This window comes from Phoca vitulina, unplaced genomic scaffold (genome assembly GCF_004348235.1).
Source record: "Phoca vitulina isolate PV1807 unplaced genomic scaffold, GSC_HSeal_1.0 scaffold6, whole genome shotgun sequence".
Lineage (NCBI taxonomy): Eukaryota > Metazoa > Chordata > Mammalia > Carnivora > Phocidae > Phoca > Phoca vitulina.
This window is the reverse complement of record NW_022589709.1, coordinates 2,884,840-2,956,928: the sequence shown is the minus strand read 5'-3', so window position 1 is coordinate 2,956,928 and position 72,089 is coordinate 2,884,840. Positions and strand designations below refer to the sequence as shown.

At 40.5% G+C, this 72,089-nt stretch overlaps 2 protein-coding genes across 8 annotated transcripts in view; both read left to right on the top strand.

Moving 5' to 3' along the window:
* Positions 1-1,031, top strand: part of HAVCR1 (hepatitis A virus cellular receptor 1) — a 19,367-nt gene extending 18,336 nt beyond the window's left edge. For 6 of the 7 annotated variants that reach the window (XM_032403603.1, XM_032403602.1, XM_032403606.1 and 3 more), the window contains one exon: positions 1-1,031. This exon is cut by the window's left edge and continues 21 nt beyond it. In XM_032403603.1, coding sequence (XP_032259494.1) covers positions 1-94 — 94 coding nt within the window. In that variant the 3' untranslated portion in view covers positions 95-1,031. The other variant, XM_032403609.1, reaches the window with a different exon arrangement.
* Positions 1,032-33,809: 32,778 nt separating this feature from the next.
* Positions 33,810-69,740, top strand: TIMD4 (T cell immunoglobulin and mucin domain containing 4). The gene is made up of 9 exons (XM_032403601.1): positions 33,810-33,912; positions 38,987-39,325; positions 41,736-41,990; positions 43,424-43,507; positions 44,616-44,699; positions 62,390-62,436; positions 63,801-63,894; positions 64,644-64,683; positions 65,811-69,740. Exons 1-9 carry the CDS (start codon positions 33,855-33,857, stop codon positions 65,893-65,895), a joined length of 1,086 nt encoding a protein of 361 aa, XP_032259492.1. The 5' UTR covers positions 33,810-33,854; the 3' UTR covers positions 65,896-69,740.
* Positions 69,741-72,089: the final 2,349 nt, after the last annotated feature.

Sequence of the window (72,089 nt, the reverse complement as noted above, 5' to 3'; positions counted from 1 at the left end):
TCGGACTGGAGCTTTGCAAAGTGCAGCTGAAGTGGGTGTCCGAGCAGAAGACAATATCTACATTATCGAGGACAATCTTTATGTCATGGATTAAGACCCAGTGGCCCTCTGAGGATTTATGTCCTTGGCTTCAGAAGACAGTGACAAGATATCACCATGTCAGAGTTCTTTTAAGCTCCAGAATGATTTTTCTGTCAATTTCCAATTATATTCCAACATGTCAGTTATGTTGGGTAGAGTGACTTTGGTTCATCTGTGTACAGTCAACCTCATTGGTCACAGAGTTTTAATTTTTTGTGCTAAAACTTGTTCAATCTTTCTCCCAAACATGAACATATTCTCACTGGTGAGACAGGAGAAGAACTACCACCTTGGTCACCAAAGCTGTCAAGAAGAGCAGACTAGGAGTTAAAATCAGTAAATCTGATTTGGGACTTAAAGGACTTCACTTGGAAGCATTTCATGATAATCTCTTGTTTTTTACCTTGTAACTCCCAATGTTACATTTCTTAGGTTCCCCAAGGCTTTCAAATCACGGGGGTACACAGGTCTTTATTTCCCCATGGGGAAATAGAAGTGAATGTGATTTCACCATTATAGGTCAATCTGATTTCTCATGGCTCTGGAAATATACCATATTAAGACTTTCCTTGGACCCAAAGTGGGTATTTTAGCAGTTAGAAGAAACTAGGGTAGTAAGTGGACAAAGTAGATACCAGGGAAAGATAATCAGTTGCCATATGATTTATTGCATGCTATTTCTGCTACATCTGTTCCACAGTTCCAAGCACTTGTATAGACAATTGTCATGCTCTCTGAACTAATTTTTAGAATGAGGCAGGGCAGAAATAAATAGAAGAAAAAAAGGGAGGAGGCTAAAAGCTTCCTGCTTTAGAATAGTTACTTTGCAAATATAATAGTGTTGTTTGAGAGTGTCGCTAGTTTGAATCGAAATTCTAAATTGTCCTCAAACCACTGCAATTTTTAAAATTGTTTTGGAAAGATGAAGGGTGGTTTTTTTTTTTTTAATAGCAAACCAATTCCAATGCTATTCCTTTTTTCACAGTTCAATTAAATTTTTGGTTTTTCCAAGAGTTAAACAAAGGCTAATGGCGAGGATATCTGTGGTCACCAGAAGCTTTGCTACGTGAACAGTTAAGGAGGCTGGGTATTATTTTCAATCTGAGTACACCCTGAAATAACTCCTGCTTAGGGTTCAGAGTTACACCATAGTGGTCTAGGAAGGCAGGATGTTAGTTTATTTCTGAAGACAACATCTTTGACATTGTTCTGCAGAGTCCTAGGAAATGGACAGGACCTCTGAATAAAGGTTATATGGGCAAATAAGATTGTTAAACATGCTATACTGGGTTTTCTAAATGGGGCCAAGACCTGATCTGGCCCAGGGCATTTTGTTTAAACTGTAGTGTTTTTCTTTTAAAATTCAAGACAACATGCATGAACATGGAGATCTCAGATTAAAGCCTGGATTTGTAGCTTCTCTGGAAAGACCTGGCAACACTGGATGGAATTCCTACATTGTCAGGGCCCCATTAAATGGTGCTACATCCCTTCTGCCCCTAGTCCTCGCCTTGCCTGCACACAGACACGTTTGTTCCCTGCTTTGTGACTGGGACTTTGAATTTATGACAGCCCTATTCTCCATTCCCTTCCTGGAGATTTATGATGCCACATTAAAGTTCTGGGAGTCTGGTTAATTCTGTTAATCCAGCATTTTCAAAATTTGCTTGAAACCCATGAACACGGTGACTACTGGCCTATCCAGTAGCATTCTGTGAAACAATATATAAGGACATGTGGGAAAGGAGGTGGTACACAGAATTAGGACTAGGACCTGAGTTCTAGTCTTAACTCTTAACAGAAACACTGGATGACATTAGGGTAAATCTTTCTTGTTGCCTACATTTTCTAATCTATCAGGAATAGGGTGAATCTTTCTTGTTGCCTGCATTTTCTAATCTATCAGGCATAATTATTTCCATAATTATATTGGTGTGTAGCAGTAATTCCAATGACATGTTACTTCAAGTCTTTGGAAAGTAGAAAACACTACAGAAATACAAAGAGCTTTTTTTTTTTTGGTTGAGTTTGCAGTAATAGATTTAGCCTTAGCCCTAAGTAAATAATTTCAATGGTGTTGCATTCATATGTCTTTTGCTATATGGTACTTTTTTGGGGGTGGGTGGGTGGGAGTAATGTATCTTCTTTGGAAAAGTTGATATTGGGTAATTTGGCTAATTTTATACTGTAGAAAAATGTGTACTGTAGAGGATGAATAGGTGGGAAGAGAGGAAGGGGAGGTATTTAGTTAATACTTAATTCTTTTCTGTGACTATATCCATCTTGTAGAATGTATTGACTTTTGTTTTCAATCCTTTGAGACGATTGAGGTTCCATTTTCTATAATCTGTCTTGAGACATTAGGACACTGGTGTAAGTAAGATATTTAAACTTGGGAAATTTTGCACGTCTTCAGGAAGTAGCAGAACCAAGCTTTCACTAATGGCTAATCACTAATCACTAAGATAATTTTGTGAGTACATGAAAGTATGAGGGACTCTTTGTGACTAGTTTCATTTGTAGGTACACTCATTAATAAAAGAGATTTTTGTTTTCATTTTGAAAATTGACTTGTTGCTTTCTCAGCTTCATCTGTTAGTTGGAGCCTGGCATCTTCAACTTGCTGTGGACTCCCAGGAAAAGGGCAAGTGGGGCAAGATTTAACTCCAGTTCCTGAGGAGCTCCAATTTAGTAGGGGAAAAAAACCCCAAACTATCAATTCTGGTACTAATTAATATGGAGGGGAAAAAGAAGATGGTGGTAGCTGGGCTTCTCAACTATGGCATTTGGGGCCAGATAACCCTTTGTTATGGAGGCGGTCCTGTGCATTGTAGGATATATGGCAGCATCCCTGTGCTCTTCCCACTGGAGGAGACAGCTGGGCCCCTCCAGCTGCAACAACGATAAATGTCTCCTGAGAGGTACTATCACCTCTGGTTGAAAGCCACCGAGAGAGAGACCTGGAGGATGTGGGTGTTGTGGGGAGCGGGGTCACCTTAGCTGGGTTGGTTGGTCAGGAGCTGCCTCTGAGTGAGAGGTGACATTTAAGTTGAAACCAAATAAATGCGTAGGCAGCAGCCTCTTCAGGGAGTCCACCAAATGCAAAGGCCCTGCGTCAGGAAGAAGCTTGCGTATTGAGTGAATGAAAGCAGGGTGTGTTCTGGGGACTGAAAACCAGTATGGCTGCAGCAGTCACCCCCCAGAGGACTGGCAACAAATGGCGCTGGAGAAGTGGGCGCAGTAACTGGCAAGATGCTGGGTGGAAAGGGCTCTATGAACACATCTGTGGGAGGAGTCCCACTCTTGGAAAACAATTGCATATTTGGGATTAAACCTGCTATCCATCACCAAATTATATTGTAAAATGCCTTAATGTGCTTCAGTGACACTGTTCTCAGATCAGACCTTACGAGTTAGTTTGGTTGGGGTAACAGAAGAAGGGGAAGGAGAGGGGAAGGGGGATGCATCCTGGCAGTGAGGGGCTTCCTACAGGGCTGTGTGAGGGCACCCAGGCCTAGCAAGAGGCGTCCTGGAAGAACGGGGATAGGGTGCCAGTTTGGCTCCTATCACCCTGGGCCCGGCAGCAGCTGGACCCACTCCTCCCAAACTTGCTGTTTTCAGTGGTAGGGTGGTGCAGGGGCACCTTCAGCTGGCCCATAAGAAATTTTTAAAATAGTTAGGTTTTGATGTGTATTTTTGGAAAACAGTGCATTAAAATTGTGATGTAATGGATATTGTTTAGGATGACTACAATTTTACAGTTCATCTAAAACAACTTGAGTCAAATAGCCAAAGGGGCAATGTGAGGATAGCAAAGGTCCTGTAGATGCATGAAGTCAGGGAGGCAATAGGTTAGATCAGCTGGGAGGTTATTAAAATACAGACTCCTGGGCCCTATTCCTAGAGATTCAGATTCGTAAGACAGGTGGGACCTAAGTATTTATTTATTTTTAAAAGCTATATTTATTGATTTGAGGGAAGTTGGGGAGGGGCAGAGGGAGAGGGAGAGAGAATCTCAAACAGACTCTCCACTGAGCACAGAGCCCGATGTGGGGCTTGATTGCAGGACCCTGAGATCATGACCTGAGCCAAAATCAAGAGTCGGAAGCTTAATCGACTGAGCCATTCAGGTGCGCCTAAGTATTTTATTTTTTGTTTGTTTAAATTACAGAAGACAGGCTACTACAAATTATTTCACATTTCAACCAAAATACTCAGATTTCATGAAAGAGTATGTAGAAATAAGAGCATGTAATTGTCCTTCTTTTCTACCTATTTCAGAAGTGACTCTCAGGAAATGAAGGCAGCAACTTTATAATTAGAATGGAGGGGTATTCTGATGCCAGTTTTGAGGATAAATAAAATTCCTCAGAGGCCCCCACATATAGGAAAACCATAAGAAATGTAGGGGAGGCATATCTACACTGCATTTCATAGCCTAGTTTGTGCAGAACTCTTTCTTCTGGGTTCATAGTGCTCTCCAGAAGGAAAGAAATAACAATTTGTCATTTGTTCTTCCCCTGGTCAAGGTCTTTTGTTAGTTGATTGTGGGCTGCTTTAGATACACATCCTTCCAAGAGCTGGTTTCTTCTTTGGCTCTTGATGGCCTAACAGAAGGGCAGTCCTCCACCCACAGCAAAGGCAATGACAGACGACAACAACAAGTCGCTTTGATGTGGCATGTGAGCATGGTGTACATAGGGCTGTGGGAGAGTCTCAGCATTAGGACTCCCAGGAATCTAACTGTAAAGTTCCCTTGGGCCTCTGGAGGGCCCTTCCAACTCTGACTTAGAGTCTTTGGTTGCCATTAGTGTCTTTCCCCACTCCCTCCCATCCTTCCCCCACAGGGCCATCAGTATAATCTAAAACACCGAGATCTGATTGTGTAGCATGTTAGCCGAAAAGCTCCCACTGCTCACCAGCGGGTAGAAGTTCCACTTTGTCATAAGCCCTTCCCCAGCTTCCTTGTCTGCCTCGCGCAGCCCCTCTCTGCTGTGCTCCGGTGGATAGAAATGCCTTGGATACCCACTCTGTACTCTAGGTCAACTCATCTTCCAGGAACACTTGTCTCCTTCCTCTCCACTGGCTATGTCATCCTTTAAGGCTCAGCTCAAGGGTTACTTCTTCAGCCTGTCTGGACCCCATCCTCCTCGACAGTTTTATGAATACTTCTGTTCAGCCCTTTTGCTCACTCGGGGAATATAGTGGAGTGCCTTGCCAATGCCAACCATGGTGCTCACGCCTAGCCCAGCACCTTATTCTGCATGATGCCAGGACCCTCCCTAGCATGTGTGGCATCTTTGAGTGAATTAGAAACAGGCTCCCTCCTCCTCCTGGCTGACACAGCTCTGAGCCAGGGCAGAGACCTGTCAAATGGAGCCTGTACAAACTACAACCAAAAATAGCGACCCTATAACTCAGTCCTTTGTATTAAAGGTGTTTGGTTGATAATGCTTTTTTTTTTTTCGATAATGCTTTTTATACTGAGTTCTTTGAGGGAAGTATCTAGTTTCTTAGCGCCTAGCATTCACATGTAGGTGCTTAATACATATCTGTGAACAGGAATGAATAAATTGTCTGAAAGAACATTTCCTAGAACCTTCCTGTATGTGCTGGGATGGGGTGGGGAAGGGAAGAGTGTCTTTAAAACTCGTTTATGAGATAGAAACAACTCTTTTCATATGACTGGCTGGAGTGTAGGAGTCTCTCTGAATCTCAAGGACTCTCTGAGACCAGTAATTTGCAACCTTGGCTATAAATTATAATCACCTGCAAAGCTTGGCCAACCTACCTGTGCCCCAACCAATTGAATCAGAATTTCAGGAGGCGGGGGCCCAGATGTTATAGTTCTTCAATCTCCCCAGGTGATTTCAATGTACTTTTGAGGTTGCGAACCACTGACCTAGAGAGAGGGGGAGGGAAAATGACAGCATGTTTTCTTGTTCTGTGTGACCAGTGCTCTGGAAAACATGACACAGTACAAACTAAAACAAGAAAATATCAACAATGGGCTGGGGCAGGTGAACAGCGAAGTAGGAAAGGGCATGCCGCTGGGTTAACAGCAGACCTGTCCTACCTGGCTTCCATGGCAACAGCATTATATTGGCAGCCCTGGGAATGAGAAGTCTGGATGCTGCCATGCTTTTGTAAAGCTTCTCAGGAAGTTGGCCCATGGCTGTCTAGCTGACTGTCCCTGGGCCTCCTAAGAACTAAATGTTTTCTTTCACAAGTTGTAAAAATAAGCAAAGAAGAAAATCCCCTTCGGCCTGTGAGGAAATGCTCTAAGGTAACCTTTGTTTTGTACTATGGATTGCTGAGATGGGCTTTGTTCTATCTGGCAGTTCCTGCACCTTGGATGATGGCCGATTCACACATTTCTCAATAGACTTTTTTTTTTTTTTAGAGCAGTTTTAGGCTCACAGCAAAATTGAGCGGAAAGTACAGAGAGTTTCCATATAAGCACCCTCCTCTCTCCTAAACACGCATTCTCCTCCACCATCAACAGCTTTCCCCAGTGTGGGGCATTTGGTACAACTGGTGAACCAGCACTGACACATCATTATCAGCTGAAGTCCATAGTTTACATGAGGGTTCATGTTTTGCTTTGTGCATTCTGTGGGTTTGGGAAAAGGTATAAGGACGTGAATCACCATCATAGTATCATAGAGAATAGTTGTACTGCCCTAAAAAGCCCTTATGTCCCACCTCTTCATCCCTCATTCCCTCCAAACCTGGAACAACCACTAACCTTTTTTTGGTCTCACGTTTTCCAGTACATTATGTGGTTGGAATTGTATGGTATGTGGTCTTTTCAGATTCACTTCTTTCACTAAGCAGTATGCATTTAAGGTCCCTCTATTTCTTTTTGTGCCGTCACAGCTAATTTCTTTTATCGTGGAATAATAGTTCATTGTTTTGATGTACCACAGCTTGTTTATCCATGGACCTACTGAAGGACATCTTGGTTACTTCCAAGTTTGGGCAGCTATGAATAAAGTTGCTATTAATATTCACATGCAGGTTAAGGAACATATTTGATGGATTGCATGGTAAGAGTGGTCTAGTTTTGTAGGAAACTATTAAACTGTCTTCCAAAGTGGCCATTTTGCAGTCCCGTCAGCAGTGAATGAGAGTTCCTGAGGCTCCACATCCTTGCCAGCAGTTGGTGCTGAACTTCAGCCGTTCTAGTAGGTATGTAGCAACATCATTGTTTTAGTTAGCATTTCTAATAACATATGATGTTGAACATGTTTTTATATGTTTATTTGCCATCTATGTATCTTCTTTGGTGAGGTGTCTATTCAGATATTTTGACCATTTTTTAATCAGGTTGTTGATTTTCTTACTGTTGAGTTTTAAGAGTTATTTGTATATTTTGCATTTTGCATTTGGTCATAACAGATACGTCTTTTGCAAAAATTTTCTCCCAATATGTGGCTCGTTTTCCCATTCTCTTGACAGCGTCTTTTGCAGAGCAGAAGTTTTTAATTTTAATGTAGTCCAGCTTATCATTGTTTTCCTTACATGGATCATATCTTTGGTCTTGTATCTAAAAAGTCATTGCCATACCTAAGGTCATCCAGATTTTCCCCTACATTATCTTCTAGGAGTTTTATAGTTTGCACTTTATATTTCGGGCTATGATCCATTTTGAGGATTTTTTTGAGGGCATAAGGTCTGCATCTAGATTTGGTTTTTTTGCCCACGAATATCCAGTTGTTTCAGCACCGTTGGTTGAAAAAACATTCCTTTCTCCATTGAATTGCCTTTGCTCCTCTGTCAAAGAGCAGATGACTGTTATCTGTGTAGTTCTTTTTCTTGGCTCTCTATTTTGTCCATGTATTTATTTTTCTATCCTCTGGTTAATAGAACACTGTCTTGATTGCTGTAGATTTATAATAAAGTTGAAATTGGGTAGTGTCAATCCTCCGACTTTGCTCTTCAATATTATGTTGACTACTCTGGGTCTTTTGCCTCTCTCTATACAGAGAGAATCAGTTTGTCAATATCTACAAAATAACTTTCTGGGATTTTGATGGGATTGTATTGAGTGTCTAGATCAAGTTGGGAGGAACTGACTTCTTAACAATACTGAGTCTTCTGATCCATGAACATGGAATATCTGTACATTTATTTAATTTCTTTCATCAATTTTGTAGCTTTCCTCATATATATCTTATACAAATTTTGTTAGATTTATACCTAAGTATTTCATTTTTTTGGTACTAATATACATGGTTTCATGTTTCTAATTTCAAGTTCCAATTTTTCATTGCTGATATATAGGAAAGCAATAGACTTTGGATATTAATCTTGTATCCTTCAATCTTGCTGTGATGGCTTATTCCAGGAATTTTTTTTTGGGGGGGGTGCAATTCTTTGGGATTTCCTATGTGGACAGTTATGTCACATGTGAACAAAAGAGTTTTATTTCTTCCTTCCCCATCTATATACCTTTTATTTCTTTTTCTTGTCTCTTTCCATTGGTTAAGACTGCCAGTATGATGTCGAAAAGGAGAGGGCATACCTTGCTTTGTTCCTGATCTTAGTGGAAAAGCATTTAGTTTGGGCTTTGAACAAGGACCATGACTATGAGAACTTTATAAGAGGTCTTGATATATGTACATTCCATTCTTATCTATATCTCTGGTCTTTTGCTTTCTTTTGGAGCCTTCCCCTCTGCCTGTGAGCATAAGAAACAAAAGCCCCTAACAACTTTCCCTTGACCCCTTAGCAACTTTCCCTTGACCCCTTAGCAAACTCTTCTTTCTCTTTCCTTTACCTCTGAGCCAAACTTTTCTGTTCCAAATGTCCATTTCCCTGCCTCCTATTTACCCCTTAAACTAATGCAATCTGGCTTCTGGCTCCAGTCCTCCAATGAAGCCATTAAGCAAAAGTTCAGTATGAGTGCAGAAGCTATTTCTTAATCTTTATCACACTTGACCTTTTGGTAGCATTTGACCCCACTATCTAAACCATACTTCTTAAAACTTTCTCTTCCTTTTGCTCTCAGGGAGCGATACCATTTATACTGATTTTCTTCCTATTGTTCTGTGTTTGTTCTTAATATCTGTGGCTGGATCCATTTTTTCTATGTCCCTAAGTGTTAATGTGCCCCAGGACTCAACCTAGTAGCACTTGCTTCTTTTTTGACATCTATTCCCCATTTACTGGAGAGCCCCAAATCTCTATTACAGTCAGATTCTCTTTAGCTTCAGACCCAGTTGTGATAATTATATTATCAATGTTTTTTGAAGTGGAGTGTTGAGCAGATTACACACAATTTAGTAGCAGAAAATCCCTTTCCACAGATGAAGAAATTGAGTTCAGAGACTGACACTTAGAAAGTTCTAGAAACAGGATGTGATTCCATCCGTTTTGATTCTAGAATTGTGCTGTCCAACAAGTTAGCTGCTAGCCATATATGGTTGTTTAAAATTTAAATTAATTAAAATTAAATTAAAAATTCAGTTTCTTGGGGTGCCTGGCTGGCTCAGTCGGAAGCGTATGTGACTCTTATCTTGGGCTTGTGAGTTCGTGCCCCACATTGGGTGTAGAGCCTACTTAAAAAAAAAAAAAATCAGTTTCTTAGTCACACTAGCCACATTTCAATTGCTCAATTGCCACATGTGGCTAGCGGCTTCCCTACTGGAAAGCACAGTATAAAACATTTCCATCATCACTGAATGTTCTATTGAATATTGCTGCTCTAGAGACTTCCTCTAATCACATCTGGAAAAAGTACTTTCCTCAGTCTTCTTTCTCATTCTGCAATGAAGAGGTAACCCTTATTCAGTTTCTTGTATATCCCTCCAAACTTTCTCTAAACAAATGCAAATATAAATATCCATATAATACACATTTTGTTCTGTGTTGTGTGTTTTTTAAAACAGGATCAAATTATACATATTGTTCTGTAACTTGCTTTGTTACTTAAAATAGATCTTGGACCTACTTCCACATCAGATATTTTAAAACTGCCAAACTGTTTTACAGAGCAGATGTGCCATTTACATTTTCACCAGCAATGATGGGTTATCCAGTGTCTCTGGATACTTGTCAGTATTTGGTGGTGTCACCATGTTAAATTTTAGCCAATCTGATGGTTATGGTGGTATCTCATTATGGTCTTAATTTGTATTTCACTATTGACTAATGATGTTGAACATCTTATCATGTGCTTATTTGCCATCTGTATCTCCTCTTAAGTAAAATTTCAATTCATGTCTTTTGTTTATCTTGTGATTGCAATTTTTTGTTTTGTTTACTGTTGAGTTTTGAGAATTTTTCATACATTCTAGATACTAGTCTTTTGTTGGATATGTGGTTTGCAAATATATTCTCCTAGTCTGTAACTTATCTTATTTCCTCTTAACAGGATCTTTCACAGAGAAAATGTTTACAATTTTGATATAGTCCAATTTATCAATTCTTCCTTATGTGAAGCATGCTTTTAGTGTCTAGTCTGAAAAGCCTTTGCTGAGCCTTAGATCCAGAAGATTTTTCTCCTATAATTTTTCCTAAACACTTAATAGTTTTATGTTTTATATTTAAATTCATGACCAAAATTCATTTTAACGATTAATTTTTGTATAAGGTTTGAAGTTAGGTTGAGGTTCATTTTTTTTTTTTTTTTTTTTTTTGCCTATAGATTTCAGTTGTTTTAGCATCATTTGTTGAAAGGGTATCTTTTCTCCATTGAATTGCATTCGTACCTTTGTCAAAAAATTTATTGGTCATATATATATATGGGTTTATTTCTGGGTTCTCTTTTTTTGTATTGAGGTATAATTAACATTATTTTATATTAATAATGACATTAATTTCAGGTACACAATGTAATGGTTTGATATATGCATATATTGCAAAATGATCACCACAATAAATCTAGTTAACATCTGTCATCATACATAGTTACAAAATTTTCAAGGTTCTTTTAACAGCTTTCAGGTATGCAATACAGTATTATGAGCCACACCATCAGTTAATGTGGTCATATGATTTTTCAGTGGATTATATTGGTTGATGTTTTTTTGTTGTTGATCAGTCCTGTACCCTTGAAATAAATTCCATTTGGTCATAGTGTGTAATTCCATTTATATGTTGCTGAATTCTACTTTCTAATATTTTGTTAAAGATTTGTGTGTCTATATTCTTGAGGGATATTGGTACATAGATTTCTTTTTTGTATGTCTTTGTCTGGTTTTGGTATCAGGGTAATACCGGCTTCATGAAATGAATTGGGAGTTTTCTCCTCTTCCATTTTCTTGAGAATATTGTGTAGAATTGATATTAATTCTTCTTTAAATGTTTGGTGAAATTCTCCAATGAAATCATCAGGCCTGGAGATTTCTTCTCTCTCTTTTTTTTTTTTAAGATTTTTTTTTTTTTAAGATTTACCTATGTATGAGAGAGAGAGAGAGAGAGAGCATAGAGGAAGGGGCAGAGGGAGAGGGAAAGAGAGAATCCTGAGCTGACGCCCCACTGAGCATGGAGCCTGATGTGGGGCTCGATACCAGGACTCTGAGATCATGACCTGAGCTGAAACCAAGAGTCGGACACTTAGCTGACTGAGCCACACAGGTGCCCTGAGATTTCTTTTGGGGAAAGTTTTAAGTTATGAATTCAGTTTGCTTTAATACTTAGAGAGCTATTCAAATTATCTATTTCATATTGGGTGACTTGTGAAATTTGTATTTTCCAAAGAATTGGTCCATTTTAAATAAGTTGTCAAATTTATCTGGGTAGAGTTGCTCTTAGTATTTCCTTATTATTTTTTTGTGGGGCCTTCAGTGGTTTCCTGTTTCTTTTGTGATATTGGTAGTTTGTGTCTTCTCTGTTTTTCTTTCCTTTTACATTTTTTTGGTCAGTCTTGCTAGAGGTTTGTCAATTTTACTGTTCTTTCAAAGAATCAGCTCTTTGTTTCATTGATTTCCATTATTGCTTTTCTGTTCTAAATTTCATAGATTTTTGCTCCTTTCTTTATTATTTTTTTCCTTCTTTTGGCTTAGGTTTCTTTTACTCATCTTTTTGCAAGTTCCTGGGGTAGAAGCTCAGATTACTGATTGAGATTTTTCTCCTTTCCTAATGTATGCCTTAGTGCTATAAATTTTCCTCTCCCATTGCTTTAGCTGTGTCCCACAAGTTCCAGCATGATTTTTATTCAGCTCAGCATATTTTTTTACTTCCTTGAGAGATCGTCTTTGATTCATGGACTATTTAGAAGTGTGTCGTTTAGTTCCCAAGTGTTTGGAGATTTTCTTGGTAGCTTTCTGTTACTGATTTCTAGTTTGATTTCACTGTGGACAGAGAATATACTCTAGATGATTTCAATTTTTAAACATTTGTTGAAGTTTGTTTAATGACCCAAGATATTGTCTATCTTGGTATATGTTCTGTGATAACTTGAAGAAAATGTGTATTCTGCTATTGAGGGGCATTTATAAAGGTTGATTAGATCCTGGTGGCTGTAGTGTTGTGGAATTCTTCTATATCATTGCTGATTTTATGTCCAGTTACTCTTTCAGTTATTGAGAGAGGAGTCTTGAAGTCTCCAACTATAATTGTGAATTTTTCTACTTCTTTTAGTTTTGTCAGTTTTTGCTTCACATATTTTGCAGCTCTGTTTCATGCATATACATTTAGGATTGCTATGTCTGGCTGGATGGGTCATTGTCCCTTCCTGCCTCTGGTAATATTTTTTGGTCTGAAGTGTACTTTATATGATGGTAATATAACCACTCATGCTTTCTGAGATTAATGTTTACATTAGTGTTTGCATGGTAGTATCTGTATTAGTTTGCTAGAACTGCCATAACAAAATACCATAGACTGGGTGGTTTAAAAAATAAATTTTTGGGGTGCCTGGGTGGTTCAGTCAGTTAAGCTTCTGCCTTCATGGCTCAGGTCATGATCCCAGGGTCCTGGGATTGAGCCCCATGTCAGGATCTCTGCTCAGTTGGAAGTCTGCTTCTCCCTCTCCCTCTGCCCCTCCCCCTGTTCATGCTTTCTCTCTCTCTCCTTCTCAAATAAATAAATAAAATCTTTAAAAATATATACATGTATATTTTCTCACAATTCTGGAAGGTAGAAGTCTGAGATCAAGGTATCAGCAGGTTTGGTTTCTTCTAAGGTCGCTTTGGCTTAGAGATGGCTGGTAAGTCTTACTGTGTCTTCACTTTGTCATCCCTCTATTTTTGTGTCCTATTCCCTCTTCTTATAGGGACACTAATCATATTGGCTTAGGATCAACCCCATGGCCCTTTTAACTTAGTTACCTCTTTAAAGGCCCTATTGCCAAATACTGTTACATTTTGCCTTACTGGAAGTTAATATATCAACATGAATTTGGGGGCAATACAATTCAGCCCATAATAGTATATTTCTATCCTTTTATTTTCAACCTGTTTATCTGTGTACACTTGAAGTATAGACAGCTGATCATGCTTATAAACTGATCATGCTTTTTAATCCACTCTTCTAATCTCTCTTTTTAAGTGAGGTATTTAGACCATTTTCATTTAATGAAATTATTGGTACATTAAGACCTGAGTCTCCCATTTGATGTTTCATTTTTAAATTTATTCTGTTTTTCTTTCTCTTTTCTTTTTCTTGACTTCTTGTGGGTTACTTGAATTTTTTTTAGAGTTCCAATCTGATTGATCTGTCATGTTTTTGCGTGTGTCTCTTTGTATAGATTTTTAGTGGTTTCTCTATGTATTGCATAATATATGCATAACTTGTCACAGTCTACTAGTGTCAATATTTTACCAGTTTGGATGAAGTATAGAAACTTAATCTCCCTTCACCTCCTCCCACTCATAATTGTTTTAAATAGTTCCTCTACATTAATTAAGAATTTCCTTCATCTGAGAATGTTTTTATTTCCCCTTTGTTCCTGAAAGTATTTTTGCCAGATATAGAATTCATGTTTGACAGTTCTTTTCTTTATGACTTGAAAATGTGTCACTTCCTTTGACCTCTATGGGTCAAATGAGGAATCCACTGTCACTCAAATTAGTGTTTTCCCCCAAAGCAATGAGTCATTTCTCTCTTCTGCTTTTAAGATTTTTTTCTTTGTCTTTAACTTCAGATATGTGACTATGATTTTTCTTGGTGTGGAATGATTTTTTGATTTCTCTTATTTGAGGTTTTCTCAGCTCCTTGAATATATGTTTCTTTCTTGCCTAGTTGAAAAGTTTCTGGCCATTATTTCTCCCCATTATTTCACTTCCACTCTTTCTATCCTCTCCTTCTGGACCTCCAATGATATGAATGTTAACTCTTTTGTTTTAATAGTTCAGGTTGCTAAGACTCTGGGTTTGTTTTTTGTTGTTGTTGCTGCTGTTTTTGTCTTTTTTCTCTCTGTCACTCAGATTGGGTAAATTCTATTAATCTGTCCTCAAGTTCTCTGCTTTTCTCCTCTATTACCTCCACTCTAGTATTGAGCCCATCTGTCAAGCTCTCATTTCAGTTATTGTATTTATTGTATTTTTCAGTTCCATGATTGCCATTTGCTTCATCTTTGTGTGTGTGTGTGTGTGTGTGTGTGTGTGTGTGTGTGTATGTATGTATGTATGTATATGTATATATACTGGTCCATATTTGAATTTCCTGATTTCCCCGAAGTGTCTGTTTATAATTGACTCATCCAAATTAGTATCCCAACAAGACCTATAGAATGTATTTTGTTTTTTTGTCTTTTAGTTTCTTCTCATCTCAAATAGTGACTACTCCCTTTTGTCCATGCCATTGACTTGTTGAAAAACTAGATGAATTGTTCTTTGAAATGTCCCACCTTGTGGACTTTTCAAATTGTTTCACTTCCTGTAAACTGGAAGTTACACTAAGTGCTTGATTAGATCCAGTTTCAATATTTTTGTGAAAAATACTTCATAAGAGGTGTTATTAAAGTGCTGTTTCTAACAGTGAAACACTGAGGGGAAGAACTTAACTATCTAGTAAAGGAGACTTATTTAAATAAATTATGACATACCCATAGTGGGCAATCAATACTGAAGACATTAAAAAATACGCAGTAAAAAGAGCATTTAAATAAAAATTTGAGAATATGGAGCATGTTCATATTGCAAGAAATGAAAAAAGCTGATCACCAAAGCTAAGATATGCCCTGTGTGATTATGAATGGCAGGATCTACATCACAACAGTATCGATTAGTGGTGGGATCAATAAGCTATTTGTCCTGTTTTTCCTTTGTAGGAAATAAAGAAAAGAGAGATACATAATGATCATTCATTATTTGGTGATAATACTAATATAAAACCAATGGATGTCATCTTATAATAAATATTTTAAATACTAATAAAAATAATAAAATTTAAAAAATTAAAAACTTAAATAAATAATTTAAATTTGCACCCCAGAAATAAAATGCTATAAAGTGGGTATAAACTGTGGCTTCCTGCAGGTCCTTCAGTGCTTCCAGAGTGAAGCCAAGCGACACATGCCTGGCTTCAGGATCCTCTTACATCAGGAGCCCAGAACCTGGGAAAGAAGGCAGACAAGACAAATTAGAAACAAAATGTAAATGTCCCCCAGTTTAACAAGTAGGGTTGTTAGCTGCTCCTTTTCAACCCAGAGATTCAGGGAGTCTTCAGCACATGAATGCCCCACCCCGTGACTGAGACACACTGGGCAGTCACCCTAGGCACAGTCCAGGCTGTGTCATGTGGGCACCCCTCCCCCATGCCCACGGTAAGGGGCACCAGAGGACAGCCAGGCCACAGCTGTGAAGGGAGGACCTGACTTTGGAGGCCTCACCATTTCCTCTCTGGGCTCCTGCTCCTTGTATACCCCCCAACCTTTCGCACTTCTTATTTCCAGAAATCTTCCTCCTCCCAGACTCCCTCACCAGACCCACATTGGTTCTTACTGTATATGTATTCTGCAGAAAGCTTCTCTTTGAGGCAGGGTAGGGTGGTGACCAGGTGTCCAGGCTCCAAGCACGTGGAAGCATCTGGCTCATCCCACTTGCTAGCATGAGTCTTCAAGCAAGTAATTCACAGCTCTGAGTCCGTTTCTCTAAAGTGTGATTAGAAACAGAGAATGTGAGCGTGAAGGTTTTCCAAATATGTGACATCCAATGGCAGTTTTGGAGGTTTCCAATGGCAGATTTTGGAGTTGAAACTGAGGATGTTTTTTCTCCTCTCTACTTTCCAACTAAGTATTTAGCAGAGAAAAGAATTAAAATAATTTAAAGGATATATATTTTTCCCCTGAACTGTTATGTAAAATTTAACACTGCTGAAAAGAAAAAGGAACAGACAACAATTATTCTTTTTTCTCTTTGCTTACACCCACTCCCCCATTTATCAAAGGGAAATTGTCATTAGCTGAATATATTCCAAGGTAGTTTCTTTGTGCTTTTTTTAGTTTTAAGAGAAATAAACTTAAGAAAAATTCCTTACATTTCCATAGGGCTTTACATTTTACAATGTATTTTTACATACTTGGCTGGATAGTGTTTCCCCTTAAGTTCTGCTATGTGCTTTTAAAAGCAGCTAAATGAAGGTATAATTTACATATAATAAAATTCACTCATTTTAACCATATATCCTATTGGCAAATATGTATGTTTATGTAACCACCACTACATTCAAGATACAGAGCTTTCCATCACTCCAGTGAGTTCCCGTGGACCTCTTCACAGGCAGTCCCCTTCCTTCCTCTCCAGCCCCAAGCAACTACTGATCTGTTTCCTTATCTCTACAGTTTTGCCTTGTTTTAGAATCTCATACAGATGACACAGTATATAGTCTTTTGTGTGTAGATTTTTCACCTGACCTCATGTTTTTGAGTTTCATCAATGTTGTTGTATGTATCGGTAGTTTCCTCTTTTTTATTGCCGACTAGCATTTTGTTTTGCGAACATTCCAGTTTTTGATTACTGGGAATATTACAGGCACTATGTACTTGTGTGGACAGATTTTTATTTCTCTTGGGTAAATACCTAAGAGTGGAATTGCTGTGTCTTTGGCAAGTGTACATTTAACTTAGTGCTAATTTTTTGCAGGAAGATGTTTTGCAGGAAGATTTGATGCATAACAAAAACTCTGTACCAGAGGAAGGCAGCTTTTCCTACCTTACAGATAAGAAACTAAGGCACAAGGAAAGTTTGGTGCTTTACTCAAACTTCTCTGCCGTTAAACTTTGGACTTGCTAAGACTAAGACATAGATATCTGGTGTTCATTGCCTTTTCATTTTTTATGTTTTCTTTCTCTTTGGATCTTTTGTTTTAATGTGAGAATATAAATTAATTGTTACACGGAATTTAAAAATATAGATACGTAAAGAAAAAGGAGCCCAAAATTACCTGTTTCCTCTGCTCAGAGGGGACCATTGTTCATGATTTTTATATCATTGTGCAGGCTTCTACCTGTGTGTGTGTTTTTTTTTCCTACAAAGACAGTTAAGATTGTATGTAATCTTTTGTGTCTTGATTACCACATTCAATCATGAAGATCATTTTCCTCACTTCTATCCTGAAGATCTTTTCACAACAATAAATATACACCTCCAACATTCTTTTCAGAGGTTGCTGAATCTTTATATTGATGATGCAGTATGAATTTTTATATTGATGGCACATGACAATCGGTTATATTCAATTTTGTGCTATTATTAGCAATAATCTTTTATTCATTTTTAAGAATTTATTTGTATCTCCACCTATTTGCAAAATGTACTTTTGCATTTTGAGATGAATTGTTTGATTTTCAGATTTGCTGTTCTTCAAAAGCATGACTTTGATTTCTTTCCAAGTTACCCTAGAGATGTTGGTGAGGGGACTGGGCTCGCTGTGGAAATGAGAAACAGAACACATCTGAGTGAAGAAATAGCTGTTATGCAAGACACTCAGGTGGTAGGTTTTGTACATTGTCTCAAATATTTTTTTTGAATATGAAAATATCCCTCCTACCTCACAAAAGAGGAACTTGGAGTAAAAATTTGGCAGCAAAGAGTCTGAGAAGAACAAGTTTTCTTTAACAATGCAACTCCAGAAGTTTCACTTCTCCCACTTCCTCTTCTCTGCCCAAGTGAGAAAAACCTTTAAAATGCACGGAGCCAGTTGAAAAGAGCTTCAACTTTTTGAGGAACCTCCATACTGTTTTCCAGAGCTACCGTACAACCCAGCAATTGCACTACTGGGTATTTACCCCAGATACAAATGTAGTGATCTGAAGGGGCACATACACCCCAATGTTTATAGCAGCAATGTCCACAATAGCCAAACTATGGAAAGAGCCAAGATGTCCATCAACAAATGAATGGATAAAGAAGATGTGATATATATATACAATGGAATATTATGCAGCCATCAAAAAACCCTGAAATCTTGCCATTTGCAATGACGTGGATAGAACTAGAGGGTATTATGCTAAGTGAAATAAATCAATCAGAGAAAGACATGTATCATATGATCTCACTGATATGAGGAATTCTTAATCTCAGGAACCAACTGAGGGTTGCTGGAGTGGTAGGGGGTGGGAGGGATGGGGTGGCTGGATGATAGACACTGGGGTGGGTATGTGCTATGGTGAGCGCTGTGAATTGTGTAAGACTGATGAATCACAGACCTCTACCTCTGAAACAAATAATACATTATATGTTAAAAAAAAAAAAAGATAGCAGGAAGGGAAAAATGAAGCGGGGGAAATTGGAGGGGGAGACGAACCATGAGAGACTATGGACTCTGAGAAACAAACTGAGGGTTCTAGAGGGGTGTGGGTGGGGGGATGGGTTAGCCTGGTGATGGGTATTAAAGAGGGCATGTACTGCATGGAGCACTGGGTGTTATACGCAAACAATGAATCATGGAACACTACACCAAAAACTAATGATGTAATGTATGGTGACTAACATAACATAATAAAAAAAAAAGAGAAAAAAAAGAAAAGAGCTTCAATATTAGAGTGGGGGTAGAGCTGATGGCAGGGAAGAGCCAATTCAGTAATCTGCCAAAATGACAGTGATAAAAATAATCCAGTTCCTCTCTAAAAGCAGCCATTCCCAAATTGTCTCTGTTCAGTCACATGAACTACACTTACTCCCCTTGAGTTCCCATAGAGAATAATTCTTCTCAAAATTCTCTTTGCCAGAGAAAACGGTAGAAGAGGAGAGGCAGTAGAGGAGATTAATTCACACTTAAAATTATTTTTCCACTCCCAATGCTTCATTTTCTAAAAGGAATATTTTCAGAAACTTGAGGTAGAAGGAAGTTTAGATATCATTTAGTTCAGTCTCCTCATTTTATAGATGGGGAAGTAGGTGGAGAATATAATGTTTTGATTTCATTTTGATCTTGTTTTCTTTTCCTTTGAAGGTCTAGTCCTTCAATTTTGGGCTTCTGTAAGTCTTTTTGAAAAGAGTTGTTTCCCTACTAACTCCTTGATCACCATGACTGGACTGGGTTTTCTAACATAAAAATATTTTCTTTCTTTAGGGGATGTGGTTTAAACCTCTCAGGACTATTTCAATTCAAGAAATGATCTGTTCAACTTCCTTCACTTAATCCATTACATTTTTCTCTATCTTTAACCTTTCTTGTTTCCTTCCTTCCTGTTTTAGAGGAAAAAATAGCATTTTTCCTACAAAGGCAAACTTTTCATATTACTCTTTTTCCCTCTTTTTGTTTCATAAATTTTTTAAAAAAGTAATCCATGTTAATTGAATACAAAGTAGAAAGTAGCTGTCAACAGCAATCTCTATCTCAGCAATAATTGTCTGGAAAATATAAAAATAAGGCATAAATCACATTAGCAAAAAAAAGCATATAGTATGTAGTAATTAAAGATGCACAAGACCTTTCTGAAAAAAAATGAAAACTCTATTAAGGAACACAAGACAACCTGATGTGCTAAGTTAATGAATGGAATGATTTAACATTTGTAAAGATATCAATTCTTTTTTAAAAAATCAGGTCATTTAAGCCAATTCCAATAAAAATTCAACAGGGTCTTTTTTTCAAGTTTTATTGAGATATAACTGACATATAAGATTGTATTAGTTTTAGGTTTACAACATGATAAGCTGGTATGTGTATATATTGCAAAATGATGACCATAATAAGTTTTGTCAACATCCATCACCTCATGTAGCTACAATTTTTTTCTTTTGATGAGAACTTTTAAGATCTACTCTTTAAGCAATTTTCAGATATACAATATAGTATTATTAGCTTCAGTGACCATGCTGTACATTATATCCCAGAACTTATTTATCTTATAACCGGAAGTTTGTGCCTTCTGACTACCTTCACTGCGCCCTCCCCATCCTCTTAACGGGATCTTTTTAAGCACTCAACAATTGATTCTAGAATTTCCATGGAAGTATAAAATACAAAATAGCAAATAATAATAATAAATAAAAATAAAACTGAAGTAATGGGAGTGATCAAAACCACTCCTCTTAATATTAAATCCTGTTGGGCGCCTGGGTGGCTCAGTTGGTTAAGCGACTGCCTTCGGCTCAGGTCATGATCCTGGAGTCCCTGGATCGAGTCCCACATCGGGCTCCTTGCTCGGCAGGGAGTCTGCTTCTCCCTCTGACCCTCCCCCCTCTCATGATGTGCTCTCTCTCTCAAATAAATAAATAAAAATCTTTAAAAAAAAAAAAATTAAATCCTGTTACCAAGCCATCATATTAAATAATGTGATAAGGGCACAAGAACAAGAACACCAACAAAAAGCCCAAATGCAACAGAATAAATAACAAAGAACACACACATATTCACATACATTTATCTGCCTAATATTCTGCATGGCATACGATAGAGATAGCATCACCAACCAGTGAAGAAAGGCTGGAGTTTTAGGAGAAAGTAATGAGAAAACTAGCTTATTACGTAGAAAAAATAAAGTTAGATTTCTACCTCATATCATGTATAATGGAGATCTGGAGGGAGACCAGTTAGAGACCAATTGCAAAACCAAACTATAAAATTAGTGGTAAAGCTATACACAAATATTGTAGTAATCTTGGAGTGGAAAAAAAAACTCTCAAATAAAAGTCCCCCTAAGTAGAAGTCATAAAGATAAAGCTTGATATATTTTAGTAAATCATTATTAAGGATTTCAGTTCAGTGAAGTACTCAATGGACAAAATTGGTAGAGGGATGATGGAGCAGAAAAATTGCTTTTAACGTTTAGAGATGACGTTACACACACACACACACACACACACACACTAGAAAAATAGGCAAAGATAAGAGAAATCCGTTCACTAAAGGAGAAACATAAAACAATTAACCAGTATGTGAAGAGATGACTAAACTCATAGTAGTAAAAGAAATCTAAAGAGAACAAAGTAGCTCATTACATTCATCAGCTTGGCAAAAATTATAAAGAGGGATATGGTTACTCTCCCCTTGCTGAAGCCAGCTGCTTCTGAGTAGGGCCCAGAGCCGCCCAGATGTTTGCCTGGATGTGCAAATCTTGGTTCTTTAGCTCAGGTTATAGGAGGTTCAGAATTTGTTTCTGTTGTGGAGGAGAAAAAGTCTCCCTTTGTTGTTGGCACCTTTGTTTTTCTCCAGATTTCCATTTTATTTCTTCTGGTTAGACCATTAATAAACGACTCTCTGGTGTGGAGCTGTGACCTGCTTTAAAAAAAAAAAAGAAAAAAAAAAGGAGGGATATTGTTAGCAAGGATGTGGGGAAACAAACAAGACTCTCATGCACAACTGGTAGGAGTAAAACTGGTCAGGTGTTTTAGAGAGATATTTGGCAGTACTTATGAAAATTAAGTGTGTGGCTAGCCTGTGGTTTAACAATCCCTTTCCTGGATATCTACCCCTAAGAAATCCTTTCTCTGGTCCATATAGGGATATGTAAGAGATTGTTCATTGAAATATTTTTGTGTGTGTGTGTGTGTGTGTGTGTTATTGAAGAGTTGGAGGCAAACTAGGTAGTCATCATTAAGAGAATATATGAGTATAACGGGGGATATACCTACAAGGGTATATTCACCAATTAGAAACTATAAGATTAATGTACATATAGTAACACAGATCTTAAGAACATAGGGTTAAGTAAAAAAAAAAAGAGAAGCAGAATGAGATCTATAGCAAGATGTTTTGTAAAAAATAACATACAAAGCATTACTCTGCATCTTTCAAGGATACTTACATATGCAGTGACATTTATTCAGTACATTAAAGAAAGGCTGGCATAGTTATGCAGAAAGAAGAGAAAATAGGAGGAGGTACAACAGACCGTGAAGTTGTTTTGTCTTAAACTGTATGTTGAACTCCACTCTGCACCTGTGAAGCAACGCACACGCTCACTCACACAAAGAGAATTTATTCATTGAACAAATACTTATTGAGCATCTGCTGGAAATGAAAGAAAACATCCCACCCAGATCTCACCATATAGAAATAACCACTCTTGACATTTTGTACACCGGTGCTTTCCCCGCCCCCCAACTCCTTCTTCTATTTCTGAATCTTTGACTAACAAAAATTAAACTTTTCTGCAGAAACACATTTCCCCCTTTGAATGATATCTTTCCCAATGCTATAAAACCTGCTTTTTGCCCATCCTAAAAATAACCCATTCTCTTGACCACCATCATTTGTCTTTCTATTTCTTGTGTCAAGACAACATCCTCAAATAGATAACCAAACTTACCTTCACATCCACTTCTCAATGTAGAATGATTACTTATTTCTTCCACCCTTCTCTTAGAGCTGTTTTCTCAAGGACAACCAATGGTTTCTTAATTTTCATCAAGTGGTCTTTTCTCTGCTTAAATAAATAATCATTTATTGGGTACACACTTTGATACATAGTATGACATGAGGTGCCAGCACAAGAAGATTCTAGTACAGTCCCTGTGTTCTGGGAGATCTAACACTCCATTTAGAAAGTACATCTGGACGTGGATAACCTTACTACGATGTTCTAATTACAGAGATAAGGTATGCCCAACTTGCCACCAAAGCTCAAGTGAGACCTTTGAATTCAGGAAGACTTTTTGTAGAGGATTCAGTCCGAGTGTTGAAAGATGAACCAGTTACGTAAAATTAAGGAAGCCTAGACAAGTGGTTCTCAAACCTAGCTGCACATTTGAGCTTAAAAAAATATTAATGTCTAGGTTCCACCTAAGACCAATAAAATCGCAATGTTTGGGGTAGAACTTGGGCATATTTTTCAGAAGTTTCTGTGGGGCACCTGGGTGGCTAAGTCAGTTAAGTGTCTGCCTATGGCTCAGGGCATTTTCCCAGGGTCCTGGAATCAAGCCCCATGTTAGGCTCCCTACTCAGTGGGGATTCTGCTTCTCCCTTTCCCTCTGCCTCTCCCCCTCCCCCTGCTCATGCTCTCTTGCTCTCACTTTCTCAAATAAATAAATAAAAAAATAGGGGCGCCTGGGTGGCTTAGTCATTGGGCGTCTGCTTTGGCTCAGGTCATGGTCCCAGGGTCCTGGGATTGAGCCCCGCATTGGCCTCCCTGCTCTGCGGGAAGCCTGCTTCTCCCTCTCCCACTCCCCCTGCTTGTGTTCCCTCTCTTGCTGTGTCTCTCTCTGCCAAATAAATAAATAAAATCTTAAAAAAAATAAAATATTTAAAAAATAAAATATTTATTTATTTATTTATTTATTTATTTAAGAAAAGTTTCTCTTGTGATTTTAAGTGCAGCCAAATCTGAGAACCACAGATCTAGACTGATACAGGAACAAGAGCAAAGCTACAGAGGATTAAATGGTAGCCATGCAGCTAGTAAGTGTCAGAGCCTCCGATTGTGGACTGTCTCACTTGAATGTTTTTTACCACTCCTCATTGCTGTTTCCATAGAGCTCAGGTGATATTAGGATATGTTATATGATGCTGCAGTTAAACAAATAATTTACTGGTTTAGAACAATAAAAATTTGTTTTTGTTTTTGTTGGCTTTCAGTGAATGTCATTGAGGGAGGGGTTCCGGCTTAATGTCATTCTCACTCAGGGGCCCAGGATTGTGGAACTTACACTATTTAGAGCCAGTTGCTCTGTCAGGGGGAAGGGAAAATAGTGAATTGTATGCAAATTCATATAGACTCCCAAATGACCCATGACACTTCTGCCCACAGGCACTGGCCCAATCAAGTGATGTGACCATACCTAACATCCTGAGGGTGGGCACGCTACTCCACCATAGGCCTGCAAGATAACTGAAATATCTGTAGCAAAAACTATCACTAAGCTATATGAAATCAACTTGAACTCAACTGTCCAAAGCCGCCAGTTATATTTATCTGAGGTTCCGCAATATAATGTGACCTGGAAATAATGATTTCTTTATATTTGAGCCAACTAGGATAGCCCCAGGGAAATTGAATGATGTACTTTTTCATTTTTTACATCTAATTCTTCCACTTTCAATTTCTTAATCCAAGTTTTGGTTTTATCAGAAAAACAAGAGTTGGGTTTCCAAGATTTCAGCACTTTCCATATTATTCAGATAGAAACTCTCTTTTATCTTTAGAGGGTAAAATCCATGTAACAGTGACTTCTTGAACCTGTCAGAACATGTATCCACCCAGGCACCATTTCTCCTTTTCTATTTGTGAGGATGACTTCAAAGGCCAATTAACTTATGCCAGCTTCCTCCTATCTTTGTTTCCATAGCTTATAAATCAAACCAATACCTTCCTAATTCTTTATGATTCCAAGTACTTTGGAATGGTCTCATTTAATCCCCAAATCAACTTTATGGTGAAGAGATTATTCAATCCTATTTTACAGATGAAGAAATTGAGATTCAGAGAGGTAAGACAAGGTTCTCATGGAGATTTCTGAAATATTTGCATCTCCGGACAGCCGCCCTAGTCTTCTTTCTTCTTTGTTATTAGTTTATCCCTTTAATGAGTCAAAATAGTAATTAATTAATTAATTCATTCCTTCATTCACTCAACAAGAACTAGCTATATGTCAGATGCCTGGCATGGGTCCAGCTGCAAGGTGTGTGTATACATGGTCCCTTGTCCTGGAGGAATGCTCTGTTAAAAAAGATACTGTCTGTTGCTCAACGAACAGCCTTTCCTTCTCTTAATATCCTTCTTTAATTTTTTCAGGAAACCAGCATATTCCATCTCTTGATCTCAGAGACCCCAGGTCCCTACCCCAAGCTCAGCACATGGACCTAATTGTTCTAAACCAGTCATAAATATGTCATAGGATGGATTTGAGAGTTGACTGGTGGCCTCATTCTAGATAATAAGTTATTAGGGGAAATTTGCTTAGAAGGGCTTCCCTTCCCAAATAAAAGTCAAGGAATAATGATGTAAAAGCCTCTATGATTCTCCTTTCCCCTTCCCAAAGATGAATTTGATGTTTGGAAGTATATCAGCCCTCCTGTGATCATGTTGTGACAAAACAACCTGGGCCCAAGTCCTTGATGATATTTTTGAATCCCTGGGTTACCTGCATCCAGACTTCTTGTTATGAGAGGAAAAAAAAAATACCCTAAATGCTAAGGCTTCTGTTAATTGGATTTTCTGTTACTCACAGTTGAATGGATTCCCAAGTGATTCAATGGACTATTTTGGTGACCGACTCATATGCACATTCTTATTCTTATTTGTATTAGAGTTCTTATTTATTGCCTGTCTACCTCAGCCACTTCTGAGGGACTATACCTCATTCATAGCTCCCATTTCCCAAATTGCAAATGGGATGATCGAGTTCTGCACAGGATCTTTCTCCCCATGGACAAGGCTGATCCTAAGGTAGCCAACTACCGATCTGCCAACGAACTATAGCTTGGGCCTACCATGGAAAATGAGAACTGGAGGGACTGGAGTTCTCTTTCAGAAATCTGGAATTTAGAATTGAGAGAATGAGTCAGTGAGCTCAGAGAGCTGAGTTGAGGGTCACAGAGAGGATTTGGGGATGGAATATATGATATAGACCATGAGCGAGTTGAAATCATGAGGAAGCTAGTCATGGGGAGAGGTTCAGAGAGAGGCAGAGATACCCAAGAGAAGAGTAGAGCAAGTGATGCCTTGGAGATTCCTGATGGGGTACTGATTCCAGGCCATGTGTGCCCGTGTCATGAGTCAGCTCTTCTTTGGGGCAATATTAGTGAACCTCTGTTCTTGTCCTCAAATAAGCTCTAACATACTAGAGAATAACAGCTATATTTTAAGTTAAATTTTACATATCTTCTAATCCCTCTTTCCTTGTATGTGTAGTGCAAAAGATAATTTTTTTTGCAGATGTGTTGAGATAATATGTGAACAACACCTAGCACAGTGCTTAACACATAGCCACAATTTCGTGACTATTAATTCCTTTCTATTTTCCCTAACAACTGGGGCTACACAGAAGTAGAATGGACTACTTGGAAGGAAGTATGCAAGCAGAAGTGAGACCACATAGATCAAGCTTTGTATTAATGGGTAAATTAGTGATCCTTTACTTGCCGTTTTTTCCCCTAAGATTCCAAGATTCCATGGTTCTCCATGTCTCTGATTGAACCAACTTCTCCAAGTAAACCAGTCTATTTTCTTTGCCTTGTATCAATCCCCACAAGGGAATGGGTTAAAATGAATGGTTATACCTAAGGCATATGGCTACCCTACTGGTAGGGTATGCCAGACTGGATCCATATAGATTGAAAAAGGGTTGGTTCCACAGAGGAAGGGATGCAGAGCAGGTAACTACAAGATATGTCCACTATAATAGGTCATTCTGTCTTTTGTGTTCTTCTAACTCTCCCTGAATACTACTACTTGAATAATAACTATTTGTTGGGGGTTCACTATTTGCATGGCACTCTGCTAAATGCTTCCCATAGACCATCTCATTTAGTGCTCACAGCAATCCAAGATGTAGGTACTACTATCTCCATTTTGTAGAAGGGTAATTAAGCACAGAGACATTGAGTAATTTGCTTATAACCACACAGCTGGTATGTGGTCAAGATGGAACCCAGGTAGTGTGATTTCTCATTCCACAGGAAATCACAAAAAATAAAGAAGCTGATGCAGGAGTCATAGAGTGAGAGGAAGCTTGCTAAATGGACTCCCATGGTTGACAATAAGCAAGGGAGGCTACCCTTCTACCCCCAGTAAAAGAACTCAGAAAATAGCTCCCTCCCAGGTTGAAGTCATTTCCTGACCTAAGAGAATATGTAGTCTTAACCTGCCAAAGCTGGAGGAGATATAGAGATCTTACAACCAGTTAGTTCTAGGCACATTTTGATGAAAATGCTCCCAATTGTGGAATTCTTTATTTTATGGGTTTACTGTCAAGCTCAGTAATCATCCATAGAAGATGGATTCCTCTTTGCCCTCAGACAGTGCCCTCCTTCATGTGGCTTATCAGGCCCTTCATGATCTGCCCCTGGCCTGTGTTCAGCCTTCTTACAAGGCACTTCCATTTCTTCCCTCCTGATTTGACATCCAGCCATAGAGAAATTTACACACACACACACACACACACGCACACTAATCATAATCCTCAGATCACTACATTGTCTCAGTGTTGGTCTACACATAGCCCTGTTTTTCTTCTTCTTTTTTAAAGATTTTATTTATTTATATTTGCGAGAGAGAGAGAGAGAGAGAGGGAGAGAGAGCATGAGTTGGGGGGAGGGGCAGAGGGATAAGCAGACTCCCCACCAAGCCGGGAACCCAATGCGGGACTCGATCCCAGGATCCTGGGGTCATGACCTGAGCCGAAGGCAGCTGATTAACCAACTGAGCCACCCAGGCAACCCACATAGCACTGTTTTATTCTGTTTCTTCATTTGCTTTTGTGTGTGTGTGTGTGTGTGTGTGAACATTTAAGTTCTACATTTACTTTTTTTTAAGAGGGAGAGAGGGAGGGGGAGGGGCAGGGGGAGTAGGGAGAGAGAGAATCTTAAGCAGGCTCCACGCCCAGTGCAGGGCCCACTTTGGGGCTCAATCTCACAACCGTGAGATGGTTGTGAGAAATCTAGAGTCAGATGCTTAACTGACTGGGCCCTGCAGGCACCCCAGTTCCACATTTACTTTTAAATACTATAATAAAGACCTGTGAAGCTGAAATTCTTTGGTTAGTCTAAAATACCTCACTGTTACCACCACTGAGATTTTACACTCTCTTTACTCTGCCTGAAATTCTTTCCATGACATCCCAACCCTCTCCATTGTCCTTGAGGTCTATATTTAAAGTGTCCTTGATTCTCTTCTTCCATCTTCAAGACTGGGCTAGGAATCTTCTCTCAACACTCCCATACTGTTTGTTCTGTCCTTTCCCTATCAAAACATGCTATATTGTCTGTTAACTTGCTTGTCTCCCACTAGGAGGCACTAGCCTGTGAGTTATTGAGGACAAGAATGACTGGTCTAATATTCCTGTCTTAGTGTTTAGCACAGTGCATGGCACATAGCATGAATTCAATATGTAGTTCAAAGGTTGGTGAACTCTTTGTATTAAGACCAGATAGTAAATATCTTTGGCTTTGTGGACCATGCAGTGTCTGTTGCATTTACTCAACTCTGCCATTGTAGTGTGAAAGCAGCCATAGACCATATGTAAACATACGGGTATGGCTGTGTTGCAATAAAACTTTATTTACAAAGATGGGTGGTGGGCTGGATCTGGTCCATGGGCCACAGTTTGCTGACCCCTGCTATATCTGATGAAGAAATGAATGAATAAAAATGAATGAGTGGGATTACATTTAACCTCATTTATCAGAAAGGAAATATTGTTTAACATAAAGAACTTTTTATTAGAAAACCTGGATTCTATTTCCTTCATATTACTTAACAGTCTTTTATCTTCTCTGGCCTCCGATAGCCTTATCTTTAAATAGTAATTTAAATAATACCTCTTTTGCTTAAAATTTGAAACTGTCAGGTCCTTATGAGTAGGATCTATGCCTTATTTGTCTTTATCCCCAGAGCCTAGCAGAATTCCCACATGCCTAAAGTATAACAGATTGACAAGCCACTTGCTGAATGATTGAAAGGTTAGGGTGAAGCAGGTGTTTTGTGAAGCAGGTACCTGGGCCAGATAATTGTGTAAATTCTTATATATTGGAAAAACTTTAGTCATTCAGCTGAATTACCACTATATAGAAGTCTTTCTAGGTTTAAGAACATGGGGTCTTTTGATTCCAAATGACTGAAGACCCTACACAAATTGGTTTAAGCTCAAAAGGAAATTTATGGGCACATTGATGTGTCTTGTTTCAGGGGTTCAAACTTTGTCAAGGACCTAGGATTCTCTATTTCTCCACTTACCTTCTGCCTGATCGGTTCTCTCATCAGGCAGTCTTCACCCATTGGTGACATAATGGATATCTTTGGATTCAGGCTCATATCCTCACAGCTGAAAAATCTGTGGAAAATAGGGAGTGTTCCTACCTCTCAAAAGTTCCAGGAAATGTGTCAAGATTATGTATCCTTGACTTTATTTGGATCAACTGTTCATCCTTGATCTAAACAGCATGGCCATGAATGAAATCAATGCCATCTAAACTGCACTTACTGAGAATGAGGGAGGACCGGCTCTCCAGACACAAACCTCCATAAGCAGAGGAAGATGGCAAAGACATGAATTACCAAAAACTGCTATGGCCCTCTCTCAAGAATAATATGCTTTAATACAGTAATACAAATTGAGCATCCAATATTAGGATGTTTGTGAATTCCCTTAAGACTGTCCAGGGACCTTAACTTAGGAAGAGAAGATAACCAAGCTTAGTCTCAGTCTCTCTTTCCAGTGTGTGACCCCTTCCAGGTACTAAATTAACATTTGCATTTCTAAAATAAAAGAATATGTGCACTAGGAAAATCTTTGTTTTAGAATAGCTTTAGATTTACAGAAAAATGATGAATATAGAATAGAGAGTTCCCATACACCCTACACCCAGTTTCCCCTATTGTTAACATTTTACGCTGTGGAAATGGTATATTTGTAATAATCAATAAACCAATATTAATACATTATTATTAACCAAAGTCCAAAATTTCCTTTGTTTTCACCTACTAGCCTTTTTCCCTTCCAGGAGCCTATCTAGGATACCACATTACATTTGGTTGTCACATCTCCTTAGGTTCCTCTGAGCTGTTCACATTTTTTCAGATTTTCCTTGTTTTATATGATTGTGATGGTTTTGAGAAGTATTTGTCAAATATTTTGTAGAATGTGACTCAGTTTGGTTGTGTTTGATGTTTTTCTCATGATTATACTAGGATTATATTTCTTGGGAGGAAGACTTTACCACAGAGGTAAAGTGCCATTTACACCACATATCAAGGGTGCAAACCATCATCGTGACTTCTCTCTTGATGCTGACCTTGATCACATGCTCAAGGTAGCGTTTGCCAGATCTCTCCACTCTAAATGTAGTCTTTGTTCTCTCTGTCTTTGCTGGATGTTTTGGAAGAAAGTCACTGTGTCCAGCCCACACTTAAGGAGTGGGAGTTATGCTCCACCTCCCCTTTAAGGGTAAGTCTCTACATAAATTATTTGGATTCTTTTGGACAGAAGATTAGTCTCTTCTCCCTCACTTATTTATTGATTCAATCACTATATCAGTATAGACATCTATTTTATACTTTGTGTTATAATCCAGTACTAGTTTATTTTGTTGCTCAGGTTGTTCCAGCTTTGGTCATTGAGAGCTCTTTTAGTTGTTTCTGGTGTCCCATTAACAATTGCACCATTGTGGGTTCTATCTATCTATCTATCTATCTATCTATCTATCTATCTATCTATCATCTATCTATATCTATCTATCTATCTATCTATCATCTATCTATCTACCTATCTATCTATCATCTATCTATCATCTATCTATCTATTATCTATCATCATCAATCTATTTATTCAGCACTTTCATACTTTCTAGTATAAGATGCTCCAGATTCATTTGAAGTATTTGTTGCCCTAGTCCTAGAATCAGCCATTTCCCCAAAGAGCCCTGGTTCCTTCTATTGGAGAGTGGTATTTAGAAACTAATATCTGGGTGCTAGGAGTGCTCAATATGTGCATTTTTTAAAAGTAAAATTATTCTAAAAGGCATAACTGAAAAAATAGTCAATTCCTTTCCTATTCTTTCCCATAAAATGTAAACTCTTCTGAGTTTTTTTTTCTGTTTTTTTTTTTTCCTTCCATATTACAAATAATGTGCTTATACTGGTATTGTTTGATTGATCACTCTCATCACCAACTATTGACCTCCTCTAAGGGTGAGTAGGGTTTGGTTTTCTTGCACCCCTCCTCCACTTCCTCTCTGTCCATCTTCCCAATGTATTCATATCACAGTTTTTGTTAAACTAGTAGCCAGAGTTTACATTATCATGACTGTATAACTACCTTTCACATTGAGCAAATGTACTATAATTACATATTCTTTCTTGTATAATATTTTATCTTTCATCATTGTAATAATTGTCTCGTTTTCCTTTTCTTAATTTTCCAAGTGTTTATCAAAATTCATCCCAAATGATTCAACCATTTTCTGTCAAAGACCTATTGAATCTATTTTCAAAATGCCCAAATGCATGAGACTATCTACCAGTTACATTTACCACTGCCACCCCAAACCTTATCCCTTTGCCCTTCTGCTCCAACCTGGTTTGCTTGTTGTGGTAACTAGTCTGCAAAGATGCTTCCCCTTCACCTCCAATGAACTTCCTGATATTCACACCCTTGTATTGTTCCCTCTACTTGAATCTGGGATGGCCTTATAACTTACTTTTTGACCAACAGAATGCAGTAGAAATGATACTGAATCACATGTAGGTTTAGGTCATAACCTTTGCAGGTTCTTCCTGAGCCTGTTGGAACACTCATTTTTGAGAAAGCCAAATACTATGTAAGAAATTCATTTACTTTGAGACAGCCATACTGTAAGGAAGCCCAAGATGCCTTGAGGAAAGGCCATGTGGAGAGAAAGGTTGCCTGTCCAGCTCCTAGGGCTTCTAGTCATCCTATCAATTTGCTATACATGTGAGTAGAAAAAGTCATCTTGGATGTTGTCATCTTTTTCATACTGAAGACTTTCCCCAAATGTCTCAGATCCTTGGTTGTCTATTTGTATTTAAAGTGACACACTAAAAACTAATTAGGAGTGCTGCATAGAAGATTGAGGCTTATGCACTGGTAACTTTATTGAAGGACAATTGTGTTGATATTGTTGGGGGATACCTAAATATCAATATCTGTAAGTGTTTTATTAGGGCCATTCAGTTTATCCAGAGATTAAACCCCCCAGTTCCCTAGGAAGAGGATTCCACAATTCAATGGGTATTCAATGGGAAGGTTTTCTCCAAGTCCCTCTATTTTCATCCCTTCCCCTTGTTTTTCTGGCTTCTCTGAGTCCAGAGTCTTATCTGATATTTGTATTTTCACCAATACTTTTACCGTGAGCAATGTTGAATGTCTGAGGCTCATTTAGTGGGTTACAATCAAATGAGGATTTTTTTTTAAATCTAGAGCATTTGTGAATCCTTAAATTCATTCTCTGGGGCTGGGTGGGATTTGGCCAGCCACTGGTATGGGTGGTCTCATGTCTGTATTACCCTAAGGATCACAGGTCAAAGGAGGGTGTAGTGATTAGGGGCATGGACTTTGGGATCAGGGAGACTTGGGCTTGAGTCCTGTTTTTACACCTTCTTAGCTGTCAATGTCATTTATGTAGCTCCCTTAAGCCTCAGTTTCCTCATGTGTTAAATGGGAAAAAATATTATCTATTTCTTATGGTTGTGAGAATTAAATAATACATCTGTATCATGTAGCAGAGTACCTGGTATATAACTAAGGATTCAATAACCAATGATGATGATCTAAGTCTAATTAATTAATTAATTAATTTCTAAGTAGGCTCCAGGCCCAGCATGGAGCCCAGAATGGGGCTTGAACTCATAACCCTGAGATCAAGACCTGAACTGAGAGCAAGAGTTGGTTGCCTAACAACTGAGTCATCCAGGTGCCCCTAAGTCTATTTTAGAAAACACATCTGGTTGATTTGGTTTCTTCTCTAACTGGTTCTGTGGTCTTGGATAGATCATTGTATCTATAGAGTCAAGCCTTGTAATCTGGTTCGTGAATTATCTTTTATGCTCTTCTCTATCAAGTGGCTTCACTTAAAAAGTGGTAGAATTGGGTCCTGACCTTGGGTTTCTTTAATACCTGAGCCCATCCTGTAATGGCCACAGTATGCTTCTTCTATTGAATTCTTCTTTCCTTGTCTAGTAAACTGTAATGGTGATTTTGGCTTATGTGATGGTTGATTGCAGTCCTGCTTTTCTTTTTCCATGGGGTAAAGGAACCAAAAATCTGAGTGATGGAGAACTAGGTGAATCAGATAAATGGAGCAGAGGCAAATTCTAGGCTAACTTTTCTTTGGCCCCTATGAGGATTCTATGTATAAACAGCTGCCAGTGAGGAGAGTTCATTGCATTTTATTCTGAGCTGCACAGTAGCCAGGAGGACTGTAGCTCGAGCACAGCTACCACATGCACATACACACAAGCACATGCATGGATGCTAACACACAAGTAGGAAATCCCTTGATATGCATGGACAAAGGAATACAGGTGCAACTGCACTATCCATGCACATATTTGTACATAGGCTAGTGGCCAGGAGAAAAGTGCTCAGCACATTTTATCATACATTCCAGATTGAGGGAGACCATTCAGGAGGGGGAAAGGGAAGATTATGAGGCAGAAAGAGAAATGAAACTAAATGGTCCTGCCCTGTCAGCATTCACTGGAGTATAAGAAATGGGCTTTGGACAGACAGACAGACTCCTGGGGCCTGCCAACCATCAAAATGTCCAAAGGGCCTCTTATTCTCTGGCTGCTGATTGAGCTTGGGCGGCTTTCTCTGAGTAAGTGTTCTGAATCCTTCCATGCAAGAGTCCCTGGATAGCTTGGCATCCTGTGATGGATTCCCATGGCTGATCGGGCCTCGGTAGAGCAGAAGCCTGCTTCATTCCTCCTTCCTTCCAGGCTTCCTTCTTTGTAGGGTCTCTCCCCTTCCTTGTTATTTTATCCTGTGACTGGTTTTGGAGTTTCAGGGTGGGATAATTTGTGTTCATATCAGAAATGACCATTTAAGAAGAAACACAAAATAAGGGGTCAGATGAAATGGGGAAAAGAAATTTCATCTGCAGGTGTTATTAGCACAGTCGGAGCCTGGGGAATTTGTTCTACAAGTGCTTTTATTATAATTCTTATTTTTCCTCTTGATTTTCAGGAGTTATAGTTTGCTTTTTGTTTGTTTTATTTTGCTGGGGATGAGGCTTCAAGGTGAGGTTTCTTTTCTGCACATTGTTTCCAGGTTTTGGACGATGCAGATGTACACACTCAATTTGGGCCAGCTTAGACTTCTGCATCCTGGCAGCATAGGGCAAAATGCTCTACACTGAGCTGCAGTTGTGTCTCGGTCACTAACCATTAACATTAGGAACCTGTTGAAATTGCTCTGGCTCTTCTATGTATGAAATGAGGGACTTTGGTAAGACCAGTTTGAACAATCCATGATTCTAGAACTAGATAGTATCTAATGTCCTTAGCACTTTTAAAAGTTCATAGTTATTTGCACATGATCTTTCCAATATGCTGCGTGAGAAAACACCCACATTCCAAGGAAAACAAATGTGTCCTCTCTACCCTTCAAAACTTTGTCATGCTGATTTTTTTCTGCCTTTCTTTACTCTGAAACTATATGCATTCTCAGGTCTCCACCCAAGTGAGGCTTTTCCTGAGCACCCAGAGCCTCTGGAGTGGTTTAGGTGTTTCTGCTCTGAGTTCCTATCTCCTATGGAGTCATTCATCAGAGAACTTATCTCCCTGTAGTAAATGATCATTTAATTGCCTCTCTTCCCAGACTCTGTAGGAGTTCACAGAATGAAGGCGTCCCTGTTACTTTCTTTATCTGTGTCTTCACTGGTCCTTATCTTGTCCTGAGTACGTTGAGGTGTGGAGGTTTTATTATGCTGAAGGTTGCTGGAGTCTAGGTCCACATTCCCTGCTACTGGCTGGACACTGATTGTGTGGCCTTCTCTAATCCTACTTGAAGGAAGCTGCACCTGGAGAATGGTCTGTTGGTGCTGTTCATTTGTGCCTTTTCTAAAATGACCAATTTAGAAGAGAGCTACTGCTCAGAATTACCAAGGATCAATCAGGGCTGGAGATGCTCTTAAAAGATGTGGAATGAGGGGCGCCTGGGTGGCTCAGTTGGTTAAGCAACTGCCTTCAGCCCAGGGTCATGGGATCTAGCCCTGTGTCAGGGGGAGCCTGCTTGTCCCTCTCCCTCTGCCCCTCCTCCCCCTGCTTGTGTGCATGCTCTCTCTTTCAAATAAATAATAAATAAAATCTTAAAAAAAAAAAAAAAGATGTGGAATGAAACCCTTTATTCTGTAAATGGTGAAACTGAAACCCAGGTTGGTAAAGGACCTTTCTTGAGGTCACTAGCTGGAGAAGGAAACCAGCGGGCACCAGAACCTTCGTTGCACCTACCATCCTGGGTAATTTCCAAAGAGGGGAATTGACTTGATGCCAATGATTCCTGTACTCCAAGATATTTTTGTAACAGTAAGGAACAGCTTCTCATCCTATTTCTAAATTCTGAAATGCTTGGTTACTTGTACCAGTACTTTATTAATTTCATGTGGTATTTGATACTTCATTTCATGTGAACCTCAGAACTATTTCTGAAGCAAGTATTATATATCCCCTTTGTCTTTTGATGATAATGAGGGCAGGATTATTGTGGCTTTCCTCCAAGAACACAAAAGCAGTTAACTGGCAGAATGAGGTTTACAACATAAGCCTAATGAGTGTTTTTCTGCTGCACCAAATTGCCTGCTTCCTTTTTTTAATATTAATTTTTAATTAGATCAGTGATACAGAAACACTCTTGGTGAAAAAATAATAGCCGTTATAAAGCTAAAATCCCTTTGACTACTACTTCCAGCCCCAGTTCCTTTTCTCTGATCATGGAGGTGACTGGTACAATGAGTTAGGTGTATATCCCACCAGACACTTTTCTATGCATTTACCTTCATTCGTTTGTGCCCACAAAAAAAAAAAAAAAAAAAATGCAAACTGTTTTATTTATGTTAACAGATGCTTTTATGTTTTATGTATTGTTATGAATTTGCCCTTTTCATACATTAATAAGGCTTGGAGTTTTCATGTCAACTGATATAGATCGCTCTACTTTTACTAACCTTGGAATGGTTACAGGGAATGAATGATTCATTCATGATTCCTTGGAATGCGTATGCCATAGTTTTGCCATTCCCCATGCACACATTGTTCATTTCATTCACATATACATGAAAGATGCAGCAAACATTTACAAATAGGTTTCCTTTGCAAGTGTGTTTTTCTAGGGTGCATAACAAAACACGAAATTGCTAAGACTTAGCTAGGATACACGCATGTTCAGTATTAATGGAAACTGCCAGATTGCCCCACAGTGTGGCTCTACCAATTAACCTCCTATTTTATTCCAGTATACTCCAGTAGTCTATGTCATTTCCTAAGTCCCTGTCTGGCCAACCTTAATATCACTGGCATTCTAAAATTTTGCCTGTCTTCCAGGTGAAATTTACCGGCTGCTCACATTTCCTCATCTATGCCTGTTTTGTCTGCTGTCAATTTTTCTATCTGGTCTTTTCTTTCTTTCTTTTCTTTTCTTTTTTTTTTTTTTTTAAAAAGATTTTATTTATTTATTTGACAGAAACACAGCGAGAAAGGGAACACAAGCGGGGGGAGTGTGAGTGGGAGAAGTAGGCTTCCCGCCCATTAGGGAGCCCAATGAGGGGCTCGATCCCAGGACCCTGGGATTATGATCTGAGCCAAAGGCAGACGCTTAACGACTGAGCCACCTGGGCGCCCCTATGTGGTCTTTTCCTCCTGAGTAGTAGGATGCCTCCTTCTATACTATGATACTGGAAAAATAAACTGTCCAATTTCCAGCAGAAATAGTTCCTACACATATTTGTTATTAATTTTCCAAATATAGGACAAGCTCATATTGTAGGAGTTACTAGTTTTAGGAGCATATGTTCTGTGTTGCTAATATAGGTGAAGGTGATGACAATGAATTTCTTATTTATTTATTTTTCCTTGTTTCATGGTGGGCAAAAGAGACTTCCAGAGCATTTACAATCATTGAAACATTTCTACTATGACAAAATGAAGAAACTGTGATTTCAGGGAAGGCTCCAGGCTGGTCTGAATTTGGTGACTCTTAGGGTTTGTGCTCACCTTCTTCTAGAGAGGGATATGTGGACATTCCTGACACCTGAGTCAGAGAGGAACCTGGTACTGCTGGCCATGTCTTATACAACTGAGCCAAATGGGTCCACAAAATTAGTGAATGGAGAGTCTCACAGGAAGTTACATTGGAGAAAACAATAAGCAGGATCTATGTACCCCAGTGGGAGCAGGATGGAGTCCTGATGATCTGGAGCTTCAGCCTGTCTTCAATAGCATTTTTTGGGGGTGGGGAATGAAAACAATTGCTGATACTCTGTTAAACCAGTGGGCTTGATATTTGCAGCAGTGAAAATGTTTCACAGATTCTCAGAGATGGAAGTTATCTTAGAAGAGCTTGTCTAGTGGTCCTCAAACACTGTGAGTAGCAAACGACATCAGAATGACTTGGAGAATTTGGTTATGCATATTTTTTCCATGGGTCTTGGCCTCAGAGATTCTGGTTCAGGGTTGGACAATAAGATTTCCATTTTTTTTTTTTTTAAAGATTTTATTTATTTATTTGACAGAGAGACAGCGAGAGAGGGAACACAAGTAGGGGGAGAGGGAGAGGGAGAAGCAGGCTTCCCGCCAAGCAGGGAGCCTGATGCGGGGCTCGATCCCAGGACCCTGGGATCATGACCTGAGCCGAAGGCAGACACTTAATGACTGAGCCACCCAGGTGCCCCAAGATTTCCATTTTTAACAAGCTCCCCAGGTCATGCTGATGAGCAGCCAAAGCTGGCAAAGATGACTACTTAATTTTAGAAATAGTGATACCTCCCATCTCACACAGCTAATTTGGTAAGACTAAACTTCCAGCATTTCTGTATGTCACAGCTGCCATTCTATCTAATTCCTGTGGTCCCTTCCAGTTCTCACATTAAAAATGTTTTCATACTTCACCTAACTTCATATTCTCTAACAATGAATAAATGGTCCAGAGCAATTAATTTCTGTATCCAGTACTGAAAGAAGAGAAGGAAAATAGAATGTAGTCCAAAAGCCTATGTTACTGCCATAGCATTCTCTGGATTGGAGGGTGGAGGGAGTCCCATTTGAGGCATTTGGGTCTGTAGTACATGCTCACTGCTTATTGAGATACAGTGGGTAGGGTGCTGGTTTTGGATCTGCTCATATTAGTTAGTGGAATTGGATTAAAGAGTTGGCCTTTTCATTGGAGAATTTTTTTGTTTATTGAATGGTACTCAAGATCAATTTTTTTGTTTATTGAATGGTATTTTTATTTTATTTTTTAAAAAGATTTTATTTATTTATTTGATAGAGAGAGAGAGAGAGCACAAGCAGGGAAGAGGGGCAGAGGGAGAGGGAGAAGCAGGCTCCCTGCTGAGCAGAGAGCCTGATGTGGGCTGGAATCATGACCTGACCGAAGGCAGATGCTTAACTGACTGAGCCACCCAGGTGCCCCAAGATCAGAGTTTTTAAATCAACCAAAATGTCTTGTTGTGGAGACGAGTTCAGACACTCATGTAGGTCAACTGTCTCCAGTTAGGGGACAAAAGGGTGTGGAGTTAGGGACTCAGCAGCAGCTAAGGGCACATCAGAATTAGGCTAAAAAGATATACACTATAACTCTTTTCATCATCCTGGAAGCATCGTTCTACACAAACACTGTGTAGCATATTTGAGAGATTTTAGAACCACACAGTCTATTTTTCTCATCTTTCCTCACAGCTTCACCTGTACCAGAGACTGTGAGAGCGTATTTGGGTCAGACGGTGACTTTGCCCTGTAAGTACTCATCCTGGGCTCACAGCAGGAACAGCATGTGCTGGGGCAAGGGTGAGTGTCCCAAATCCAAATGCAGCGAGGAGCTTCTCCACACCAATGGGATGAGGGTACTGTCCAGGAAGTCACCAAAATATGATCTTCAGGGCAGTATCTGGAGAGGCAATGTCTCCTTGACCATCTTCAACACGAATGAAGGTGACAGCAGTGTGTACTGCTGCCGCATAGAGGTCCCTGGCTGGTTCAATGATGTGAAGAAGAACATTCGCCTGCAATTGAGGAGAGGTGCGTGCACGAAGGGGCTTGTGTCTGTGGAAGGAGGGATCCAACAGTTAATGGGGAATGGATTCAGTGGGTGGTGTTGGGGAGGCTGTAGGTGCTTAAGCATGAGTGGGCAGATTAAATCTAAGCTGTGTCTCTATGGCTAGAGGAGCCACAGGATGGAGCAAATGCCCATGGGGGCCAAGAAGACCTTAGAAATGAATGAGTGGAGGGTACATGGAGAAAACAAGCAGGGAATTGCAGGGTCAATGTGCAGAGGGCATCTGATTCTTATCTAGGAGATTGCCACTTTGCAGAAATTTATGTGCAGTGCTTTCGGATCTCCCAATTTTTATGGGCATGACATTGATTTTTGCATGTTGGCAAAGATTAAAAAAAGAACTACCATGTAAACGAAATAAAATGTGTCCACGGGTCAGCTTCAGTCCATCAGCCAATAGTTTGTGACTACCAGCAGAGGGGAAAGGGCGTGAGATTTGGAGACAGTCATAACAGTTTTTAGGTGGCCTTTCCTTCTGTTACTATTAGTTGCTTTTGATGAAATTGGAATAGGGGGCAACCCTTAAAAAGATTTGAGCTGCATGGAAGGCAGCCTATGGTTGAATTATGCTAACAGTAATCAGCTTTCCTGCTTGTTTGGAATGGAGCCTCTCAGAGTAAGCTCTGTGTTCAACCTGCATCAAAGATGGAAGATTCTTGTGCTTTGTTCCTCACTGGGTAGGCATCTTGGGAGGCAAGGTCATATGCTTACAGCCACGTACTTAACAAGATTCTCAGGTGACTCCAATGCACTCTAAACTTAGAGAATAATTTATTTATTTATTTATTTTTATTTATTTATTTATTTATTTATTTAATTGACAGAGAGAGAGAGACAGCGAGAGAGGGAACACAAGTGGGAGAGGGAGAAGCAGGCTTCCCGCCGAGCAGGGAGCCCGATGCGGGGCTCGATCCCAGGACCCCGGGATCATGATCTGAGCTGAAGGCAGTCACTTAACCAACTGAGCCACCCAGGCACCCCATAAACTTTGAGAATAATTTATATGGATGCTTCTCATTAGAGAACTTTCATACACATTAGTGTATTTTTCTCAAAAAGTGGCTTTGTGATAAAGAGGTATTTTTCTGATTTATTGAAGTTTTATTGAAGTTAAATGATGCTAATCCAAGCTTTCTCTTTTCAAGCCTGGTATAACCAGCTATTATTTTATAAAATACTTGTTGAACTCAATATCTATGGGTCATTTCTAAGCTCACTGGAATCTGTTAGAGTTAATTGAAATTTGTCATATTTAAGGGAGTGTAGCACATACAGAATAACAGTGGCTGATGAACCCAAATTCAAATGTTAGGGGTGAGTGGTGTTGGCATAAACTTATCTTTAATATCTGAAAGAGACTATATTCTCACCCCTTGTTGCATACTTTGGGCACACTTTCTTTAGATTTTAATTTTATTTTATTGTGGAAAGAACGTCTAAGATGAGTTCTAAGTCAGCAAATTTTCAAGTGTATAATATATTATTGTTAACTACAGGTACGATGTTGTACAGCAGAGCTCTAGAGCTTCTTCATCTTGCTTGACTGAAATTTTATGTTTGGGCTCACTTTTGATGCAATTGTTCATTTGCTCATTGATGCAATGTTTTTGGAAACCTACTATGTGCCCGACACTGGGCTAGGTATTAGATTTGTAGCAGAGAACAAAGTAAATACCAGATTTCCCCTCATGGAGCTTACAGTTTCATGGGAGAAACAAGTGTTAAACCATAATCATCAGATAAAATGTGCAGTTATGAAATGCAATAAATGCTGTGAAGGTAAAGTATGAAAACCAAGGTAAAGTGCAAAACCAAGAAACCTAATTGCGATTGCCGAATATGGGTGACCTCCTTGCAGCAGTGTCCTTTTAGCTGCAACAAGAGGACTCAGTAGGAGTCAGCCTAATGAAGGGAGAGGCTAGGAAGCAATAGGTATGAAGTCCCTCCAGTGTGAGGTCACTGTTCAGAGAGATGAAGAAAGGTCAGAGGGCTGGGGAAAAGCAAGAAGAGTGGAGTGGAGACATGAGATTGTAAAGAAAGAGCCAGATCAGATAGAGTTTTGTGGGCCAAGGTTGGGGATTGGGTCCTTTATCTCAAGGGCATGGAGGACCAGTAAAATGTTTTAAGCAGGGTACTGACATAATTATTTGTCATTTAAAAAGATTATTTTAACCAATGTGTGAAGAACAGATCAGAAAGGCCAAGAGTAGAGGTAAGAAACCCAACTTCCATGGGCATTACAGTGGTCCAGGTCAGTGGACCAGGTGAGGGCAGCAGAAATGGAGAGAAATGGACAGATCCCACATATATTTGTATGCTTTCCCTTTTCCTCCGTCTCTGCTTGGTACCAGATGTATCTTCCATTGGTTACAGCCCCAGCAACCAGGCACTCAACAACGCGTCTCCCAACTACCACCACTGCTCTGACGACAACCACAGCTGTGCTTCCAGCAACAGCTATGACTCTACCTGAGCTCACAACCAGAACACGACTTCAGACAAGAACCACCACTGCTCTCACAACAGTGGCAATGACATACCCTCCAGCAACATCAACCTTTCTTTTTGAAGCCACCACAGTGCTTCCAACCACTGAGCTTTCCATGGAAGGGCCCATCCTCACTGCAGGTACATGATACATTTGGCCATTCTTTCCCTTCTGCCGGTCAGATGTATCTTGGATCCCTTGAAACAGGGTTCTTTTTACTGAATGGGGCAGTCCAGAGACTTGCTCTTGGGTCTCAGTGTGTGTGTGTGTGTGTGTGTGTGTGTGTGTGTGTGTGTGTATACTGGTTTGCTAACACTGTCATAACAAATGCCACAGACTGGGGGACTTAAACAACAGAAATCTATTTTCTCACAGTTCTGGACACTAGAAGTCTGAGATAAAGGTGTCAGTAGGGTTGATTTCTTCTGGGGACTGTTTCCTTGGCTTAAGATGGTCACCTTCTCCCTGTGTTTTCACAGAGGTCTTCCCTCTGTGAATGTGTGTGACCTAAACTTATCTTCTTATAAGGACACCACTCATAACGAATTAGGGTCCATCCATATAACCTCATTTTATCTTAATTACCTCTTTCTCCAAATATAGCCACATTCTCAGGTATTGGGGGTTAGGATTTCAACATATGAATTTTGGGGAATATAATTCAGCTTATAACTGTGTGTGTGCACGCGTGTGTTTGTGTGTGGGGGTGTCAGTGAGGATGTGGTTTCACTAACCTGTTCCTTTTCTTTGTTTTATCATTTCTTTTTCCCCCTATTTTTTCCTTTTTTTTTTTTTGAAAGTCAGTTTTTTTTTTTTTTTTTTTTTTTGGTTCTCCAGTTGACCTTCCAGGAATCTTAGAGATATTTATTGAAGAACCAGGAAATGTCACCCGGGGTCAGAATCCAGTTTCAGTCTGCCAGGGGTTAAGTCTCTGCCTGGGCATTGAGGAAAGGCCTCTAGATGTCTTAAAATGTTCCTTGATGATGAACTAGTTCTACCCTTATTTCTTCCTTCCTTTTTTTCTTCCCTCCCTCCCTCCCTCCCTTCCATTCTGTTCCTTTTTTCCCCCCTTTCCCTCCGCCCAATCCTTTTTGATCCTGCATCTTGGAACCTCTCTGAGTTACTAGCTCCATTACTTACGGGGCTTACCAAAGCTCCCACCGTGTTTCAACCTCTGATTCTGATGTAAGAATATTGGAAAACCATTAAGAGATAGCGTGAAGGCTTTCTTAGGTGTCTCAGCTGCCTCAGTAAGGCCTCGATAGTTTAAATAGCCTGACAATATTGAATTGGCTAATTCTTTTATATTCTGAGTAGTCACCTAAAGTCCATGAACCATAAACCAGTCAATTTTTGTATGTATTTTTATTCTTTTGGCCTTTAAAATAATCATCCTAAAATATAACATTTGTAGTTTACTCCCCTTGATCCTAAAAATTACATGCAATCCTTGAAGAAAACCTGAAATATATAAAAAAGCACAAAGACAACTATAAAAATAGCCCTAAATCCCACCACTCAGCACAAACACTTATTTTTTGCTCCCTTTTATTGAACTTTTTTTCTCTTCCAGAGTCAGAAACTTTCTTTCTCTCCATTGACCCTGAGAGAAGCACTGAGGTGACTTCTGGAAACACTGCCTTACTTACATCCAAAGGTATGTGGACACTTAGCTTTCTTTTTCTTTTCCTCATTTCCTACATTGAGGACAGTAAAGTGTTGTTGAATGAGATGATTAGAGATGACTTTTGGTTCCTGTGTGCCATGAGCCCCACCTAGGACAAATTGGACAGCATTTGTGGCTCATTCATTCTTGTGGCTTTGAGAGAGAAAGGGAGGTAGGGAGAGAGAGATTGGGACTGACCTTGATTTGTTTGAGCGATTCTTCCTGGTAGTACATCTCTGGAATATTTGCCTTTCTATTCTAGGCGAGCTAGTGCTTAGCTGTCTCGGCCTGATTCCAAGCACAATGATCTTTGTAGATCCCCTTGAGGGATGTTCTCACTTGACTCACTAGCTTTCTGTAGTAAAGGGAGAATTCTTTCATTCATGTGACCTTTCATCTATCCCTCAAGCCTTCTTTACGTATTTACTAGGGCCCATGGGCAGAGAATACCCTAAAAATAAGGCATGATTCTCATCCATGGGGGTGCTAGAGAGAACTGCCCAGCCTTGGCTCCCTGTTCTACTCCTTTTAGCCAGGGGTCTCTGGCCTTGGTTTATTCCCAGGTGAGTTGGAGTGTTGTATAACTGATGGCTGAAGGTGAGTGCCTGGCATGTTAGTAAGTGCTCAAGTGGGTAGATATTACTTAATGGGGCTTATAATCAAGTAGAAGAAAGCAGACATCTATGGAGTAAAAAAAAAAATCAATCAGTTCTTGTGTTAGTACAACATAGGGGACTAGTATGGGTGGGGGGGTCATGTGTGTGCTCTGGTGTCACACTGCCTGGGTGTAAGTCCTGCTTCTTATCTGTTGTGTGACTCTGGGAAAGTTATTTTCTCTCTCTGGGCCTTGGCTTCCACATTGGTAAAATGGGACTAATAATAACACCTATCTTGTGTCTCTTTCTGAGGATTAAATGAGAGGATGCGTGTAGATCACTTGGAACACTGTCCAGCATGTACTAAATGCTCAGTAAAATTTAATTAGCTCTTCTTTTCTTTTTTATGACAAGTTAGTTTAGGGGACAGTGAAGCACCAAAAATAAAATGACAGGTGTTTACTGAAGTTTGTTTTCTCTTTCCCTTTTTTTTTCTCCCCCAGAGTCCGAAGGTTGGTTTCTCCAGTCAACATCCCAGGAGTCAACGTGGGAAATGAGTGACTCAGTGACGTTTCCTCAGACAAGAGGTAGAGGGCTATGCTCCTGAGGGTGGTTTTGTCTGACTGTGGGGACGATCTGATCTGTCATCTGCCTGCTTGTCTTGGAATTCGGCTATTTTGGTTCCATTGTGGTCACATCCTCCATCTACCCACAAGCTAGGATGAAAGTGAAACCTGCAAACAGCATCCGAGCTGACTTCTTCCCTCCTCTGCCTCATTTCTGAAACCCCTCTGTTGGGATTCCCCTTCTTCCTTAGCTGCTTCTGCCTTGAAGTTAGAAATGCCAGAAAATCACTCATTCATCTTAAAAATATATTAGTAATTTATGGTAGAATGCACAAATACTACACTAATGTATTTTTGTTAGGGATACATAAAAAGAGTAGAAAAACATGCTCTTTGACTCCCTGTCTTGAATCCCAGCCCTTCCTCTGAGATAATCACTGTTATTAGTTGAAGATGAGCATTCTTCAGATCTTTTTTCTATTGCTTATGTGTGTGTATAGATACAGAAAAATGCAGTTTTGTTTTGTGTGTGGATTTTTAAAAAAATTCTGTCCTAGTGTACGCAGCCTTCTGCATTTTGTTTTATGCACCTAATGTTACATATTGGACCACTTTCTTCTCCAGTCCATGTAGATCTGCATCATTATGTTAAATTGCTGTATAGTATTTTATACTATGGATACTTATAGTATCCATTGCCCACTAAGGGACATTGAGGTTGTTCTAATATCTCATTACCATAAGTAGTTTGCAGGGGACATCCTTGTTTGTGAGTGTCTCCTTAAGTGTCTGTGCCAGTGTTTCTCTCACTAGGGGGGTGACCAAGAAGGAGAAGTGCTCGGCCGAAAGAAAATGTGCACTTTTAAATTTAATAGCCATCACAAAATTGTCTTCCGGAAAGGGTTTGCCAATTTATTTTCCCATCCACGGGGTGTCGGCTTTCCTACATCCTCCCTACACTTGATATGACCATTTGTTTAATCTTTTTCGATCTCCCCAGGAAAAAAATGTCATCTTATGCTTTTGTTGTTCTGATTAACAAAGAGTTTAAGTGTCTTTCTATATGTTTATTAGCCAGAAAATGGTAGTTCTTTAACTCTGTGAAGGAGGCAATGGGACATTACTCACAAAAGCTCAGAAGACAACAATCGGAGGGGAGAGACAAGAGTGAGTGAAAGGGGGATACGTTTTGAAGGAAGAGTATAAATCAAGATGAAATGCAAGGGTGATCTAATGTTGAAAAGCTTTGGCATGCACCCCCTCATCCAGCAGGAAGACAGAAGATCTGGACTAGTTGTTGTGAACTAAAGGGAAGCTAGATGCCCAAGATCTAAACTTTCTTTGTCCATGGCATGGGGTGAGGGTGAGGGGCTATTTTCTGGCAGAAGAGAAGGTAGCAACTAGAAAAATGATGGAGGGTGGGCAAGGAGTTTTCAAAATGTTATCTATCATTCAGTCCATTTAAATCTCAAACTATCTTACATTGAATTGCAAGGGAACAAGGGGTCATCTTGATGTTTTACCCTCTTTTGTAATATCCCTGGTAATTTCATTTCTCTCTTCCTTGATAAATTCCAGGGGAGAGAGAATACTCGCAGCCACTAAAGGCTGCATTGCTGGAGAGGAACTTGTTATAAGAAGGTCTATCTCTGTGTTACCTTTACTTATTATGGAAGAAACCAGGATTTATTGAACACGTATTATGTGCTGGTGCAGAGCCAAGCTCTTCTCATGGGTCACTTCATTCAATTTTTCCTTAGCAGATGCTCATATCCCTATTTTGTGCAACTTTCCCAAGGCCACACTGCTCTCAGGTGCCAGATGCAGGAAGTCTAGCTCTGAGTCCCTGCTCTTAGATATATATTTTTTTGCCTTGCCTTCCATTTTTTAAAATTTTTTAAATTTTTATTTTATTTTTAAATTTTATTTTATTATGTTATGTTAATCACCATACATTACATCATTAGTTTTTGATGTAGTGTTCCATGATTCATTGTTTGAGTATAACACCCAGTGCTCCATGCAATACGTGCCCTCCTTAATACCCATCACCAGGCTAACCCATCCTCCCACCCCCCTCCCCTCTAGAACCCTCAGTTTGTTTCTCAGAGTCCATAGACTCTCATGGTTCGTCCCCCCCTCCGATTCCCCCCCTTCATTTAAGGCCTTGCCTTCCATTTTGAAATAAAAGGTTAAGTTTGTTTCCTTTACTGTCCTCTCTTCCCATTGGTTTTTGTCACGAAAACTTTGTAATCATAATTGCACTTCCCACCTGCTGAGGAGTTAATTATGTGTCAGGTGCTGTATTAAGGGTGTTTAATGTGCATTTTCTGATTTAAATCTCACAGTGACCTTCTGATCGGGTACAGATAATGTCCCCATTTTACAGACAAAGAAATGGAGGGTCAGAGACTATTAGAGAAGCTGACACCCACTGAAGTCTCTCTTTGTTTTAACACTGTGCATGTTAAGTGCATTACTTCATTTGACTTTTCACAAAATCCTAGGAGATAGATACCATTGTCACTTCCGTTTCAGAGTCCATGACAGTTATCTAACTTACCTAGTAAATGGCGGCCTGGTTTTAACCGTGTCTATTCAACTGTGATGCCACTCTGACACCAGGCTGAGCTGCTTCCCTCCCCGCCACACCCCAACCAGTACCCCCCTCTGGAGCCACTTACAGAATAATTCAGAATGAATCCTACTTCTTCATTCCCATGAAAATGGTTTCAATCCATTTTGGAGCCCACATGCTTCTGTGGGTTTTTTTCTTGGCTAAATATCCCTGATTCCCTCTTCATTTCTTCATGTAATTTTGGATGGCAAGCCTTCCATAGATGAGGGCTGGTTTAAATCCAAAGAAGATCTGGTCAAAATTATTATTCCCTAAAATTAGCATTACCCAGAGTGGCAATTCTTCATCCTCACTCCCTGGCTCCCTAGAATGAAATTCAGAGATGTGGAGTGACTTGCCCATGATTACACAGTTGGGCAGAGGGAGTTAGGACTCACACCTAGACCTCAAAGATTTTAAACTGTGGCCATGGGCTCCTGGGTTGTCTGTGGATTGGCTGGAGTGTAGTATGAACCCCCTGAAATTACATATATAATTCTGTGTGTATATGTGCACACACATTTTTTGGAGGGAATAGTCTAGGACATTTCTTGAGATTCTCCAGGAAAGCTGCAAAGCTCCAGATGGTTTGGAACCACAATTCAAACACAAACAAACAACAATAAAAACTCTCATAGGTTTCTCCCCTTAACTGAAGAGAGTCTGTTCGAGGAATACAAACTCTGACCCCTCTAGGTGCTTAGGAGCTCAAATCATTCTGTCCAGCCTGAGGGTTAATTTCATTTCTTGCTTGGTAGGAGGAATGTGTGAAATGGTCCCAGATTTTTCCCTTAGGACCTAGTCTCTAACTGGGGAGGGACCCTGAAGCTGTCATCATGAGGCCTGGGATTAAGTCTTCCATTCATTATGCCTCTGGTCCTTCTACTGCCTCAGTAACATCTCCGATCCTTTCTTCCTAGTCTTTTCTCCTCACTGTCTCCCAGGAAGCATTGAATGGGCTTGAGGACTCACCATGGGGTCTGAAGTCTCAGGCTTATATCCCAGCTCTGACATTTTGTGTGTGTGTGTGCAGGGTGCTTTTTTTGGGGGGGGTTGTTTGTTTTTTGTTTTTTGTTTTTTCCAGAACCTCAGGTGAGTTACTTGTTTTATCCTTTTCTAAATCTCTGTTTCCTCAAAATGTACAGTGACAATAACAGGAGTACTTAGTTCATAGGACTGTTCAGTGAGGAAATGCGTGAGACAGATACCTAGGACCTAATTAGTGCCTAGTAAATGATAGTCATCTTGCCGGATTCCTATTTCCTCTCTTCTTTCCACATCTGCTGCTCTTCCTACTCACACACCTTCGTCTGCAGGCCACTCCGGCAGGATGACAAGAGGCCACTGCCACCAGCTTCCAGCCGCCTAGTTCTTCCTTAGAAGTACAGACACTTTCTGGTTTAAGGATTTTTTTTCACTGCTAACCATACCAGGGAAACAGCCAATGAGTGACAAAATTACAACCTTGGGAAAGTTAGAAAAGCTTTTAAAATCTCATGGTAGTAATTCTCTACTCGCGATTGGAGGAAATCCGAGATTCTGAAATCTCTTCATTGAGTCCCTTTTAAATCCTCCTTGGATTTCTCAATTATTGGTTTCATTCCTGCTTCTGGACACCTTTCATCTTCTGCTTCTCAACTGTTTTGTCTCTCTCACATTGCTCAGTCTAGAGAGGCTCCACTCTATAATGGAGGCTTGGAAACCGAGTCATGCCAGAAAAAGAGCTGTAGTTGGGTGTGTCGTGGGAGAATTTCTAGATTCGTGTTATTATTCCTTTTATAAGACAACTCCAAGTATGTATCTCCTGCTTCGGTACCCCCTCCACTTTTAAGGCGTTTGCTGCAGACATCCTCTGAAGAAGCCCCATCCAGGCTGGCAAATCCTCACATCCACTCTAAGGCTGCCTAGAAATGGAGCTCAGAGATGTAGAGTGACTTGCCCAAGATCACACAGCTAGACAGGGGGAGAGCTGAGACTCACACCCAGGTTTCAGGGGGTTTAAACTTGTGTTTCTGAACTCCTGGGGAGCGGTGTTGTCTGTGGAAAACCAGGAAACCGAGAAGATGGGAAACTGAGACCGAGGAAAGGCTTGTGAGTTGAGAGGCCTTGCAGTGACTTGGGAAGAGAGCTGAGACCAGAGGCCAGTTCTCCGATCCCATGTGTAGTTGGCCTTTGTTCCAGGATTGGCAGCCACTGTCTCTCAACAGAGCTTCCCCAAGGAGGGATTTCATATTTTCTCCTAAAGTATTAGGATTCACTTTTTCTCAGCCCCCAAATAGATCATTATACCCATCACTAGCATGAAGTCAAAGCTACCAAACCATTTCAAATTTAAGGCACCCATATATGCATGAGGACTTTGCTGTCAATCCAATAAAATTAAGAAAAAATGAACATGCTTTGATAATAATAACATTTTCCCTTTCTTAAGATTCTTACAGTAACTTTTTCTTGGTCCCAGGGTAGGATGGTGAGAGAATGGGGAGGGAACGCTTTTAGAAAGATCTGTTCTATTCCTGGATCTTTCTGTTTTACAAAGTCATCCCAAGCTTCATGGTCCAGAGCAAGCTGGCCTTTCCATGGAGTCAAAGGAGTCTCAGAGGACAAAGTGGTTGGAGACAGGATTTTCTGTCTTTATCTTGGCATTTGGTTTGGAAACGTGGAAATAGGCAGCATGATTTTTGGTAAAAGCTTTTCAAATGTGTCATTCATTAAACATGGCGATTGAGTGGCCTCTCTGTGAATAAGTTGTGACATCTGCTCCACAAGGGGTCACACTTTAATGGGATGGACAGGCCATGCAGAGCAAACAATCATCCAGTTGTTTTGAGATCGAAGTATGGAAAGGTTTCCTCCTTGGATGAGAACATTTCATTGTGCAGGGAAGGGTAAACAGGCAGGTAGAATGGCATGAGCAAAGAGAGGAGGACTTGATAAGAGCATGAAGTCTTTGGAGATTGTCTAATAGTCCAGTTTCATCTAATGGAGATGGGAAGTGGGGAATGGCCTAGGTTCTTAAAGGACTTGATTGATGGGCTGAAGAATTTAGATTTTATTCCAGGGTCATAAGGAACAATTCATGTTTTCTGGCTAGGGAATGACATTTCCAATTCTGTTTTAGGAGACACTGCTCTGGTAAGAGTGTGGAAGATGTATGAGAGAGAGCAAGCCTGGGGGCAGAGAGGCTACCCAGGAGGCTCCCGTAATAATTCAGGCCAGGGATGAGTGTCTAGACTAGAATGATGGCAGCAGTAACTACAGAGAGGAGACAGAGTCAGAGCCACTTCAGAGTTAAGATCCAGAGGACTTGGTAACCCGAGTAAGAATGAAGGATGACAGATTCTCTGTACTTGGGAGATTAGATCGATGTGACAGGTTAACAAGTGAAGAACCCCAGGAGGAAGAATGAAATCTGTTTGGGAGAGCTGGAGTTCAAAGGGCCCCTGAGGAATGTCTAATGAGCAGCTGGAAATGTGGAGCTGGGTTGACGTATGGATGCCTGGGTGGGGATGGGTGTCTTTGATGATTGACATCTACTTCTGATCAAATAATAATTCCTGTGATTCACATTAAAATTGCTGAACAGGGACTTGCTACTTAACCAATACTTTAATATATATTATCTCATAGGGGACAGTTCAGGGCTGTAGATACAATTTGGGGAATCACTGATAATAAATGGCACTTATTGAGTGCCTATTATATACCAGGCCTGGGTGCATTGTCTCATTGTTAGGCATTGTCTGGATCTGTGAGAAAGATTCTATTATTATGTCCATTATAAAGTATAAAGTAACTGAAGTTTGGAGACATTAAAAAATTTGCCAGAGGGGTGCCTTGGTGGCTCAGTTGGTTAAGCGTCTTGACTCTTGATTTCAGCTCAGGTCCTGATCTCAGGGTCCTGGGATTGAGCCCTGGGTCAGGGTCCATGCTCAGTGGGGAGTCTGCTTTCCCCCCTCTCCCTCTGGCCCTTTTCTACCTCTTCCTTCCAAAATAAATAAATCAATCTTAAAAAAAAAAAAAAAGAAAGAAAGAAATTTTCCAGAGTTTGGACCCTGGGTCTTTTGGCTCTTGAAACTGAACTTCTAAGCACTTTATTATAGTGTCTCATTAGCACAGGGGTAATTGAAGCTCCTGTGGAATCACCTGAAGATATTGTGTGAGAGGAAGAGGGAAATGAAGAGGTACAAGCCCATAAAGTAACAACTACTTTGGGAGAGGAGGCAGAGAGGGAGACAACAAAAGTAGGAAGGGATCCAGGAGAGCAGGAGTGCGGAGAGGGCTGGCCTGACAAAGATTATAGAGGGTGTAGTCAAATATTAGGAAATTCAGAATGCTGGTCAAGTAGGATGAGCACTTAGGTGGCTGTGAACTGTGACAGGGGGACCATTAGGTGAGCAGTGTTAGTTCTATGGGTGGAGGCACTGAAGTCCAAGATGAGCAATTGTTAAAGAATGAATGTTAGGTATTCTTTCAAGAAGTGTGAGGATGAATAATTTAGAGAAGGGGATAGTGAATGGAGCAAGGTTGGTCCTGGTGTAGGAGAGGGGGATCAGTCAAAAATGAGGGTTTGGTCTAGAAATGGAGGTAAGAGAAAAGGGAGTGAGGCTAGAATAAATGAAGGTGTGGAGCAATCTGATCTCATGTTGACCTCCCAGGGGGACAGGAGAACAGAACCAAGACCTTGAACTTCGAGGGCATCTAGTCCATGTATACCAGACCTGGCCATGGCCTGGAACCCAGGGTGCTTAGTAAAAATATAGATTGCTCTAGTCTACCCAAGACTTACAGAATTAGAACCTTTGGGGGTGGGTCCAAGAAATTGTATGCTTACAAACTTCTTCGGGAGATTCTTTTGAAGCCAGCCCATCCCTGGCCCCAAGAAGGCATTTAGATTTCACTGGTGTAGTGCACACTCCTTGTTCTACATAGAAGGAAACTGAGGCACAGGCATAAAAAAGTTCAAAGAGAAGTGGGAACGAGGCCCCGGGTACGACTCTCTTCTGACTCTTAAAGCAGAACTCTTTCCCCTACACTGTGCTATTTCATTAAAGACAAAATCGAGCCGTGTCAGAACTTGACACTTTTCTGGGTCCTGGGTTGATCAAGGACATAAGGAAGTTGTAGGGGGAATTACCATTTTCAGTACAAGTTCAGCGGAAGGACCAGAGAAAGGCAGGGGAATGAACCAAAGCTCATTTTCACTCACAAATGCCATTTTTTAGGAGGAAAGAAATTGGATGCAGTTGATTTCAAAGTCAACATTTTTTGCGAGGCATTAGCTGATTTGTTTTATCTCTCATGGCCACGCTGTCCACAGGCTCGAATCAGTTGGTAGGCCGGCAGTCTGGGGATAAAGGCAAAGGACAAAGAATGGATTCTCATGATTCTTCTCACAATAGCATTTCTATTCTACCAACCGTACAAATGATATCTTTTCACTAATAAAGTTGGGATTGAATCTGTGTAATTCTAACATCTAACCGCTCACCTTCAAAAAGGTCAACCAAATAAGAACAAAGAGTGTTGCCAAGCTTTAAGAGATGTACGACCGTGGTAAAGCAAGCAGAGTGGAAAAGAAGTAAGATGTCAGCCACTGAAATAGAACAGGGAGCCAGTCCTAAGATGGGTCCTCGTTATTGGATAACCAAGTGAGCTGGGTGACCACTCTGACCAAACTTTTCCTCTGACACGGAGCTAGGCACTGGAGAGATCTCTGGTCTCCCAGCAGGTAGGATAAATGGCACACTTGAGCAAGTTCTGTGAGGAGGTGAAGCATCTGTTCTCGCACTGTGATCAAGTCATTGACTAAAGGTACTAATACCCTTTGGCAAGAGCCTCCCTGCACTTGCAACCTGTGAACCCTGGGATGCTCAGCAGCAGAGCAGAAGGCGGGCAGACGTGGGATGTGGAATCAGATATCACTGGGAAAAGTTTTCAATCAACAATAATCATGCCTCAGATAAACCTAGCTGGCTATGATACCGCCACTGACCAAAGCTTTACCGTTTGCTAGCAATCATTACTAGCTATGCAGCCTTGGGCAAGATATGGGAACTCTCTGAGTTCCAGGTTCCTCCTCTTTCAATAATTTTGCCCAAGTTTACTTACCTCAGTAGATTTATTTTTTTAAAATACTTTTTAAAAAGATTTTATTGATTTATTTGAGAGAGAGAGAGAGAAAGAGAGAGAAATCATGAGCAGGGCAGAGGGGCAGAGGGAGAGGGAGAAGCAGACTCCTGGCTGAGCAGGGAGCCCGATGTGGGGCTCGATCCCAGGACCCTGGGATCATGACCTGAGCTGAAGGCAGATGCTTAACCAACTGAGCCACCCAGGCGTTACATCAGTAGATTTCTTTCGAAGTTCAAAAGTGATAATAAATGTGAAAGTGTTTTGTGCACATTCAGCTGCTTACATTGTGCTCATCATCATCATCATCAATAATAATAGAATCTCCTTTCCAGAAACTGCATCCACCAAAGCAGCCAAAGATTAGGGTTCCATTCCAAACGGATCCTTCCTATTGTGCCATGAAATAGCAAGATCATTCACTCTCCAGCACTGATCTTTCCATAGCAAGTGTGTGTGAGCACTTGCTATGTTTTCCAAAGGCTGTAAAGCTCAAAGGATAAGAGCTTGGGCTCTGCGAGTAGATAATCCTGGGTCTGAGATTTGCTCTCTCCTCTCCTAGCTACATGACTTGAGCAAGTCACCTGACATCTCTAGGTCACAGGATTCTCACTGTGCAGTGAGAACAATAATGGAATCTACTGCAGAGCATTTTTTGAGATCAAACATGGAAGTCCTTCACATTGTGCCTGGCATGTAGTATAGTTAAGTGCTTGATATATGGTGTCCATTTATTATTATTGTTCTTGTTGTTAATGCTTCTGAGGTTTCTTGGTAAAATGAGGACTTTGCCACCTTCCTCAATCAAGATTTATTGATCAGCTGGGTGTAGGAAGAGCCGTGCCAGACATTGCCCTTCAGGGAGGAGTCTGGGGGGGAAGGATTAGGGATGGGGTCTTATCTATGCATCACTGAGACCCTCACATATTGGCACATGAGAGCAGGAGCCTGAGGTGACAACTCTGGGCTCTCAGAATGATGACATTTTTGTTGGTGGGGAATCCTTGGAGGCAGTGGAAGCTTGAGGCCAAGTTTGGAACTCAGTGAGTCTTAATGGTGTTCTACAGTCCTTGGTTTCCTTCTGTCACCTCATCGGCATGAAATGTGAAATCATCTTACCATTCCTTCTGCTTTAGGAACCACATTGGGTGCCAAAACAATCTGCCCACTATTCCTTTTCAAAATTAAAAAAAAAAAAATGGTCCTCACCCAATTTTGCCCCTGGTGCTAAGGAACATCTGACTCAAGTATGTAATAATTGATTTATTTAAGTATATAGTGCTCTTCTTGATCATTGCACATATTAAAAACATTCAGGGGTCTCCAAAATTTAAGGGAAGTCTGTGAACTCAATAAATGTGCGTTTCTATTTTCAAAAGGCTTTTTGAAATTCCAAATCTGCGGGAGTGCTGCCAGGCAAGTTCAGAAAATATGGGTTCTAGTCATTTCCTTTCTTACTCATTGCTGTGAAACCTTGAGTAAGTGAAACTGTCTCTAGATTTTAATTTTTCTCTTGATGATGAAAAAAGAGGGGGGTCTCAGAGGAGATAATTTCTAATTCTTTTCAAGTCTAAAATACTCAGACGGATTAGGGGAATCTTTTTTTCTTTCCTTTGGAATTTTTAAGACCATACCACCAGTGGTCCAGAAGGGGGCAGCATAAGCCAGATGCTGCCGTGGAAAAAAAACACTGAAGGGTTGAAGTTGTCATTTTTTTTTGCCTAGGGACTTGAATTTATTTATTTATTTGTTTGTTTGTTTGTTTACTAATTAAATTTTATTTTATTATGTTATGTTAGCCACCATATAATACATCATTAGTTTTGATGTAGTGTTCCATGATTCATTGTCACTTTAAAAAATTCTATGATTACGTTAAGATTGTATCGAGTTGACTTGTATCAGAACTAAATTTGTTTTAAAAGTAGAGACAGATGAGTCCTTGTGTCTATGAATTTAATGATGAGTCAAAATATGTACTATCAGTTTTAAAATGTACCCACTGAGAAGATAGAGTGCTTTTATTTCCAGTTGATTTCTGGCATGAAGCCCACTGGCTAGAAAATTTATATTTTCAAATAGGATTTTAATATGCTCTTTTTCTTTTCTCTCAGAGTGGTTATAATCATGATTTTTTGAGTCATTCAGAGTTGGGTTCAAATTTCCTTTTATTATGTATGTTACCTTGGGTGAGTGATTTAAACTCTTTCAGCCTCAGTTGATATGTCTGTAGAATGGACTGTATAAGCATTAAATGAGATCATTTACATGAAGTGCTTATCACTATGCCAGGCACACTGTAGTGTTCAATAAATTGATTTTGATAGGGAGTACCTAGTAATTTTGAAGCCAATTTCTGCCCAATGGGATGGGAACAGGGGTGATAATTCAAAATGGATTTTAAAAGATTTTCTTATCTAAAAATTCAATGCCATTCCAGATCTGCAAAGAGCACATAGTTTTATTTTAGTGGGTGGGTTTGAGTCTACCACCTTAGGCATAACCACCTTGAAGTGTAAGTCTCATCACCCTAGGGTCTGAAGGTCTGAAGGTTTTAAGATTAAAATTATGCTCTGTTAACTACACCAGAAGTCAGCAAACTTTTCCTGTAAAGGGCCAGATAGTACCTATTTTAGGCCTTACAAGCCATGCTGTTAGTCTCAACTACTCAGCTTGGCCCTTTTGTGCAAAAGCAGCCAGAGGTAATGTGAACAAATGGTTACCACCGTGCTCCAATAAAACTTTATTGATTGACATGGAAAATATGAATTGCCTGTAGTTTACATGTGTTATGAGTTATTCTTTTTTTTTTTTCTCAACCACTAAAAAATATAAAAACAATTCTTAGCTCTCAGGCTATACAAAAACAGGCAGCAGAGTGGATTTGACCTTCAGGTCATAGTTTGCCAACCCTTGATCTACACCATCCAGATACAGTACACATTCTTTAGGAAGAGCAGATGTGAGTCTCTTTCAACAGGGCTCTTCCAGCACAGGCACTGAATATTGCTTCCTACCCTACCCTGGATGATAAGTCCTTTAAAGGTAAAGGGAGTGTTTTTATGTTACTGTCTTCACATTTACACTTTATTTTTATATGTTCTAAAATAAGTACATGCTCTTGTGTTTTTTTTTTTTTTTAATATTTTATTTATTTGACAGAGAGAGAGACAGCCAGAGAGAGAACACAAGCAGGGGGAGTGGGAGAGGGAGAAGCAGACTCCCCACTGAGCTGGGAGCCCAATGCGGGGCTTGATCCCAGGACCCTGGGACCATGACCTGAGCCAAAGGCAGACGCTTAACAACTTAGCCATCCAGGTGCCCCAAATACATGCTCTTGTAAAAGAAAACAGTAAAACAGTATAAAGTGAAATTTCCTTGCATTCCAAACATTCTTCCCAACCCCTCACCCCAAATGACCAAGAAGAAGAAATAATTACTCTAACAGTGTGGGCTATATTCTTTCAGATCATTTTCTTTTTCTTTTTGAAAAATATTTATTTATTTTTAGAGAGAGAGCAAGGGAGGGGCAGAGGGAGAGGGAGAGAGAGAGAATCCCAAGCAGGCTCCATGCACAGGTTGGAACCCAACATGAGGCTCAATCCCAGGATCCTGAGATCACGACCTGAGCCAAAATCAAGAGCCTAATGCTTAACCAACTGAGCCACCCAGGCACTCCGGATCATTTTCTTTTTCTAATGACATAGTAACATCTATCATTATTTTTTACAAAAATTCTAAAATCTTTTACAAAATAATTTTAAAGCTTGCTTTAACATCTATTGAACAATTTTTGTTAAACAAATCTTTATTGCAAAGCCACTATGTATCATGCATATATTAGATTGAACCATATGAAATGCTGATATTTAAACCACTTTTTAAAAGCTTTTTGTTTTGAGACAATATTAGAATCAACACAAACTTGCAAAAATAGTACAGAGAAATCTATACATTCCTCCACCTTCCCCCAAACATCTTACATAACTATAGCACATGGTCAAAGAGGGAAATTGACATTGGCATCATACAATTAACAAGTCTACAAACTCTACTTGGATTTCCCTGGTTTTTACATGCATTCATTCTTTAAAAGCAAAAAAACAAAAAAGCTCATTTTATATATATATATATCCTGAACATCTTTGTATGTCAGTACTCATATCTAGGGGTGTGTCTTACTAATAGCAACACCCAGCTCTTCTTTAGCTGAGAGTTAATGGGTTTCTAACAGCGATCTTCAAAGTTTCACTTAGAAGGTCACTGTGGCATTGCTTCAGAGAAATGATACACACCCCAAGGGTTTGCTCTTGACTCAGGCATCTTGCAAAGTTTCCAGTGATTAACACGTGGTATATACTTTACAGTTAAAATTCTCTCATTTGAGAAAATTTAGAAAGTATACAAAGTATTGAAAAAAATTTTAATTGCCTATAATATTTCCACTCAAAGTCAGATGTATTTAGTCTTTCAGTATTTTTAAATTTTCTTTGTGGAGCAAGAGGTATGCATGTGTTTGTATGTTCTTAAGTATTTTCATACTCAATTCCTATACTAAGTATAGCTTTTCAACTTTTTTTTTTTTTTTTTTTTTTTTAAAGATTTTATTTATTTATTTGACAGATAGAGACAGCGAGAGAGGGAACACAAGCAGGGGGAGTGGGAGAGGGAGAAGCAGGCTTCCCGAAGAGCAGGGAGCCCGATGCGGGGCTCGATCCCAGGACCCTGGGATCATGACCTGAGCTGAAGGCAGACGCTTAACGACTGAGCCACCCAGGCGCCCCATCTTTTCAACTTTTTGAAAAATTACTGTGAAATGATCATTTTCTTGGGTCATTCAAATTCTTTGTAAAAAGGCATCCAGAAATACAAAGGACAAAAAGGACATAGGAGATCAGTTGTGCAATACCAGCATTTTCGGATGAATAAACTGTGGCTCAGAGAGAGGTGATGTCGTGCCTGAGGTCACGCAGTCAGGAAATGTGGGATACACAGACACTCAGTGAAGGGTGGGGGAGGTCCAGGTGTAGCTTCACAGCACTCCAAGGTCTGGGGTTCAGTTTTGCAAGAATTCCATTTTGCCAGAATACCCATGCCTATCAAGAACTCAATCAAGAGCCTAAAATTAAACTGGTAAGCCAACTTACTAATTTACAATGAGAACTCTGCCAAGAGGGTCCATATTTTGTATGTTCTCACCCCGTAGGCAAATCTAATTATTAATCAAGTATTGGTGAATCCATAGAGCTGGGAAAAGTATAGTTAAGTTGAAGATTCTTTTATTGTTATTACATGTTAATTAATTTCTTTTAGGTAGAAAACATATATATGGTGAAGGTACAAAGTGTATAAAAAATTTTTAAGTGAGGGGCACCTGGGTGGCTCAGTCGTTAAGCGTCTGCCTTCAGCTCAGGTCGTGATCCCAGGGTCCTGGGATTAAGCCCCGCATCAGCTCCTTGCTCAGAAGGAAGCCTGCTTCTCCCTCTCCCACTCCCCCTGCTTGTGTTCCCTCTCTCTCTGTGTCTCTCTCTGTCAAAATGAATAAATAAAATCTTTAAAAAAAAATTTTTTTTTTAAATGAAAGGTCACTCTTCCTTGCATCCCTTGTGCCCATCCCCAGGGGAAGATCTTAATGACTACCGTGTCTCTGTATTATTTTCCCAGGGATGCTGTAAATAAAAACTTACCAGAAATGTAGTGATGTGAAATGACACAAATTTATTATCTTATGGTTCTGGAAGTCAGAAGTCCTAAAATTGAGGTGTCAGCAGGGCCATGATCTCTCTAAAGGCTCTAAGGGAAGATCCTCCCTTTGCCTCTTCCAGCTTCTGGTGCCCCTGGGATTCCCTGGCTTGAGGCCACATCCCTTCAATCTCTGCCCGTCCTTACGTGGCCTTCTTTGTGTGTGTCTCTCTGTGTCTTCTCTCCTTATAAGGACACCTGCCATTGGATTTAGGGCCTATCCTAAATCTAGGATGGTTTCATGTCAATATCCTTAAACTAATTACATCTGCAAAGATGCCCTATTTCTACAAGTTCACAGTTGGAGGTTCTGAGTGCACATACATTTGAGGAGGACACTATTCAACTTACCACAGTTCCCCTCCCACAGAATTGCTTTTCTTGCAAGTCTGGGGTGGGGGGCACTCCTGTCTTTGCCTGAATGTGCTTGTTTAAGAGTTCAGGGTCTTAAGAATGTAAGGGCCACGATAGCACAGAAGACCCAGAAACGAGTAGTCTTCACTTGTCTACCCCATCCCCTAGCTGTTAGCATCGCTGTTCCACAAGGAACAAAAATCACCATCCACTTGTGTTCTTTGTTGCTATTCAGTGTCTAATACCGTCTAACACTGTGGCTTTGGAGTGCTTCTCATTGGGGCTTTTGGCATTTTCAGAAGAAGAAGAGGAAGAGGAGGAGGAGGAAAAAGAGGAAGGGGAGGAGAAAGAGGCAGAGGAAGAAGAGGAGGAAGAAAAGGAATAGGAGGAGGAAGAGGAGGAGGGAGGAGAGGAAGGAGGGGTCGGTATCACCCCGCAGTGTTTGTGTTTGCAAAATGTCTCTGCCATTAGACAATTCCAATTTAAAATACGGATTAGCTCTGACAAAACTGACCTAGGCTGGCTTTTCTCTTTGATGGTTTCCAATTTCAGTCTTATCCATCACAAATGATTTTAATACTATAGGATTTTGACAGAACAGGGGTAGGAGTTTTGAATTCTTACCTGCAATTCCCAGCTCTAGGGAATAATAGCGGAGAGAAAAACAACAATAACTGAGTTGTAGGATATGAAAACATGCTGAATTTTCCCCTCTGAGTTTTATGCTTGTAGGCATTCAACAAGTCACTTTCCTGTCGAACAAATAAGCTCTCTTATACCAAATTATGAGCCTTAGAAAACCTATCACATTTTTTCTTCCGCCTCAAGTACAAGGAAACTTGGGAGAAACAATGATCAATTTCAGTAATTATTCACCTAGATTTTTACTATACTCAGTCCTTGTCTATGTGCAGCTTTATGTTCTGTTTCTATCGGCAGGTTTTATTGCACATACGATTTCATATCCTTTCTAGGCATTTTCTCCTGCCCTGGCTTCCATGACACTGGTCTCACTTTCTGCTCCCTGCTGTTGGTTTCTTCTACTTCTTTCTCGTTTGCCTTCTCTGTCCACCTTTCAAGTGCCGGGGTTTCTTAGGATTCCTGCTCTTCTCTCTCTGGACATGCAACCCTTGGATTTCTTATACATTCAGTGGATGTTAACTGCTCCCTGGAGACTGATGACTCCCGAACCAGTATCTGCAACTCCAACCTTTCCCTGAGTTTGGTTCAGATTCGAATCCATCGACTGCGTGTGAGGCGAGTGGTGTTTACGTGTGTCTCTCGGGTCCCTTACGCAATGACTATGAATTTGAACCCAGCACCTTTCTTCCCTGGACTGACCCTTCTGCTTTGGCTGTGCCCAGTCTAGGAGGACAGTGGGGCAATGGCCCAGAATCTCAAGAAGGAACCTGCGAGTTATCTAAGACTTGTTTCTTTCTCACCTCGATGTTCAGTGTCCACATCCTCCTTGCTAAGCATTTCTAAAATCTGTCTCTCTCCCTTCATTTCTGTTAGCTCTGAATTTCAGACCTGGGATCAGATGGTAATTGATCATCTCATCTTGGCTATTTCCTTATCCTCTTAACTTGACCATAGCATGCTTAAAATGTTTCTGTGGTGTCCCACTGCTTACAGAATTAAACAGAGACTTACCAGCATGAAACAAAGGCCTTCCCTGACCGGTTCCTGCCCGTCTCTGTGGTCATCCCCTGCCACTCCCCCCACCCGGCTCCCCCATTTTCTGCCTTCACGGCTGCCTGCCATTCCACCCAGAAGCACACTGTTTCATGCTTCCACGGCCTTGCTGATGCTGCGCTTCCTAAAAGGCCTTTACCATCTTTCTTTGCTAATTCTTACACAACCTTAACTCAGCTCAAATATTATTCATTCAACAGACACTTATTGAGCACCAAGTGTGTGCCAGGCTGTGTTAGGGTTCCCCTGTTGAGCAAGTAGAGAGGGACACTGTCCTCAAGGAGTTTAATCCTAGCAGCTCTCACTGAGCTACGACGTTGGGCTACGTGCCTCTCCCTCTGCCCGCCCTCCCCAGCAGCCTCTCACAGCCCATCGTTACCCGTGGCCTATGAGGCCGAAATGACCTTCTGGTCCTCATTCTCTAATGTACTGTGAATTTCGTGGTTGGGGGGGGCATGCTGTATTCATCTTAGGATTCTAAGTGCCTGGGACTGTGCTTAGCACAGTGTCTCGCTTGTTGAACTCAACTATCAGTTATAAATAAATGAGCCCATGACTCAGCTTAAACTTTACATTCTCAAGGATACCTACCCTTGATCCTCCAGAAGAGATCAGCCATCCTTGTGATATGTCCCTATCCATATCTATTTATTGTACTTCTTGTACTATTTATTCCCAGAATGTTGCACAATTGTAACATTATTTTTTTCAACTATTCACCTTATTTGCTTAGATTTGGTTTTCTGCACTAAGTTGTAAATTTCGTCAACAAGGTTGATGGTGCAGCTAGCAGAGTACATGGCCTATGATAAATGCTTAATAAATATTTGTTAACTGATAGACACGTTTTCTTACTGGGTAAAAATCCCGGATGCATTGCTGGCACCTGCCGAAAATTTAGACCCAATCGCCTGCTGGCCTAGTACCCCGTTCTACCCATCTGTAAAATGGAGATGTTCCTGTGGGATAATGTTGGATAGCAGATGAGCTTCAGATAAAATCATTTCAAAACAAATGTCTTGTAAATAAATTATATAAAAAAAGGAAAGATGGGATTAAAAGATTAAACACATCAACTAAAATTCCAGATGAGCTTTGAAATGCCTATTGCAGGATGTGGTATTTTATTCCCCCACAGGAAATATAAACATTTCCCCCCCTTTTTCCTTCCCAGCAACGGAGACAGAAATGTCTGTGCCAAACGGAGTAGAATCAGAACAGGTAAAATTTTTGTGAAGTATTTGAAGCATGTGACTTCGATTTTTAAAATCCAGAATAGAGGTTTGCAGAAATGAACTGGGGAGGCAAATATATCTGAGCAGCAACTGTGGGGAAATAGCTGAGCAATTTGTAGGCTGGCGCCTTGTGCTCTTGGCAGAAATAACGTTCCTATCGTTGCCTCTCTATGTGCAGACACTTTGAAAAACAAAAAGAAATAAAAAGGACAAAATCATGGCAAAATCATTCTGTGTGCCTTCTGTGTGGCCCAGGATTAGTGACATCCTGCAGGATCGACACTTGCCACCAGCATCCTTCTTATTTGCTGAGTGTACCCTTCATTAATTTTTATTATCACAAAAGTGATTCAAGCTGCTTTAAGTAAAAACTGCAGGCAGAATCGACACCTATAAGGGAAAAGTGAAGGCCCCCCCATCCCTTCTTTCTTCTTTCCCTCCTCCCTCCTGAGAGGGAGATTTTTGCCCCTCCTTGCTGCTGTGTCAAGAAAAGGGGTCAGGACCCCTTTATACTCATAAACATTAAAACAGAAATTAAAAACAATGTTTATTAATTCATTTAAAAGCAAGAATAACAAAACAAACCCATGACATGTTGACGTAAGTAACATTCTATGAAAAATAACTGTATTTTCCCAAATGAAAAAATATTAGAAAAATGGCATTAGGTGGCATTGTTTTACGTTTCTGCAAATCTCGTGAATGTTTTACGTTTTACGCAAATCTCGTGAATTGTTTTACGTTTCTGCAAATCTCGTGAATCCCTGACTGGGAGGCAGAAATTCTCTTATCTGCCTGCATATTCTAGCATCGGAAGGATGACCTCAGCACATTATTTGTCAAGTCACCTCAGGGAAAACTCCACTGTCCATCTCATGAGAGTGACAGTGAAAATGGCAAATAATGTTTCGTGAAAATCATTTTGATCTCATGGGTCCCCTGGCTACACTTTGAGAACCTGTGCTGTAGAAAATTTGAAATTGACTTCCATTTTCTCTTGAATCTTGTTGCCTCCGGAGGTCTAAGTCAGCTGTGAGGAGAGCTGCCTGGGGCTGGGTAGAAGATTTCCTATCTTCAGACCCCTGAACATACGCCTGAGCATATGCCTGAGGTCGAAGACAGGAAAATTGGCTGGTCTGGGTAAATGTTCCAGGTTTTCAGAGATTTTCCAAGAAATTCTGATTTGTAAGGCTGTTTTGTTTTGATCTTGAGCCCTGTGGGGCAAAGTGGGGCTGGGGGGACAAGTAATGAAGCTACTTGGCGAGTGGAAGGTATGACTGGGACAGGAAAATCATGCGGGGGTAATGTTCGGAAAGGACTGGCCGGCTCGCCTTCCCCGTGTCTCACCAGGTAAAAAGGGCCCTCAGCTCCGCCCTGCTAATGATCATCATTCCCTCCCTGGGATTCGTGCTGTTGGTGCTGCTTGTGGCGTTTTTCCTTCGAGGTAAGGAGGGCAGGCCCCGGGTGGGATGGTGCCCTTTGGAGCTGTGGAGCCTCTAGGAGGATCTGGGCGTGGACTGATTCTGCTTCCTGCCCCTGTCTCCTTCCCTCAGAGTCCCCTTTCCATCATTGTCTCCATCCTGCTCAAGGAGGTAACAGGGAAACTCATTCTCCCTCGGATGCTAAAGCCTTCATGTATCATCTTCCTGATGGAGTTTATATTTTGGAAAAGAAAAACAAGAGCACCTTCATTTTCTGGAAACTCAATCTCTGGCAGTCCTGCTGTTATACTCCTGATGTGTCTGCTTTCCTTCTCATGACTGCCTTAAGTGAAAAGTGCTATTATTATCATCATTGTCTTAGGGCAGGGGAAACCCTGGCCCAGCCTCCTCCTCTGGCTAGGGCTGCCCTAGGAAGAAAGCCTCCCTCTGCTGCTCCCCCTGCTTGTGTTCTCTCTGTGTCTGTCTCTCTCTGTCAAATAAATAAATAAAATCTTAAAAAAAAAAAGAATGAAGCAGCTTAACACTATTGCTCACAACATGGGAACAGATGTGTAATTGATGGGCACTGCCTTGGGGCCCGAAGAAGCAATCACTTGATCTGATTAAAGGAACAGCTTTCCCTGCCAAAACCATTCCCTCAATTCTCACCTTTGGTCCAACTCCACTCTTGGTAAGGCAGCTTTGGGCTTTCCCAGCATTTCACATGTTCTAGCACAGCTACTCTGCTTATCCCATGGCCTTGTCTTTTCAGGGAAAGTCATGAAAACCAGTTGGTTCCCGAAACACACAAGGTAATTCATCTTGCATGACTGATTGTTGTAATGATTGTACAAGCTGTTACAAATGATTAGATACTACTCAGTGGTTTAATGACTTGTGCTCGTGTTCTGATTAAATACAGGGTTGGAGAAGTGTGACATTAGAGGTGAAAAAGATGTGGGATTTAACTCACTTTAACCTCTGTCTTGGTTAACACTATGTTATATTTGTCTGAAATACAAATATAAAAGCAGGTTGCATTAATAGAAGCATGGCATGCAAAAGAATGAAGGTGATATGTCTCTGTCCTCTGTGCTCAGAATTTGTTCAACTCTGGGCAATTAATTTTATTTATTTATTTATTTAAGATTTTATTTACTTATTTGTGTGAGAGAGAGTACAAGCAGTGGGAGCGGCAGGCAGAGGGAGAAGCAGGCTCCCCGCTGAGCAAGGAGCCTGATACAGGACTTGATCCCAGCACTCTGGGATCATGACCTGAGACAAAGGCAGACACTTAACTGACTGAGCCTCCACGGCATCCCTGGGTGATTCATTTTAAAAGGACACTGTTAAACAGGAGTTTATGGAGAAGAGAGTTGGCAGGATGGAAAATGAGAAACATGTAGAATATCATTCCTGGGATTTGGTTCCTCAGCCCAGTATTAGACCATAAGAGCAGTTTTTTGTTTTGTTTTGTTTTAAATAGTTTGAAGAGTCTTTGGAAAGAGATTTTGGATATCTGTCTTGTTCTATAGCTTTTTGGGAAAGAAATGAAAAGATCTGGTGTAAACTGTGATGAAGACTGTGGCTTCACTTAATTGCATCAATACGAAAATATTAACAAATAAATATTAACAAGTAGGAGAACTGAGACTCAGCAAGGCAGCTTTCCAAGGTCATACACACATTTTGATCTTGATTTTATATTTTGCTAATGTAAATATAGAAACGTTTAATTCCCTTATTGGAATAGACTGGCAAAAGCCCTTTATTTCCCGCGGCGTCAGTTTTCCCATCTGTGAATGGAGAGGCTTAGACAGGTTGGAGTCTGAGCCCTTTTCACTCTAACAACCATGGTTAGTTGCATTGTGAGTTAGCAACATCCCATTCTTTCTGGTCCTGGTGTTTCCCATTCTCAGCCTCTCTTTTCTCCTTACAGGCTAGACAATGTTGGAGAATGTAAAAACAACTTTGATGACATGCAGCATGGAAGAGAAGACGAAGATGGTCTTTTCACGCTCTAATGTGCCACTTTTTCTCAGGATTGAGGACCTGGGCATGATGTGGGAATTGTCAAAATAAGTCTTAGAATGTGTTGTTTCGTTTTGTTTTGTTTTTAAAGCCCCATCTATTCCATTGGTGTCATGATCCAGTCTTGCTTTAATGTCATAAGTGAAAGTACTTTAGAGACCTTTGGCACCTTCTCTGCCAGGTGCTTTAATCTCCTGGGTAGCATCACGCTAAGTGATCTTCCAGACTGTGCTTGAATAATTTCGGTGATGGTGAGCTCACTACCACATCTAAAGGAGATCATTCAATCTCAGGTAGTTCTGAGACTTAGAAATATTTAAAACAAAGTCTGTCTCTGGACAGCATCTGCCTATGGATCGTAGTGGAACTCATTGTGTTTACACAGAACATGTGTAATCTCTCTTCTCTCTGGCAGCGCTCCAGATACTGGAAGGAGGGCCTCATGTCTCTCCAAATTGCCCTGTGTCAGGGACACGATTTCTGGTTCCTTCTCTACCCTAGTTGCCTTTGCCTCCTATGCATTTGTATCTCTCTGTTTATGCCCAACTTTCGGAGTGCAGCGCCCTCCTCCAGGGATGGTAGGAGCAACCCTGGGTCTGAGTCTCATCAATAATGCCAGAAGCGATGTAGAACCGCACCATAATTTTGGCTCACCTTTTCTTTTTTGAGAAAAAATTCTCCCTTAACCAGGGCTCTGTGGGGGTGGGTGTGGTGGCCCAGAGTCAGGAGTTTCCTGCGGCAGTAGGCAAAGGTCCCAGTGGAGGTGGGTGTCAGAGACCTCACTGAAGCTGGCATTTGCCTGGACTCCCCGCCTGCAGTCCTTCCCCTCTCTGATTTGTTCTCCAAGCTGTGGCAGAGATCTCCTTTTCTAAATGCAGATCAGAGAACCCTGTCTCCTGACTTCTGCTGTGGAAGAAGCACCTGGGCTCACCCTGAGGCCCCAGGCAGCTGCCACAGATGAGTGAGGCAAAGGAAGTGCCGGGGCTGTTCTAAGTGCAACATGCCTGTGTCCACTTGAAGACTTTACCACTCCAACTTAGTTAGGATAACGTCCTGGGCAAGCAACACGTGGCCACAGGCTGGAACAAGGCAACCAGTCTGAGACTCCAAAGTCCAGGAGGTAGGGTGTGGGTTTTACCAACTGATGAATTAATAAATACATAATTCTTACGCTGAGACTCCCTGGTCAGGGGAGATTGTTGGTCTAGTTCTCTCTTTCCCTCTCTGTGTAATCAGGATGAATTGGTAGTCTCCTACAAATAACTGCCTAGTATCTAGGGCCCAGGAGAGAGGATCACTTCACTTAGAGAGCTTAAAGACCTAAATGAGATGGAACACACATGGGAAATGCGACAGAATGGAATCAGTGTTGATTTTCCATTTGCACAAGGAAGGACTTTGATGGAGACGTGGTTCTTACAGCTGATTTTTACATGGTGGGTCCACAATCCAACCTTGAGGGTTTAGAACAACCTATTTCTGCAACCTTGACCTTGGCCTTTCTAGACTAAATCAGAGATAACATCCAATCCTTAAACAGCATTTGCTATGGTCTAGGTATCCTACTAAGTGTTTCAAGGCAATTTCTCGTGGAATCCTCACAGCAGCCCAGTAAAACAGATATATTACTCCTGCTTTTGGAGTGGAGAAAACAGAAGCAGAGAGAGGCGAAGGAACCTGCCCAAGGTCACATGGACCAACCCCCTATGACAGAGCAGGGCCTTGAACAAGGCTGGAAGGACTCCACACTCTTAACCACTACCTTGTACTTCACAGCAAGGGCCTTAATTTAACATTCCGTGCATACAGAACTGCAGTATTGGCCTCCGTTGGGTCCAAATGGATTTTAGTTTGCTCAAATCCATGGCAGCCTGAGTGTTTTGATGGTTCTCCAATCCCAACCCCTTTATAGCTCAATCTTCCCTTGTCCCCATATTATTTGCTCAGAATCTTATTTGCATTCGCAGAGGAAGCCACAAGTGGAGAACCTGGCAGGAATCTTAATGAAGCCAGGTGGGACACATTTAAATGGGAATGTGTTGAACCAACTCATGAAGAGCTGGAGCCAGCTGTCAGCAGGCTTAATGAAAGGTTAACAGGAATCCGGCAATGGGTGGCTGGAGAGACTCTTTGTCTCTCTGAAGAAAACAAAAATTTGAGAAGTGAGCTCCCTGGGTGAAGGCAAGATCAGAAGGAGGAAGCCACTTGTAACCAAAAGGCTGGGTCTCAAAATAGAATTTCATTTGGATTTGTAAACATGTTATAGTCATTTAAAAAAAAGGCATTGTGAGTTCTCAGCTCTCTGAACATCAAAGAACAGCGAAGAGAAGGATGCTGGAATAAGATGAATGCTAATATTGTTATGAGGGTCTTGGAGCGTGCTGGAGATAGCTGCTCACGAAACAGAAGATGCGTTTACTTTCCATCTGAGCTGGAAAGGTGCTGTTCGGCGGTTGTATGCTTTATCCGTGCTGCATGTGGAGTGGGGGTTGGGTGTCCAGGAAAGACCCTGACTCATCCAGCAATTCAACTCCCATGTTTTATCTGATGAAACTGAGGCCCAGACTGAGGGGGACTGAGTTACCCCAGGCTACACAGGAACCCAGTGCCAGAGCACAGACCTAAACCATGTCTCCTGAACTTCTCTCTGTGGCCATGTCATAAACCTGTTCTTGGATTTTTCTAGGTCCACCTGGATCTGCCTGATTATTTACCCTTCTGAGGTCACATTAAGTTCCTGGTGCATGCAACTCAGCATTTCTTTCCCTTGAACCATCTTTCCCAGCACACCCTTTGCCCTGTGGTGGACTGCCGTTCCCAGAAAGAGGAATGAGAATGTGGAAGTGCAAAGCCTGGCTGTTCTGTTGCTTTATGAAGAACACCGCCGTAATGAGGGTGACCAAATTGTCCCGTTTTAAAACTCAAAGTCCCACATGCTGGGAATCCCTTCAGGAGCCCCTAATGACTGTAACATGTTTACAGATCCAGGCAAACTGGGATGATTGGTCCACTTAAGTCTGTAACTAAACCAGAGATGGAAACAACCACCCTCTGAGTTCTTGACTCTCTTGCAGTGATCATTTTTTTGCTGCAATAGTACCCAAGTGGAATTTAATTTGTTTAGATCCAGTCTTAAAATAGACTACTAAATCTAGATGCTAGACCCTTATTAATCAAAACATGGGGCTCAGACCATGCCATGGATATCACCTGGGAGCTTGTTATCCATGCAGAAGGTCGGTCCCCACCGTAGAGCCCAGAATCAGAATCTGCATTTTAATGAGGTTTCCATGTTATTCGTATGAACATTAAAAATTGAGAAATACTGGCCTAAAGCATTGATTTTTAAAGTCAGCTGCACATGGAAATCATATGGGGATTTCAGTAATAAAAAATACTGATGTTTGACTCCTCTCTAGGATCCTGATTTTAATGGGCATGGGGGAGACCTGGCTCTCAGGAGTTCTTAGACCACCTCGGATAACACTAAGGCACAGCAATGACTGTAAGCCACAATTCTAAAGGGAGGGCAGCTTCACACCAGAAGGAATTGTTGCTAATTCATCAGGACAACTTTTGGCCTAAGTTACAAGTTTATGTGGGTCTAGTACCCCCACATGATTTTGCTCAAAGAGATGATCAATAAAATTGTTCAAGAAGATCTGAGGAGACATGATAATGACCTAAATGTCCCAATTACTATGGATGAGGCCCATTAAAGTAATTAAAAACCAAGGTATAATATTTGGTCTGTGGAAAGTATTAATGAGAAAACAGAAAAGATAAACGGAGAAAGAATGTCTGGGGGTCAAAGGGGTGCTATTAATCTTTCAGAGACATCAGAGGGATAATGAGATTATGCTAAGATTATAAAAGAAACATGGAAGACTGATTAAGTGGAAACCTTTGTTGCAGAATAAAGAACTTGGTAAAAAGGAAACTCTCTGTCCTTTTGTACCTAAAAATAATGGGAGACCCTTCTCAGGGCACAGTTATTCATTGTCTTAGAAAGATGGTATTCAGCTGCAAGTAAGAGAATACTAAAAAGTAGCGACTTAATTAAAGACTTTTAATTAGTTCACATAACTGGAAATCTGGATTTAGGCTGTTTGATGGTTGGTTCGGCAGCTTCATGGAAATGAGATATTAGAGTCTCTGTGGCTTCTTTTGGCTTGTCCCACAAGGTTGCAATATGGCTGTCATAGCTCTAATGTGCCCTCACACAAAAGGATCCCAAACAGGAAGGCAGGAGGTGAAAGGGAATGGAACTTTCCCCCTAATATGACTTTTATCCTTTATCAAAAAGGGAAATCTGCCATAGAAGTTACCAGAAGACCCTCCCATATGCTTCAACGGACATGTACTTCACTGGATCACATGCCACCCTTTGGCCAAGGGGAATGAGAGATCTGGGACTAATTTACACCAATCATGACTCAGCCCCCGGGGTGTACACATGGCCACTTAGCCAAAACTTACAATCAATCAGCATGGGAGAAACTGAGAATGGCTCTTGGGTCAACAACCTTGATTTCCGGCACACTCACTCATCCAACCAAAGTGTCTTGAGTGTCTCCTATGTGCCAAAGGGCCCTGTTGGGTGCTGGCCTGTAGGAATGAACTGGACAGACTGAGTCCCTCTTCCCTGACAGCTTATAGTCTACAGAGCCACCTCTGTCTGTATTACGCATTCTGTGATTCCCAATGCTTGGATCATTGTTAATGTACCTGAGAGGCAAAAGAATGAAGGGATTTAAACAGGATAAAAGTTTAGAAATTCTGCATACACACCTTCTTGAAGCTGGGGAACTGAACCTCTCATGCAAGTGTCAGGAGTCAATCGAGGAATGAGGCAGAAATATTCAGCCCTGGTAGATGAAGAAAATTGTAGCAAAAATTCTTAGCCACAGTGAAACTTCGTAAGTATGGCAGAGTAGGCAGCTTGGGGTAAAAGCGCAATGGTAGAGGAAGGGAAATAACCTCTTCTGTGTTTCTATGCGGGTTCCTACTTTTTAAGAGTTTCCAAACCCACAGTACTCTGAGTCAGAGCCAGAGCATATCCCCATTTGATAGGGGAGAAAAATGGAAGCCCAGACAGGTAAAGTCACTGTCTGTGTTCTTGCCAGGGTGAGTGAGACAGGACTAGAAGCAAATGTCCCAATTCCCCCTCAATCCAATGCCTACTATGTGCACCTAGCTTTGTGCTTGGGCCCAATAACAGTGCTAGTAGTCATCACTAATAATACTTGAGCCCTTTCTGGATGTCAGACGCCACCCTAAGCACCTTACATGCATTATTTTATATAATCGTAACAATCTCTCTATGAGGGGGTTGCCAGTTTTATCCCTGTTTGACAGGTGAGGAAATGGAAGTTCAGATTCATAAAGTAGGTAGCCTGCAGTTGAGCTGGGATTCAAACCCTGTAGCAGCTTCAAAGCCCATGTCCTCGACCCCAGCACTCTGGCCCTTCCAGGTGTACAAAGTGCCTTAGTGATCTCTTCTTTGACTCTACTCCCATGTGTGGTGGACGGGATTGCACTGGGGGTCCTAGGTTTGGTGTCCTCCTTCTCTAAGTCTGTCTGATTGGGCCAACCTGGAAATGGATGGGGGAGTGTGAAGGGCACAAAGCCAGAGGGTCTCACATTCTTGAAGAGACTCAAATTTAGCTTTACTTTCAAATGGAACTATCTATTCAGGCTCAGAGATTGAATAATGAGGATCTGGCACTTAACATATTCTATGAATGTGGCTCCCTCCCCCTTTAAAAATATACCTGAGGAAAGAGAGAGCAAAGGGCCTGGGTCCTACTCTCCTGCAGGGCCCCTGGTCCTGTCTTCCTCTTCCCTGCCTCACCTTCATGCTGCCACTTATCTCTTCTCTCTACCCTGTTTATCTCTGTTCCCTCCTCAGCTTCTTTTCCTTCCCTTCTCTGAGATGCGTCTTATCTCCCTTCAGCAGCTCCATCAACAAAGTCCTGTCATTTTTTCTCCTGCTTCAGGATGCCTCAGCACCATTTTAATCTGTCCCTCTGAGCTTTGCTTTTCAATCTCTTCCCAAACTTAATCTCAGCCCCTTCTTCACTTAGATGAAGAAAAGACCCGAACAAGATTACATTACCTGACAATACCTTCTGGCTCCGGATCAAGATGATTAGAAAAGACAGCAGAGTCTTGCTTCACCACTGTG

What these genes read in the sequence shown, in the direction of transcription:
- TIMD4 (XM_032403601.1), top strand. Translation starts at nt 33,855, where the DNA reads ATGTCCAAAGGGCCTCTTATTCTCTGGCTGCTGATTGAGCTTGGGCGG. An exon ending in TGCCTTACTTACATCCAAAG is followed by an intron (nt 43,508 to 44,615) that starts GTATGTGGACAC and finishes TTTCTCCCCCAG; the next exon opens with AGTCCGAAGGTTGGTTTCTC. An exon ending in GACGTTTCCTCAGACAAGAG is followed by an intron (nt 44,700 to 62,389) that starts GTAGAGGGCTAT and finishes TTTCCTTCCCAG; the next exon opens with CAACGGAGACAGAAATGTCT.